The following is a 72,089-nucleotide window of genomic DNA, read 5'->3' as shown; positions in this document are numbered from 1 at the left end:
TATTCATGTAACACTAAACTTACAGAGGTAAGCGCTCAAAGGTCAGGAAATGCCACAGTTAAAGCTGAATGTGATTCTTCTGTCTCATGTATACAAATCACATATTATATCTCAGGTAATAGAATAAAAAATACAATTCTTTGTCTAATACCTTTAGTTACAAACATGTAGCATCTTGTAATGCTTTTGTCATTTTTGTACACTTATATTGGACTAGTAAATTAATTTTATTATTAGATCTCTATTGACTTATTGGGCCTTGAACCTTAACTTTGACATTTCCTGATGTTTGAGTACTTACCTGTATAACAGTATGGGCTAGATCTTTGGCTGCTCCCTGGCAGCTTACTAGGTCACTTCCATATATCCCTTTTATAAGAGAATCACTGGGTGACATAAAGCTGTCATAGAGGCACCTACTCCACCCCTTCCATGCAGTGAATAGCTCATCCCCACCTCCAAGCTATGCCCAATGTTCACTGGCTGCAGCTCATCGTTTGATGGGTTTTAGATGGTTAATTGGTTAATGTCAAGGTTCCTTCCCCACTCTGAACTCTAGGGTACAGATGTGGGGACCTGCATGAAAACCTCCTAAGCTTATTTTTACCAGCTTAGGTTAAAACTTCCCCAAGGTACAAACTATTTTACCTTTTGCCCTTGGACTTTCACTGCCACCACCAAACGTCTAACCGGGTTTATTATTGGGAAAGAGTCGTTTGGAAACGTCTTTCCCCCCAAAATCCTCAACAAAAACTTGCACCCCCCTTCCTGGGGAAGGTTTGATAAAAATCCTCACCAATTTGCATAGGTGACCACAGACCCAAACCCTTGGATCTTAAGAACAATGAAAAAAACGTTCAGTTTCTTACAAGAAGAATTTTAATAGAAGAAAAAGTAAAAAGAATCACCTCTGTAAAATCAGGATGGTAAATACCTTACAGGGTAATTAGATTCAAAACACAGAGAATCTCTCTAGGCAAAACCTTAATTTACAAAAAGACACAAAGACAGGAATATCCATTCCATTCAGCACAGCTTATTTTCTCAGCCACTTAAAGAAATCATAATCTAACGCATATCTAGCTAGATTACTTACTAAATTCTAAGACTCCATTCCTGTTCTGTCCCCGGCCAAAGCACCACACAGACAGACCCAGACCCTTGTTTCTCCCCCCCCCTCCAGCTTTGAAGGTATCTTGTCTCCTTATTGGTCATTTTGGTCAGGTGCCAGTGAGGTTATCCTAGCTTCTTAACCCTTTACAGGTGAAAGGGCTTTTCCTCTGGCCAGGAGGGATTTTAAAGGTGTTTACCCTTCCCTTTATATTTATGATAGTTAATTTTCTGGGTTTTTAAAAAGATGAAAGGATAGCAAAAGGAGTAAAATCCAAAAGAAGGAGCTTCTATTGGGCGTATGATTTTAGGTTTTAACCGACAAACACCAGTGAAACACCCCATACAAAAAAAATCAGTGTGTATCTACAAAACATTGGAAAAACATCGGAAATGGTGACTTGTATCTAAGGGCTTGCCTACACAGAACAGGAATGTGCACTAGGGGGTGTGATTGCTGAAGCGCACTAATGTGTTACACATTAATTTGTCTGTGTAAACCATGCTGGTGTGCATTAAAGGTTCCTTAGTACACTTTAAAGCTGTGCTGTTTGAAACATTAGTATGTTAAAGTGCACTAAGAAACAGTACAAAGAGATTACTCATTACAATGTATAAAAAGAGACCCGAAACCCCAATTCTGGACACCCACATAAAACTCAGAAATGGCGACAAACACCTCAAAATTTAATTAATAAAGCCCTAAACTTCCATATCCAGAGCTCTGAAGCAATGGTGATCTGTAAAAATTGGCAAACAGTGGGCCTGATTCTCCACTGTTTTGCACCTGGTGAAGTCATTTACATCTGTGCTGAGTGGATGTAAAATGCTACCATATGAAAATGGCAGTTCTGTGTGCTCACTTTGTATTCCCTTCCACAGGTGTAAACATCTACAAATGGTGCAAAGCAGTGGCCCAATGTGTACATTCCATAACCTGGAACTATTTAGGTAGACACCATTAGAAGGCAGCCACCCTACTTCAAGCCCAGCACAAGCAAGGTGGCCTTCACCAAGACCGGCAAACCCTCCTAGAGTCGTTAACATGAGGCAGGGATAAAGCAGCATCCTACCCAGGCAGCAACCCACACAACTGAGTAAAGTAGATAGGTGGAAGCAGGGGATGGGGATGGCATTGTTCTACTGGAGAGAAAGGAGGGTTGTGTTGCTGTAGTAAGAGGGATGGGGGAGGGCTGGACTGGTGGAGCCAGGTTAGGAGAAAGGGCGGAGATCAGAGTGGGGGATTCATAGATATTTAGGTCAGAAGGGACCATTATGATCATCTAGTCTGACCTCCTGCACAACGCAGGCCACAGAATTTCACCCACCACTCCTACAAAAAAAACCTCACACTTATATCTGTGCTATTGAAGTCCTCAAATCGTAGTTTAAAGACTTAAAGGAGCAGAGAATCCTCCAGCAAGTGACCCGTGCCCCATGCTGCAGAGGAAGGCGTAAAACCTCCAGGGCCTCTTCCAATCTGCCCTGGAGGAAAATTCCTTCCCGACCCCAAATATGGCGATCAGCTAAACCCTGAGCATATGGGCAAGATTCATCAGCCAGATACTACAGAAAATTCTTTCCTGGGTAACTCGGATCTCACCCCATGCTGTGCTAGGGGAAGTGTTGGGAGGTTGCAGCAGGAGGGAGAAGCCCCTTTTTGGGTGGGAAATCACCTGCCTCCACCTCAGGCAGGGTCAGAATTCACCAACCACAACCGAAGAACTGGGAAAAATGCCAAGAACACAAAGTCCTGCAGCTCTCAGACTCTTAGGCTGATGACATCCAACTTCATGTTTTCAGGTTGGTTGAACAACTTACCCAGCATCTAATGGTGATCGAGGCTCCTGTGCAGGATAAAAGCTCCCATGAAGGTAGCTGGCTGAGATTCACCCTAGAGGAGGGTGAAGTCACATCGGTAGGGTGTGGGGAGAAAATAGAAGAAATTATATCTGAACTCCCCCAAATGAGGGAGTCTGCCTGTGATTTATTGCTCAGGCTCACAACCTTCTGGTCTTGGTGGACCCACAACTCTTTCTGGGGCACCTGAAAGCCCAATATACAAGCCTACTTAAATTCCTGCTTCAGCTTCAATAGGGTATGTTAGTCTTCTGCTGTATAATATTACAGTGCACCATTAATACTAAAATGAAATAGTTATGACAGTTATAACAAGGTGCTTGAGGATGCTGTGTAACAAAAGCAAAATCAACATGCAATAAAACACACAGTAATTAAAATATGTATTGCTGTTTAATCCAAATGAGGGGGAATTCAATGTGAAAAGCATGGAGGAGTGTTGAGGCTAGTGGCGTGGGGAAGTTAATAAATTAAGGGTTTAAAAATTGATCTATTTTCCCTCAAAAGTGGCTGCATTTTTGAGGATAGAGATGTGGTTCCATACAATTTGTAAAGCACTTTGGGATCCTTTAAGGTGAATATATAAAGGTAAGATATTATTATTACCATTTTGACGTTAGGCAGTAACATGATTTCACAGAATTCATTTATGTGACAACATAATGGTCTCCCCATGCGATGGTGTGTCTCTATTCAGGGAAGCACTTAAACACATAAGGTATGTCTACACAGCAAAGAAAAACCTCTGGCTGGCTTAGGGGGCCAATTTTGGTTGGACGTATTCCTGGGAGTTTCATCACATGACATAATCTTTAATTAAAGATTAAGCTTTAATTCCAGAAGACTCTAGGACAATCCTGGAGGGTTGGCAACCTCAGGCTGGCCCATGCTAGCGGGCTTGGGCTTGCGCTTCAGGTCTGTTTCACTGTTGTGTAGACTTCTGGGCTAAGGATGGAGCCCGGGCTCTAGGACCCTGTGAGGTGGGACAGTCTCAGAGCTTGGGCTCCTGCTGAGGCAGGAAGTCTACACAGCAATGAAATAGACCTGCAGCCTGAGCCCCGCGAGCCTGAGTCAGCTGCCACAGGCCAGCCAGGGGTTTTTCTTTGTTCTGTAGATATGCCCATACTTCACTTTTAAGCATTACTTAAGTTCCATTGAAGTCATGTGATTTAAAGTTAAGCATGAGCCTCAGTGATTTTCTTAACACAGCTGCTTTCCTGAAATGGAGGCTTATTTTTAATCCATTTGCAGCACAGTAAGTGCAGCTCCCCTTCTGCCACTCATTCAGCTCCTCCTTATCCAAGCTCCCCTCTTTTTGCTAAGGCAACTGACTAAGTATTTTATTCTACAGCAGTTGTAACTGGGGCCAAGAAGAATTTCTCAACGTCAGCTCAGGTAGCAGCCTAAGAATAAGGAGGGAGCAGAGCTAGTCGTAGGGGTATATGATGCATGCAGATTGTGACGTTATCTAATTAAAATATGACCATGTAGATCATTGCTGCTCCCACTGTTACATAATTGCAACAAATCTTGTACAAAGTATGTCAAGTAAGGTGTCTATGGAAAGGTTATGATTTGTTGAATGTGGTTATGCTATTTGTATGTATGTATCATTTTTGTATTTGAAGTTCTGAATATTAACTATGTACCTGTTTCAAATGTTTGCTCCAGTGGTAACACCCACAAAGTATTTAGCCTGTACATCTTGAAGGGACTGTTCTAGTTAAATGGCTCATCCAGGTATACTTAACTCACAATGGACCATGGAAGACACCTCTCTACACTTAATGGACTTTCCTGTGAACATTCTAACTATGACTAAGCGAAGCATGCATGGGCATGTGACTTGCTCATGTGACTCCAAACACCATCTTGTTCCCTGTAATTTTCCACAGTGAGAACAACGGGTTTCCGTTCACATGGCAGAAGCTATAAAAGGCCCTGGAAACATCCCCATTTTGCCTCTTTCCTGCTCAAATCTCTGGACTATGTTGAACTTGTACTAATGGGAGCATTCTAACCAAGGGACTGAGGACCTTCCAGTGATTTGGAAGCAACCAGAGACTTAACAAGCCAGCAGTTTATTCTATCACTACTACAAGCCTGATCCAAGAACTTTGCAATTATTTTATGTATTTGATTCCTTTAACTAATTTTAACTCTCATCTTTCTTTCTTTCTTTCTTTCTTTCTTTCTTTCTTTCTTTCTTTCTTTCTTTCTTTCTTTCTATACTAAAGGATTGGCAACAGCATGCTTATTGGGTAAGATCTGAGTTGTATATTGACCTGGGTATGTGGCTAGACATTTGGGATCAGAAGAACCTTTTGTTTGATGAAATTGGTTTTAAATAACCACGCGTCACTAAGTCTAGTGTCTGCGTGTTGAATCCAGGACTGGAATGCCTAAGAAGACTGCTTTTCTGACTTCTTGTTAGCCAGTGAGGTGAGACAGAAGTTTACTTTTGTTGGTGGTTTGGTACATCTCATGAAAGAATAACCACCAGTTTTGAGGTGTGTCTGCCCTCTCTCTCAGCAGCTTGTCCTGAATTTGGTATTCTCAGTTGTGACCCATGGAGGCACAGTGACACAGGTGCACAGGGCTCCCTCCCCGAAACTAGTTATGTGACTCAGCACTTCCCACACTGGCAAGAAGCTGCTGGGGAGGGAATGCTGGTGCCCCGAGACAGAGGTCACCTGTGCTAAGTTAGTGCCTGTAGCACCAGAGACCTAACTCCTTCTAGACTATAGGAGGAAGGAAGCAGGAGTGAGGATCTCATCCCCTAAGCTCGGGGTAGGGAGAGGGAATGATGGTACCCTAGTGAGAATTCCTGGTAAATTCTCTCCCTTTGGGATTCAGGGTGGACATGAAGTAAAGATTTCACACACCACACAATTCCTTCTGATAGAAGTCTCTCTCTCTCCCACTCCTCCCCCCCGCCCCACCTCACTCCATTGGATGTGAGGAGGACCAGGAAAAGAAGCTCTGCAAGGTTTATGGAGGGAAGGGTGACCAACCAAGACCATGGGAGGAAAGGAGGAGTAGGGAAGTATATGTATGTGGAGGACAAGATTGTGGGAATATGTATGTGAGGGAGCAATGATATGTGGGGGTGGGGGAGTAGGAATAGAGGAGTATATGTATGAGGCAATGAAAATTGGGGGCGGGCAGTGAGAAGGTATGTATGAGGTGGGCAGGAATGAGCAGGGCAGTGAGCCAGTGTGAATGTTGGGTTAAAGGTTAGGGAAGTGAGTTGATTGGCGTAAGGCTTTCCCCTACACAAGAGAAAATGTGTCCTTCTGGGCTGTTCTTAGATGTCCTACAAAAATGTGTAGGAGTAGTTTTGATCTTTTAGTGACAAAACTGCTGTTTCCTAAATTTTGAGTGGAGTGCCTAGATACTATGCACATTAGAAATAAATTATAGACAGATGAAAATATAGATACACTTATGTTAGATATTGAATTGCTTGCAACAGGGCCTGATTTTCATGCTATTTCATGTCGACACGTAAATAGCTCTGAATTCTTTCAGCTAGGGCATTAATTACATTATGATTTAATATTGCGTCACAATGGGAATTACAGATAGACGTTACATTGGCATGTGGTATCCTGTGCTGATGCAGTATCACATCAAGACAGTGTCGGGCACCTGGTATATCTCCTGATGACATCATGACACTATAATATTTTCTTGTGTGGCAATTGAAGGAAGGCAGCCCTAATACTTGAACTCAGTGTAGTAAAGTGGCTATAAGAAACCCATGATCCTCCTTGAGTTAGCTGTTCCTATGTTCTACACTTGTAGTCCTTACTGCGATGTCATAGACTCGTGGTAGGTAGGCACAATCTAAAGGGGAGGACACGCGACTTTCCCACATGTCTCCTCCGCCCAGGGACAACCCCCGTCCTACACCCAGCCTGGGGCTGTGGTGCTCTCCCCACCCCACTAGAGTTACCTGCGTGTGGTGGGGGCGGGGGGGGGGATGGCTCTGTCCTTCTCCCACTGTGTCTGCCCCTGGTGTGTTCAGCTGCTCTCCCTGGCAGCTGGGTCCAGGCTGGGAATGGCTGAAGCTGCCTGAGAGAGCCCAGCTGGGGAGGTGGCACAAGTGGCAGGCCACTGCCTACCCGGTCCCAGCTGCTGGGTACAGGAACTGAGTGAGCTGGAAAAATGCTGGGGATAGAGAGGACTCCGGATCACTCGACCCCTGTCCCTGGCAGCCGGGCCTGGGCTGGTGGGGGCTGGGGTAGGCCACCACTGCTGCTTACCACCTCCCCAGCCAGGCTCTCACAATCAGCCACTGTGCTGCACAGAGCAGTGACCCGGAGTGGCCGGCATGAGAGGTGGCTGGTCCTGCCCCACCTGGCCTGGCTGCCAGGGACAGGGGCCGAGCATCTGGCTCTGTGTGTGCGCCTACATTTCTGAGAGTATTTCAGAAAGTCATAAAACTCACTGGCCAGACTCACAGAAGCTTCATTAGGGAAAAAAAGCCTTTGGAGGATGCATTCCGTACCAACAAAAGAGATATTACCTTAATGAATAATTAACACACAACTCGAAAAATCAAATTTCCTGCACAAGTCCAGTACTTCAACAAAGGTTTTATTCTGCATGTTAAAGCTCTGACACTTCATATCAGTAAGGTGTGGGGGGGGAAGGTCGCCAGTTATGTCATCCAGGGATGTGATGTCTGCAGGGCTGGCAGGCTGAGCAATGCTTCTTTCTTCATTTTATTTTCCTTTGCCACCCATTGCTAAAAGAAAAACAGAGACCTTTATATTAACATTAATGACCTTAAATTATGTTTATTTAAGTTAAGGGGGATTTATGGAATATAGCTGCCTTTGACACCAGCTGTTCAAAACCTGACCAGGCATAACCCTTTGAAAATTACTCAGTGATGTATGTAAAATGAGTCGGAGATCTCAATGGAGTGTCTAGTATAGCACGAACCCCACCGCCATTATTAGCACCTGCCCTCGTTGGCAGTCTCATCAGGAAAGCTAAGTAATGAATGGGCTGTAGAGAATGAACTACACCCTCACTCGTAGGAGTAGTTCCTCAGCCAGGTCTAGGCTGAGGAAACTTGGCAGTGTAGTGAGAAGTAGGCTGCACGGCTGTGTTACCCACTTTCTGTGGCTAAGCGCCGATTCCCCTCCCCCAGAACCAGCAGGGAGATTCCCCTTCGGGAGACCTTTCAGGGACCGCCAGCCAGGAAATGGGGACTTGTGCAGCCTCCAAGCTCCAGCCACGTGGGGCGCGGGAGAGAGACCCTCCAGGCAGGGTCAGCCTGTGGGCAGTGGAGGCTGTAACAGGAGCAACAGCTCCTTTGGAACTTTTGGACAGTGATGTCATTGGACGTTATCTTCTCAGGAATGTTTCTGGACAAGTTTTACTCCTTGCTGATTAGCTACTTGCTCTAAGCCTCTCCCACTGCTGCCAGTTCACTCCGAGCCTTCCATCCTTCCCTCTATACCTTCCTTCCTCCTCTCCCCTCCTTCCCTCATCAGTATTGTCCTTCCCTTACTTGGGAGGCAAACTCGCCACTATTCCAGGGCTGCTCACTCAGCTACGATGACTCACCCCCCCTGCAGTATCTCATCCCTTGGGCATGCTGCAGCAGCTTATCTCTGGGCACAGCCCAGGTCAGATGGCCCCCCCAGATACAGGAATTCACTCTCACTGCCAGAGCGCAAGTTAGGCTGTGCAGCGGCATTGCTTGGTTAGGAACCTCCTGCTGCCTCACAGTGTTACACACTCCCAGCCTCTCCCTGTCCCTGCCTCAGCATTACCTGAGCCTTGTTCCAGCCCTCCTCAGCCTTGTCCATGGCCTGTTCTGACTCTGTTCCAGCCCTGCATCCACCTGCTGCCCCCCAGACCTTTGGACTGATTCCAACCTGGCTTTGACCTTCAGCCGGCTTCCATCTGACCATGACTCTGATTTGGCTTGCTATGGACTCTGACCCCCATTCTGATCCTCGGCCTGCCCTTGGACCCTGGTTTCAGTGCTGCCTTCAACCCTACATCTGGCCTCGAACACTGCTCCAACCACCAGGCCGGTCTACCTAGAATCCAAAGCCTGACATACCTTCCTTTTTCCATGCTCCTATCAACTCATCCTGTCCCCCTTCCTTCTGTTCACAACATCCTATAATCTACTTTGTAGCACAATAGAGCACCACTCTTGATTTGGGACCTTTAGGTGCTACCGGAATCCACATAATGTATACTATCAATAATAATAAAAATTGCAGGATAATTCTTCATGGTGGATGTATTATGTACTTTTCCCAGTGTAATTTTAAATGTGTCTAAGTATGTTCATATTCTTTCAGTACTTGTAGAGAGTCTTTCTTTCTCTTTTTCTTTCTCCTAGCACCTGAATGAAGGCCGCATGCAGAATTTAAGCCCTTTTGTGCCAGGCACCGTACAAATACAGAGGTAGATATATTCCATGCCCTAAAGAGTTTACAGTCTCCTTCCAATGTCGTAATACTTTTCCTTTGTCTATACTTCCAGTTGGTCAATATATTTCTGTACTGAGATGCCAGAACTGAATGCAGGGTTCCAGGTATCGCTAACCCATCTTCTACAGCCACTTTCTGTATTAGGGAATTTTTCTGAACATTTCCTATCGTTATAACTTGCTCATCTGCACTGGTTTCAGCAATGTTGGGAGTTCTAGCATAGACGATTTGCTGGTTGCCGCCACTGTTTTTAACAGTGTAGATTATACCCGCTGCGAGCAGAGTTATATCTCATGGTGATAAAAATGCCAGCAGTAGCTGGCAGTCTGACTCTACTAGGACTTCTAGAGAAACCAGTGCAGTGGAAACAGTATTAGCAAGAGTGGGAAATTTTACAGATTCTCTAGTGTGAGCATGGCCCCATAGAGGAATTATTCCCTCTGATGCCAATGCAAACCCAAAACTCTGTTGGCCTTTTTTTTCTGCCATAGCAAATATCACACTTTGTAATGCCCTATCTGCTGTCACTCTCAGCATTACAGTTTTCCAGCAGCTTTCCAATTTCTGTTCCTGACTGAATATCAGGTAACAAGCAGGAGAAATATTGTTCAATGCCATGGCTTTGCTTAGCCACACCCTGTTCATATAATGACATTTTTGAAGTAGATGTTGACATTTCTGAATGAATGAATGAATCTTTCACTGAATTATAAACAATAAGAGGACTTTAACTTACAGACAGACTGGACGGTGGATGTTGTCCCACCCTTTGGTGTTTGTCCTCCATGAGACTTAGCTTCGTGGGACATCATTCCAGATGCCTTACTTCCACTGGAGATCCCAATAGAGGTGAAACCTGATGAATGGGTTGAGCTTTTGGCACCTACAACAAAGAGAGTTATAAAGAGTGTGTTGATAAATATCTCCAGGCTGGAAGGGGCCTCATGGGACAGTATGGCATTTTAAAGCTATAAAACACTTAAATTCCACCAAATGTTTCAAATAGTGATATCAAAAATAAATGCAAAGAGATGGCTAGTCACTCATCCCATTCCACCAATATGCAAGAATACTAGCAATGTGCAATCTTTTGGCTGCTACTGTTTCCAGGGTGGAAGGACACCAGGAAGGAAGCTAGGAAACCAGTTCTAAATTTCCATCACAATTTCCTGCAGGGGCCGTGTAATGCATCTCTAAGTAAGAGTCCTCCACTGTAAAAGATCAACTAAAGCTCTGGGGTGAGGAAGTGGTTAACAACACTGCTCATTTGGCTCAATAGAGCTTTCTACAATAAAGAACTAAGGACCATCACAAGCCTCACCGCCTTCCACTTGAAGTGTAAGGTGCTTTTGCTTGACTTTGCATTCTCAAATATAAATTTCGAGCAGCATATTGCACTTTCCCCCTGGGAGAGAGGATGAGAGAACAAACAACATGTGTAGTCATGGAGCTTAATGCACAGCTGGAAGGTGCTCAGATACCATGGTCATGAGTGCGGTATAAAAGCCTATACTGACTAAAATAGAGTGACACGGGACACTGCTCAGATGCTGCCGCAGACAGAAACACTCCCCTGCAAATGTCCATGCTGGGGTAAAGGTGAGAGGGGTATGTTTATCCAGGGGGAAAAGGTTAAAACACAGTGTTAACGAGCAAGGTTTCCAATGAATACCTATGCAAGCGAGACTAGAACCTCTCATTCTCACCCAGGCAGGCACAGCATGCATGGCAAGCTCTTACACTGCAGAGAGCCAAAGCCGTCACCTACCTTGGTGGCATTATAGGGCTAATATTTTCACAAGGATAAGAGCGATCTTGGAATATCTCCAAAAGGCACAGGTACGATTTCCTTTGGCATCAGGCACGCATCCTTCTCTTCTCCAGAAACGTGTTTCCCATAAACACACATTTGATATAGTCGTTGCAACTGTGACCCGATAGTCTCTGCTAAAGTTTCAGTCCCTGTCTGTGCCTCTGAATGAATCTCAGCTCTGAAGGCAGCGCCACTGTCAGCAGCACTGCAGAAGTAAGGGTGGTAATGTCATACCAAGCCACCCTTACTTCTGCGCTGCTGCCTTCAGAGCTGGGTGGCCAGAGAGTGGTGGCTGCTGGCCAAGGGCCCAGCTCGGAAGGCAGCAGTGCAGATGTAAGAGTGGTGATACCATCTCATGCCATCCTTATTTCTGCTCTGCTGCTGGCCGTGTTGCTGCCTTCAGAGGTGGGCTCCTGGCCAGCAGCCGCCGCTTTCTGGCCACCCAGCTCTGAAGGCAGCGCCACCACCAGAAACATTGCAGAAGTAAGGGTGGCAATACTGCAACCCATTACAATAACCTTGCGACCCCCCCCACCACTCTCTTTTGGGTCAGGACCCCTACAGTTACAACACCATGAAATTTCAGATTTAAATAGCTGATATAATGAAATCCTATGACCATGAAATTGACCAAAATGGACCCTGAATTTGGTAGGGCCCTAGGTATATTGGTCAATCATTTTTACTTCAATTAAAATTGTAAGTGAGAAGAGAATACTTAACAGAGCTTATTTTTTAGGGCAGAATTGTATAATCAATACTAGGTTCTTTTTACCCCTCCTCTCTAAGGTGCAGTAGCCTTTAATTTCTTTTCTATGCGAAAGAAGAAATTCCAACTCATACCCATTTCTTGTAGGGTAGAAGTAGGTCCTCCAGAAGGCACACGTCCTCCATGGCTCCTCGCCTCTTTGGACATTATCTCAGAGGCAGTTGATCTTCCTTTTATCCCACCTGGGGTAAAACCAGTCTTGTGCACATTTTGGTCTGCCATCCTTCCTTCTGCTTTTCTGGACTGAACTGAGCTCCTGGGCAGAGCCTGTGTCCTATAAATACTGCTTTGGGGCAGGGGGAGAGATTCAGTGCAGGGAAAGAAATGAAACTGAAACTGAAACCTTAGCTGCTGCAGTTTCCATTTACTGAAAAACAAAACTGATCACAGCTCTGTGAATCAATTCTGTGATAAGTTACAAAGTAGCAGCCGTGTTAGTCTATATTCGCAAAAAGAAAAGGAGTACTTGTGGCACCTTAGAGACTAACCAATTTATTTGAGCATCAGCTACATTTATCGTGAGCTACAGCTCACTTCATTGGATGCATTCAGTGGAAAATACAGTGGGGAGATTTATATACATAGAGAACATGAAACAATGGGTGTTACCATACACACTGTAACTAGAGTGATCACTTAAGGTGAGCTATTACCAGCAGGAGAGTGGGGGGGAACCTTTTGTAGTGATAATCAAGGTGGGCCATTTCCAGCAGTTGACAAGAACGTCTGAGGAACAGTAGGAGGTGGGGGGGGGGGATAAACATGGGGAAAGAGTTTTACTTTGTGTAGTGACCCATCCACTTCCAGTCTCTATTCAAGCCTAAATTAATTGTATTCAGTTTGCAAAATAATTCCAATTCAGCAGTCTCTCGTTGGAGTCTGTTTTTGAAGTTTTTTTGTTGAAGAATTGCAACTTTTACGTCTGTAATCGAGTGACCAGAGAGATTGAAGTGTTCTCCGACTGGTTTTTGAATGTTATAATTCTTGACATCTGATTTGTGTCCATTTATTGTTTTACGTAGAGACTGTCCAGTTTGACCAATGTACATGGCAGAGGGGCATTGGTGGCACATGATGGCATATATCACATTGGTAGATGTGCAGGTGAACGAGCCTCTGATAGTGTGGCTGATGTGATTAGGTCCTATGATGGTGTCCCCTAAATAGGTACGTGGACACAGTTGGCAACGGGCTTTGTTGCAAGGATAGGTTCCTGAGTTAGTTGTTCTGTTGTGTGGTGTGTGGTTGCTGGTGAGTATTTGCTTCAGGTTTGGGGGCTGTCTGTAAATAAGGACTGGCCTGTCTCCCAAGATCTGTGAGAGTGATGGGTCGTCCTTCAGGATAGGTTATAGATCCTTGATGATGCGTTGGAGAGGTTTTAGTTGGGGGCTGAAGGTGATGGCTAGTGGCATGCTGTTATTTTCTTTTTTGGGCCTGTCCTGTAGTAGGTGACTTCTGAGTACTCTTCTGGCTCTGTCAATCTGTTTCTTCACTTCAGCAGGTGGGTATGTAGTTGTAAGAACACTTGATAAAGATCTTGTAGGTGTTTGTCTCTGTCTGAGGGGTTGGAGCAAATGCAGTTGTATCGTAGAGCTTGGCTGTAGACAATGGATCATATGGGGTGGTCTGGATGAAAGCTGGAGGCAAACACCTACAAGATCTCGATCCAGCATTCTTACAACTACAATACCCCCCTGCTGAAGTGAAGAAACAGATTGACAGAGCCAGAAGAGTTGACAGAGCCTATTCTGGGGCTACATTATATGTACAGGGACATATAGCAAATGCATAAAGTACTCTTAGGAATTAGGATGAGGGAAGGGTGGACCGTTCACTCAGCTTCTCCCTCCCCTTGGATCTGCTTTGGAAAGAGATCAGATAAATCCAAACTTCTTGTATGCTGATTTTGTCTGTCTCTATGTTGTTGCTGTTTATTATTTGTATTGCAGTAATGTTCAGAGGCCCCTCCGAGGATCAGGACTCCTTGTGCTAGGTGTTGTACAAACAGAGTAAAAGACATTCTCTGCCTTGGAGAACTTTCAACCCAACTAAGGATTGGTCTACACAGGAAAGTTTACCAGCAGAATTATACCAGTAGCACTTCCCATGTGGACGCTCGACAATAAGAGTGCCTTTCTCTAGTTTAGTTGTATTGCTTTGAAAGCACCAGAGGAACATGAAGCCAGACCACTGACCCAATTTTTGTTTGAGACTCTAGACCCTGACTGGAAAACCCCTGAGTCTGGGCAGAATCGGATCTGGCCTAATCTGTTTGTTCTTTTAGGGCTGTGGGTGTTCAGCTTCTCCAAGAAGAACCGTCACTCAGCTGCTGAGAAATTTAAATAAGAAATACATGGAAGGCAACACTTTCGTTTTTCTAACATGCTTTTAAACCATTATTTTTTCCTGTCAAGAGGCCTCTTCAGCTCACTGTTTTAAAAAAAAATTGCCTTGGTATGGTCTTTATCCACCTTTCAACTGGAAGCCAAATGCTCCAGCCACTTAAGCTCTGATGGCTAGTCCCTGTTGCCACCCCCATTTACTCCAACCCCTAAAACGTTCTCATGCACAACTCACCTGTGACTTTCTCCATATTCCTCCTTCCGCTGGAATCATGAGAAGACTCCTGGTTGTGGTCCAGAATCTCAAATAAAAATTGGGTCAATGGTCTGGCCTTGTGATCACATTCAGCAGTAACTATCCCCATTGACCTACTTTCAGGACATGGTCTGGTGTCTCAAACTCCAATTGTGTCAACATTGTATTTGTTTCTTCAGTTCACACAACTTTCCCTCATAACTTATCTTCACAAGCCACTTGAGCGTTGGTGAGGCTTGATTCAAGGGACTTTTAGGCACCTCCATCTTTAATCAACAGGCTTCGCAAGTCCATTGGTCTCCCTCTCTGTGCAAGGAGGACTTTCTGGCCGGGTCATAGTAGAATGGAGACGGTTGTGGAAAGGGAAGGAGGTAGGGCAAAGGCATTGACAAAGTTAGTTTTGCATTGTTTTTATGTTTTATACTTGGTAGGTTACAGTTTATCAAAAACGAAAGGCATATAGCCTGTTTCTCGGGCAGGGGCCCCATGTGCTTGTGTATGTGTGGTAGGCACATGGGTGGTATGGTGTGTGGGCCAGCACAAGGTACCTCTGAATCTCCCTGTGAGGGGGCCCCTTCACATCTTGTGAGTGTGTCCTGTCATCTAGGTGTGAACCTGAACTCTCTGTCTGCTCATGGTGCCCCCTGTCGGCTGTTGCCCTCATCAGGTGGATCTTCAGTAACTCAGCCCTCTGACTAAGTCACACAAAGCCTGAAATGGATGAACCCCTCCCAAAGTAACAAAGGTCCAATAAGGACTACTGCTGTGCCCTTGTCAGTGTCTGCAACCTTGTTTCTGGGCTTAGTTCTCAGCCCCTTCTAGTCTAGCATGGCCATGGCAGAACAGGTAGCAGGAGGGACTAGCCACCTGAGAACATACCTAGGATCTTGGTTGGGATTGTACTCTGGTGGCTAGCCTGAGGCACTGCCTGTGCCAGCAGGCCCACACCGCTGTCTTTAGCATACTATCTCAATCAGCATGTACGCTACCTGACCTGGGAATTACACCTCTCAGCTACGGATTCAGTGCTTGTGAGAGGCAAAGCATAGCCTACTAAGGGTACCCAGGAGATGTATTTAGTTTTCCCAGGTTTCTGACAGGGGCTTACGCTGCTTTGGTTTTGTAATTTTAAGAGGAAACCCTAGATATGGAACTTGGTCCTTATTGCTGCCAGCAATACCTGGCAGAAGGGTTACATAAACAAATCAAATTAAAAGGAAGTGAGTTAATATCAGAGTGTCTAATTAACCTAATTATCAGGTTGATTAAAACACACCAAACAAATCAACAATTCCTTAAAGTAACAGGCCATCAATTTCCATGCAAAATTCTATATTTATATTCCTTCATTCTCAGCCTAGTACGGGGAAGCTCACGTTACTCTCAGGCTGAAACTAATGTTGAGACTACAGCTCTGATGTCAATTAAAGCATGATACCAGTCAGCTCTGTGTTCTCTGGATACTGTGCCCTGGTTCCCCGCCTCTCTATCTGACTCATGAAAGACACCCACCCACCTCCGCCCCCAGCCTCTGCTTGAACTGAAACCAATCAGAGAAAAGACTTGCAGAAAGCAATGAAGGGCGGTGGGAGACACACTTAGATCCCTCCTGACAAGGGTGACAAGATTAAAGGCAACTCCCCTAGCTTCATCTGCATCAAAGATGGGACAGGGAGGCATCTCCATTAGCATACAGAATGGAGAACAGAGATTCCAAGGCAAGAACCGCACTGAACTCTGGGACCAGAAAAGCAGGGAAGCACTGCATCATGGGGGATCTCTGTTCCAGATGGTAATGAACCTATGCCTGTACACACCCAGCTCAGCACTTATCAGACCAATTCTAGTAATGAATCCTTGATTGATATCCAAAATATTGAAGCAGCCTAATTGCATTGTGAGCTTCCTGGAAGGAACATCATCCATAGCCAAGAGTGATCAGCTCCTATTGTCTAGCCTAAAGAAAACCCTTGAGTCATCAATTTACCCATAAACAAACCTAGTGTTCTCCCTTGAACCATTGTATTTTCCCTGCAAAACCCCTGCTCACACTCCGGTAGGTGTTCTGATGCATGGACTCAAACTCTGCATCGGTTCCACTGGGACTCCATCTTCTCCTGACTGATCGTGCTGGGGGCTCTGCCTGTCTCCAGCACTCAGGACCCTGAACTACCACCATCACCTGGAAACCCCAACCAGTTCAGGCTTCATGGAGCAGTGAGATGCTTCTCTCTCACTGTTTTCCTTTCTACCTCAGGTATTAACCTTTAATAATGTAACTGTTATGTTGGTTTAGACTCTCCTTGTGTAGTTATCACTATTATTCAATAAATAACTTTTATGGTTAAGCTGGTTGCCTCTCTCTCTCTCTGAACTTTACTCTTCTATGTTTTTAGCTTCCCCATTTATCCTGCAGCAACGCTTCTTTTACCTAAGCTAAAGATCCCTGTAGCGCCCAAAAATACTGTGGGGTTTGCTCATCAAGTGGGTGGGATAGCGCAGTGGTTTGAGCTTTGGCCTGCTAAACCCAGGGTTGTGAGTTCAATCCTTGAGGGGGCCATTAAGGGATCTGGGGCAAAAATTGGGGATTGGTCCTGCCTCTGAGCAGGGGGTTGGACTAGATGACCTCCTGAGGTCCCTTCCAACCCTGTTATTCTATGGTACTACCAGAACAACTGTGACGTGAAAGTGGGGATAGGGACGTGCTGAACCCGTGACATACGAGGGTGGCAGCTTGAAAGTGCTGCTTGACCCAGTCCATGGAGTCCAGGGGCACATAAGGGTGGCAGCCTGGACGTGCTGTTCGACCCAGCCTGCTCAGGCTCACTCTATTCCGGTGCGGTACCTGCGGCACATAAGGGTGACAGCTTGAAAGTGCTGCTTGGCCCAGCCTATGGAGCCATGGGACATATAAGGGGGGGCAGCTTGAAAGTTCTGACTGACCCGGTCCGCTCAGACTTGCTCTGTTAATGTGTGGTTTCAGTGTGGTTTCAGAGTAGCAGCCGTGTTAGTCTGTAATCGGAAAAAGAAAAGGAGGACTTGTGGCACCTTAGAGACTAACCAATTTATTTGAGCATAAGGTTTCATGCATCCGATGAAGTGAGCTGTAGCTCACGAAAGCTTATGCTCAAATAAATTGGTTAGTCTCTAAGGTGCCACAAGTCCTCCTTTTCTTTCTGTTAATGTATGTGTGTGTCTGTGTGTTCATCTGGTTCTGGGGCTGGAGTTACCCAGAGTTCCCAGCAGATTTGTACACGGAAGCATACATTGATCCAGTTTCACTCTTCTGCTAGGTTAAAGCTGAAATCATACCCTGTGATTGCAGTGGAGACATACACGTACCCTAAGGGTCAATTGGTGTAAATAGGCGTAAGCTCCACTGAAGTCAAAGCAGTTGAGGAACACAGGAAATGCCATACTGGATCAGACCATTGGTCCATCTAGTCCAGTGTACTGTCACAGGTGGTGGCCAAGACCATCTGCTTCAGAGGAAGGTGCTCGAAACCCGACATTAGCCAGTTATAGGATAACCTGCCCTCATGGAAAACTGCTTACTAACCCCCAATAGTTAGAGTTGGCTAAAGCTGTGAATCACAAATGTTTACATCCCTTCAGAAATCCTTGATTACTTATAATATTTATTATGTGGATACTCTTGTTATACAGATAAAAATCAAGTCCTTCTGGAAACATTGTGAGATCTTGGCCTCTGACTACACATGGGGGAAGTTTAATTAATCTTTTGGTTTTCCTTCTCCTATCAGAGTTTTGATGAGTTACTCTGAGCTGAATGATATTCTGTCAGAGCCTGAATATCAAAGCTAGATTCAAAATGTTTATTTTCCCTGCATGCCTCTCGGACAGGGCTCAAATTGGGCCAGCTTGGAGAACAAGGACTATTTTCTTGAGGTGCCCTTCTTGTGCTTCAGAATCTCAGCTTTCAGTTTATTATTTTTAATTATTATTATTATTATTATCATTATCATAGTCATAGTGGATCACAAGCTAAATATGAGTCAACAGTGTAATGCTGTTGCAAAAAAAAGCAAACATCATTCTGAGATGTATTAGCAAGAGTATTGTAAGCAAGACACGAGAAGTAATTCTTCCGTTCTACTCCACACTGATTAGGCCTCAAATGGAGTATTGTGTCCAGTTCTGGGCACCACATTTCAGGAAGGATGTGGACAAACTGGAGGAAGTCCAGAGAAGAGCAACAAAAATTATTAAAGGTCTAGAAAACATGATCTATGAGGGAAGATTGAAAAAACTGGGTTTGTTTAGTCTGGAGAATAGAAGACTGAGAGGGGACATGATAACAGTTTTCAAGTACATAAAAGGTTGTTACAAGAAGAAGGGAGAAAAACTGTTATTTTTAACCTCTGAGGATAGGACGAGAAGCAATGGGCTTAAATTGCAGCAAGGGCAGTTTAGGTTGGACATTAGGAAAAACTTCCTAACTGTGAGGGTGGTTAAGCACTGGAATAAATTGCCTAGGGAGGTGGTGGAATCTCCATCACTGGAGACTTTTAAGAGCATGTTGGACAAACCCCTGTCAGGGATGGTCTAGATCAGAGGTGGGCAAACTACGGCCCGCGAGCCACATCCGACCCGCGGGACCATCCTGCCCAGCCCCTGAGCTCCCAGCTGGAGAGGCTACCCCCCAGCCCCTCCCCTGTTCCCCCTGCCTCGCAGACTCACCTCGCTGCCAGCACTCTGGCCCGATGCTCCTGCCGGGCAGGGTGGCGGCGTGGCTGTGAGCTCCAGCCACTCTGAGTGGCGTGGTAAGGGGGCGGGAAGGGGTTGGATAAGGGGCAGGGAGTCCCGGGGGGCAATCAGGGGACAGGGCGCAGGGGGTGGTTGGATGGGGTGGAGGTTCAGGGGGTGGTGGTCAGGGGACAGGGAGCAGGGGGGTTGGATGGGGGAGGTCCTGGGGGGCAGTTGGGAGGGTGTGGATAGGGGTCGGGGCAGTCAGGGGACAGGGAGCAGGTGGGGTTGGATAGGAGGTGGGGTCCCGGGGGGCAGTAAGGGGCAGGGGTCCCAGGAGGGGGCTGTCAGGGAACAAGGAGTGGGGAGGGGTGGCGTTGGATGGGCGTTCTGAGGGGGCGGGAAGTGGGAGGGGTGGATAGGGGGCGAGGTCCAGGCTGTTTGGGGAGGCACAGCCTTCCCTACCCGGCCCTCCATAAAGTTTTGCAACCCTGATGTGGCCCTTGGGCCAAAAAGTTTGCCCACCCCTGGTCTAGATAATACTTAGTCCTGCCTTGAGTGTAGGGGACTGGACTAGATGACCTCTTGAGGTCCCTTCCAGTTCTATGATTATATGATTATATTATTTTAAAGTAAGCTTTTGGTTGTGACTGGGTGAAACAGCCAGGAAAGGGTTAAAGGCTACCTGCTTGACACATTGTTAGCCTGAGACAGTTGGAACTAGGTTTTACTTTACAGAAGATGGGCTATCTGCAGTGTTCTGCCCCCTCCGCATCTATCACGGGTAATTGTGTAGCTAAGACAAAGGCAGACTGAGGTTGCAAACAGTCAGGTGGTATGTATTAAGAGTAACAATAACAGGCTAAGACTCCCTGCAAACTAAGATAACACAATAACTGCTCGGTTGTTAACACAAATGATGTAAATGGGGGTGAATCCCAGAGCCCCAAACCCTATACACAATGAGGTACTAAACAAGAAGGACTATACCATATCTTGCAGACACTGGACGGGAGAACAGGAACAGGAACACAGATGGGAACCAGGATCTCAGGGACAGGTGCCAGGAACAGGAACACAACAGGAATCGGACCTCAGGAACTTCGGTGACAGGTAAGTAGATCTTCAGTATGATTTCTTCTGTCTTCTATTCTTGATGTCATCATCCTGCGTGCTGAATGTGAATGCTATCTCTTGTGATGATGGAACAGGTGAATGGAGGTAAGTTAAGGGAACCTTGGTAGATGTTACTGGTTCACCTCAAGTCCTAATCCCTCAGGGCTCTAGCTAATAGCAAGGCTGGTGTTCTGTGGGAGGGCTTCTGTGCCTCACTGGGGTGACCTGCTTTCACAGCACCCAGAGTGCCCCTCAGAGGGTGACACTCCCTTGTATGCATTCTCTCTTGCTAGGCAGATTCTGCTGCCACAAGACACTATCTTTCCCGCCTTTTCCTTGTTTTGGTGCCAAATTCGAAAAGTTTGCCAAAAGTTGAAGGAGAAGGGATGGCAAGATGTAGGACAGGTTGTCCTTTTACCAGTCCAAAATGGCGACTATGTACACTAAATAAATTGAACCTTTCCTACCCAACAACATGACCCAGCAGGGGACTGAAGTGAAGGGGGAGTGTCCTCCTTCCAGGACAGAGAGGCAAAGGGGAAAGGCCTCTGGGGACTGCAGCCTGCTTCGGGCAGGGGAACTGTTTGGTTTTATGCAGTAGTTTTGTTTTTGGGTCCCTGCAAGTGGCTGGTTCTTGGGAGAATATTTCTACTTATTTTTTTCCCAGTCTGACCATTGGAGCCAACAAGCCAGAAGGAAGAAGAGCACAGGAGAGGGGAACATATGAGCTGAACCAACGTAAGAAGCCCGAAAGAGCCCAAAGGCACATCTGAGTCTCACTGAGGGGGAGCCAATCCTGTATTTAAACATAAAATTTCCTGTGAATTTCATGTAAAATTTTCTGTGAATGGCATCTCATTTTGGCATCTCATATGGGTGGAGCTTCGTTTGTGGGCAGGGCTTTGAAGAGTTCAGCTTCACTTTTTTTTTTTTTCAAATTGACCCCTGTTCTCAATACATCTTCTGTTTCTCTACACAGTGATCACTCACCTTGTCATGTCCTACTTCTCAAACTGTGCAACAGCACCTGTGAAAATGTGATAGTCAAAGAGTTTAACTTAAAAAGCTATTTGATCAATTACATTGTGGAGACCCTATATTTCCAAAGCAAATGTACTGAAAAAGCTTTTAGATTCTCAGATTGAAACAAAGGGGGTTGGGATCTTTAAATATTATGGACCAATTTTTCAACAATAGCCTCTCAATGTATGAACCCAATTTTTTCCATGTGTACTGCCAGGCACTGGAACTTTTATACCTGCAAACTAAGTTTCTGGACATTTAACTATTTGACTTTGTCACATGGAAAACTGAGTTTGTGACTGTCTAAACATATGTGCCATCAAAAGTGCATTCTCTTTTATGGAGACTGCAAAATCAGAGGCTTGGCTGAAACCACTTGGAAAATATTACCCAGAGGTATCCTTTCCATCTTTGGTTTCTTTAAACATGTAATAGCAAAGGAGACAGATGTACATGTGGTTCTGGTATATTTCCCCAAGGAATGATCTGATTCACTTGTATGTGTGTGGAAATATATTGTTGTCCTTTTAGTATGTTTTCCTTGAAGTCCTGATTGATGTGCTACTTAGGTATATTTTTCTCATAATGAAGCTTGGCAGCTGATCGTGAATATTAATCTCCGCATACCCTGCTTTTGATAGTCACCTTTTTCATTCTAATAACACTTTCATTGAAGTCACTTTTTCATAAACATTTTCCCCATAAACCTCTATTTAAAAAGAGATTATTCAAACAGCTTTTAAACAATTAGTCTTTTGAGGGGTTTAATTGGAGAAAATAAACCTGTAGAGAATCTAACTGCACCAAAGATCTCCAGCATCCAAGATTATCTATCTGTCACCTTGTGACCTATTTCCTTCACACTACCTTTTAATTTTTGTAGCAATTATAGTGTATATGGATAATACCTATTAGCATATTTATGGTCATTGCTTCATATTTATTGTCTGCACAACTCATTAATCTTCATCTAGTGTGTGGGGCTGACAGCTCAATCTATTTTGCAATCTCTGGGCAGCAGCCATATCCAAAAAGCCTTTGTTTCTCTGTAAATAAACTGTGTTCAGGAGCAGAGGACAATGGTGCATCATACAGTGATTGACACAAGCCATGGCTGCTAATCAAAAGTAGATTTTATTACCAGCTGAGTCAAGTGCATTATGGGGCCATTGTTCTAGTGCTGTCAGGGCAAGAGCATACGTAGTCAGTCACCTTCTCAAGATGGGTTGATTGTTCTCCAAGATTAGACAGAGTTGCCTTATTATCCATCCTAGACAACAAGGCATCTCACCCAAACAGACGCCTTTGCAGAAACTGCCTGTACATTGAATTGATTTGAATTGCTAATGCGTAATCTGTCCGGCACAGATGTGCAATGAATATTTGGATGTTGTTTTGCATGTCAGTTGAGAAGGCTGAATGATGAGGTGATGATTATTCAATGATCGGTACTGGACATTCGCCAACAGTTGAGTTTGAGCACTCACACTGACAGTAATCAGATCAGCTTCCAAAGTCTCTTTTCTTCATTTTGGTGACAATTTATGTTAGAAGATAATACAACTCTCTCATAGTTAACAGAGTTGGCAGTAATTTGCACTTTTTCAAATAATTAAATTTTTCACTTTACCCAAGATAAGAAAGATATAAGCCATATGCAGCTGAGGTATATATTCCTAGACACTTGTAGAGCACTCCATTTGAAATGGTAATAGAAAGCAGTTTTGAGAAGTCCAAAAATACATTTTCATTCTTTTTTCACAAACATAGATGGCACATATTTTGTTAGTTGCAAAACTGTATACTTTTAAAGATGCAGATGTATTGGGAGAAGGTAGGAAGCTTGTTATCAAAACATACTAGAAAAGTAATCCAAAATGACAAAATACTAATAATAGTTGTTAAAAATATGAATATGGCACTGTGCCTGAGCGAAAAGGTTAAAAGTGTGCCTTCTGGACTGATGTGATACAAATAGTGCTTTGTGATTTTCATTTCTGTTCTTATCACGTCACCACTAAAACCAACATTACACAAGAATGAAAGCAGATACTTTATAATGATTCATACCTGAAAAGCAGGAAAACAACGTACATTTAGAATACAATAGCTTAGTGGCTACTTCTAGGCTATCGTCAGAAACTCTGAGATTGATGTAGACATCTCTGTTTTTTCCAGAGATACTGCAAACTTTATTCTTGCTCTCAGATACGTTTTGCATTAGATCCGTATTCACGAATTTGCACATAATGCACCTGACTGACAGGGCAGAGCTAGCACCTCCATCTGCTCAGGATCCTCAGCAGTGAACCCTTTCCAGCAGTTAGGCACCTAAACCAGGTCAGATGTTTAGTTAGCCTGTGCCCTAGCAGCTGGAACCATTTTGTGCATTCTCTTTCTCTGACTCCAGATCATACTCAGTACCTCTCTCATGCTTTACTCTACATTTCCCTCTTTTGTGTGGATGCTGTGCTGCCCTCTCCCACCTATGGGAGGCTTGCATCTGGTCCTCCTGCTGCAGGGTCTGACTGGTATCAGGTTATAGGTATGATCAGAACCTGATAGGCATTCCTCCCACCCCAGATTTGAGAATCCTACTTCAGGGCCTCCAGGTCTTTGGTTTGAGCTAGGGCTCCAAGCCAATCATAAGCTTTGGGCCACGTCAGTGCTTTGGCAGCTTTGAGGATGCCAACTGGCAGAAACATAGGCACCTAAAGGACTTAAGTGTCTATGGGATTAGGTGGCACTTGAACAGTGGTTTTGAAAATGTCAGTAGTACCTAAATGGTGGACTTAATACATCAGAGGATCTGGACCTTAACTCCCAAGCAGTGTCTCAAACAGAAGACCATGATTCGCCCCTTAAAACTCCCTCCCTTAAAACTAAAACTTTTATTTGCCAAAGTATTAACTATATCTTTGCTTTAGTTGCTTTCAAATAAATGCAAACAGTAATGTGTCTTTATTTTGAGGTCCAACTCTAAAGGTAAGGAGAACTAGGAATGCTCACAAACCTGATATGCATTTGAATAGAAAACAATATTGCACTGTATTCTGTCAAAGGAACATCTAGATACTAATAGGGGGGAAACTTGTAAAACTATAATCTGCTGATTGAAAGTTCCATTTGGTCACTGTATTAAACTCTTCCCACATATGAAAGTCTCTTAACTAAACTTCCAGCTTTAAGTGATATGCACGCTTATAGCCAGAATATTTGAAAGAAAAAATGTATTAGTCGGTTCCTGGAATCTGCAGGAACAGACTAGAATGAAACAATGACATTATGATAATAAATCCTTCAGTAACCTAGAGGGCAAGCTCATGAAGCCAGAAGATTACATATATAAGCAGCTAATTAGTTGTAGCTCTCCCCCAAGACATTATAAAGTTTTCTCTGCAAGAAATGTGGTGGAAATAAATATAAACGGTGAAGAAACTGAATTAATAGGTAAATTATTACTTACTTGTAAGAGTGCTGAGATCCTTGCTGCTATTCAAATATAATCAAAATTGCTTATTGAATGGAACGCACTGCCAAATATGCTAATTGTGAACATTACATAACTATTTGCAATTATAACAGCCTTTAAAACCAGAGTTCATTAGTTCACAGACACTGGATGAGTAACCCAAGGATATGGCACAATGTAACAAAGAGTAGGAATTTGAAAGGGAAGTCTGACTCTCTAGCAGAGGCATTAGGGTGTTGGTACTAGTGTACATCAGGCTTAGGGGTGTTCAGAAACCATTTCAATTGAGTTATGTGACTAGGCACTTTTGAAAATTTGCAAGATGCATATTTACATCTTTAGGCATCTCAGTATCTGGTCCTTAGTCTCTCCAGCCCAGATTTGTAAAGGTATTTAGGCATTGCTCTACTCAGTGTGGCAAGGCCAAATGACCAGATCCTCAAAGGTATTTAGGTGCCTATCTGCCTTATTAGACACTTAAGTCAATCATTAGGCACTGAGGACATTCAAAACTGCTGCTCAGCTGCCTCCTAACCCCACAGGTGTCTAAATCCCCTAGGTGCCTGAGATTCTGCCAGTCAGCGCTTGCAAAGGAGCCTAAGCCCTGATGCCACCCCACAGCTAATGAGCAACTCAGAGCCACAGCTCAAGCCAAAGCCCACAGGCCCTGAAGTGGGATTTTCAACTAGATGGAGGAATGCCTAGCTTGTCAGAGGGGCCCAATCCTGTAAGTGTGCTCTGGGCCTACCTATAATCTAATACCTGTCATAACCTAATACCTGTCAGACCCCCGCAGCAGGAGGGTCAGATGCAGCCCACCAATAGGAGGAGGGGCAGCACAGCATCTGCACAAAAAACAGCTGAGGCCACAGGGAAATGTAAGACAAGTGTGAGAGAGATATTGAGTCAGAGCAGGTGACAGAGGAGGACAGATGGTTTTGGCTGCCAGGGCATGGGCTGCCTGAGTGTCTGACCTGATCTAGGTGCTACTTCCAGGGGAGGGTTCACCACTGAGAATGCTCAGTGAAGGAAGGCACCTAACTCTGGACCACCAGCCAGGCACACCAGGTCAGATGTTTAAGCCCTCCTCCTTTCCCCTCCCCTCCTCTCATCATTCCACTCCTGGCTAGCATATGCCGCTCCCCACTCAGACAGCTGGCTTCTGAGGGTCCCTTTGTTAGGCTCCTAACTCTCCCTGTGCATTGCGGGGGAAGTCTTGGCACCTAGCTGAGGACTGAGGATCCCACTAGCCAATAGCCCAGCTAGGGGTTAGGTGTTGCAATGCCGAATGCAGCAATGCCTAAACACATCTGAGGTTCTGGACCCGAGTGACTTAGACGGCTAGGTCCCGTTTTCAAAAGTGACTGAGGAACTTCACAGGGAAAGTCTCACTGAATGCCAGTGGGACATAGGCTCTTAAGGCTCAGATCTTCAAGGTATTTACGCCCCTAACTCCTTGCAATGCTGAGCAGAGCAGTGCCTAAATAGCTTTATAAATCTGGGCCTATCAGTAAAATGGAGATAATAGTACTTCCCTACTTCACAGGGATGTTGTGAACATGAATACATTAAAGATTGTGAGTCGCTCAGTTGTTATAGTAATGGGGGCTATATAAGTACCTGGGTAGATAGGTATATTGCCAATTCTAACACGGGTAAGTACTTGTCAGAGTATTCGCACTGGAAGTGCTCGTCGCCATTTGAAAAGATGTTGATAGAATTCGTACTGTTATGTTGGGGGATGGGTGAAACTCACTGAAGCTGGTGGGTGTAATCACTGATCTTCATTCAGGGTAAATATAAAAAATCATTTAAGCGCCTCAATGGAATAGAGAGCTGAAACAATAGGAGCTATCGCCGGTGATGAGCTGCCAAAATCTTAACAACCGGTTCCCTCTTCACCCCACGAGGGGGTCGTGGCCCACTCCCGCCCCCCGGGGGACTCCTGCCCCATCCAACCCCCGGGGTTCCTTGACGCCCCCCCCCAACCCCTGCCCCATCTACCCTGCTCCCCTGTCCCCTGACTGCCCCCAGAACTGGGCAGGAGGGTCTCATGGGCCACCATAGTGGGTGCCCCCCCTGCCCCTAAGAGCCAGAGGGACCTGCCAGGGGGCGAGGTGGGGAGTCCCGGTGGGCCTTACCTGGGGCAGCTCCCAGGAAGCATCCGGCAGGTCCCTCTGGCTCCTGGGGGGGGGGGGGGGAGCGTAGCTAGGGGGGAGCAGGGGGAGCGACCGTTCCCCCACTGATCACATCAAAAGTGGTGCCTTAGGTGCCGACTCTGTGGGTGCTCCAGGGCTGGAGCACCCACGGGGAAAATTTGGTGGGTTCAGAGCACCCACCGGCAGCTCCGCGCTCGGCCCCAGCTCACCTCACCTCTGCTCCGCCTCAGCCTCCTCCCCTGAATGCGCCGCCACGCTCTGCTTCTCCAACCCCCCCAAATTTCCCGCGAATCAGCTGGTCGCGCAGGAAGCTGGGGACGGCTGAGAAGCAGGCGGCGGCTTCGTGCTCAGGCCCAGGGAGGCGGAGGTGAGCTGGGGTGGGGAGCGGTTCCCCTGCACACCCCCCATCCCCGAGTTACCTGCTGTGGTGCGGGTGGCCCTCCTCGGCCCACCCCCCCCGACCCAACTCACCTCCGCTCCACCTCCTCCTCCCTGGGCCTGAGCACAAAGCCACCGCTTGCTTCTCAGCCCCCCGCCCCGCCCTCCCGGCAGCTTCCCATGCAAACAGCTGGTTCGCAGGAAGCCGGAGCTAGGCAGAGAAGCAGAGCAGGGTGGCGCGTTCACGGGAGGAAGCGGAGGTGGAGTGGAGCAGAGGTGAACTGGGGCTGGGTGTGGGGCGGGGCGCTGCAGGTGGGTGCTCTGCACCCATCAAATTTTCCCCGTGGGTACTCCAGCCTAAGGCACCACTTTTGGCCGGTTGTCAAATTTAGAAGCCCTTTTAGAACCGGTTGTCCTTCGTGGGACAACCGGTTCTAAAAGGGCTTCTAAATTTAACAACTGGTTCTAGCAAACCGGTGCAAACCGGCTCCAGCTCACCACTGGTTATCACCCAAAGCACAGACCATGCAGGACTAGTCAGGAATCTGAGCTATGTGGGTGGAAGAGGTCTCACTTGGAAATGAATGCAAACACAGGGGGCTGGATATTTTAAATTATGTAAGTGGGGGAATAGTCCTGCTATTGTGGGGAACTTTCCTGGCTTTTGCACTACCCCGGTGAAGTGGGCTAGCGAAAGGATCTGAGTCCTCGCTCCCACTTCCTTTACCCAGTGGCCTCCCTGCCCTTGAGGACTCCCTTTCCACTATCCTGTCTGGCAGAGTCCTAATAGTGCCAACAAAGCTGGGCCCAGGATTCCTGTGGGGCTCGACCCCCAACCCTGCTGTGGTCACCTAGGACAGGGGCTAGGGTGTCCCCACTCCGGGGTACTCTTTCTGCACTGGGCACTTCTCTGACCCACTGACCATTACATCCAAGTTAAAGCAAATGCAAGTTATTTAATCAACAATTAATTTTAAAAAGAATAAGGAAAAATGGGAAAGGTTAAAGGAAACACATCACCCCGCTCTGTGGCAGGGAACATCACAAACAGTGTCTCTGGAACGTCCGGGCAGTTCACAGTCTGTTCCTTGTAAGTCCCAGGCCTTCTTCTCTGGCCCTGGCTGTGCTGCAGGGATGCTGGGGGTTGGACACTTGCTCTGGTGGTGGCCACATGCTCTCAGGCTCTAAGTGGTAGGACCCTTCTTCCCAGTGTCGCCCCCGCCCTGTCGGGGTTACGATCCAAGCCTGGCCTGCAGAGCCTCTTCGCTGAGGTGTCTCCCTGTGCTGGGCCTGCTGCCCAGGGTCCCCCTCGCTCTCCCCAGATGCTCACCGCACCCAGCTCTGGACTGCTCCAGCCCCAGCTCCACCACTCGGTCTCTGCTGCTCTGCCTCCAGCTCCCTGGGCTGCTTCTTTGGCCCCTCTGCCTCTGGTTGCTGCAGCTCTGCTCCCAGGACAGGTCTGCTCTGCAGGCTGCTTCTGTGACTCTGCTCCCAGCACTGACCTGCTTCCTGGGCTGCTTTTCTGGCCCCTCTGGCTCTGGTTGCTGCAGCTCTGCTCCCAGGGCAAGTCTGCTCTCTCTGGGCTGTGCCTCTGGCTTTGGGGCTGCAGCTCTGCTCCCAGCACAGGGGCTGCTCTCTCTGGGCTGCTTTTCTGGTCCCTCTGGATCTGGCACAGCTCTGCTCCCCAGCTTAGCTTGGGCCCCCCTGCTTTCTCCTTAGCTCGGCCCCACTTTGTCTGACCCAGGCAAATCCAGCTCACAAATCCCTGGCCTCCTGACTCCCTGATTAGCCTGCTCGCCCTGTCATTCAGGCTGACCTGGAGCATTGGCCTCTCCCCATTGTTCCTGGGGGCTGTCAGTCTCAGGGTCCTGATTCCCCATCGACCCTTCCCCCTTTTTAGTTCTGGGAGCTAACAACTAAAACACCCCCACTGAATGTTAGTAAGTGGGCAACAGTCCGCTTTCAATAAGAACATAAGAACGGCCATATTGGGTCAGACCAATGGCCCATCTAGCCCAGTATCCTGTCTTCTGACTGTGGCCAATGCCAGGTGCTTCGGAGGGAATGAACAGAACAAATAATTATCAAGTGATCTATCCCCTGTCACCTTTTCCCAGCTTCTGGCAAACAGAGGCAAGGGACACCATCCCTCCCTATCCTGGCTAATAATCATTGATGGACCTATCCTCCATGAACTTATCTAGTTCTTTTAAAAACTCTCTTATAGTCTTGGCCTTCGCAACATCCTCTGGCAAAGAGTTCCCCAGGTTGACTGTGTGTTGTGTGAAGAAATATTTTCTTTTGTCTGTTTTAAACCTACTGCCTAATAATTTTGGGATGGAGTTGTGTGTATAAGGCAGAGAATCAGCAAAAAGACTACAGAAGCACAGAAGGAAGGTGGGCGGAAGCCCTGAACACAGCCCTACAAGTGCCTGTAGTGTGATCCTGAGAAAAAGATAAGAGAAAGGTTTTGATTGAGTACTAGCTGGAAAGAAGCTTGGAACTGTGAACAAAGAAACTGTCTCCTACTGTTTGATTCCTACTGTGTTTAGGGAAACAGGACTTTATGTACATTCTTTGTAAATAAACAAGATTGTATCAAAGAAATACCTGACTCCGTCATTAATTTCTTTTTCTAAAGGAAACAACCCACTAGGCCCTGATTATTGGTTAACCACTTTGGTCAAAAGTGGAAACAATAGGTTTGTCAAACAATTCCAAATGTTTGTGGGTGATTCTTGAAGAGAAAAGAGATCCCTTCCATTTATAAAGCTTAGGTTATCCAATCATGGAGGAGACATGACATCTTTTGTCTTGGAGTATGTGACCAATCACACAACACAAATAGTAAATAATGATTTCCATTGACTTTGGTGGGCTTTGAATCAGGACCCAGATAAACTATTTACTACAAATAGTTTGCATGGTGCAACAGGGATAATACTGTCAGCCACTCATTGCAAGAAAATAAAGCATCAGAGTTAAAATACTATTAGAATTTGCCTAGTTATTATCAGTGCAGTGAAGAATCTTCTGCAATGTGATTTGTAAACAGAAATATTATCTATAATGTACAAAATGCATATTTCAACAGAATGGTCAATTTGAATATTAAAAACATCTGACAATAAGACATATTTGTTGCCAATATGAAGTCAATTGGCAACACTCCCATAATGTGCATATCCCATAATAATCAGGATTTTTCCATGTCTGTCAATTTGGCTTTGAACAATCTGTTGGGGTCCCATAATAGCATCCATCTAAACCAAAATGGAACCAGATTGCTGGCATGTAAAATTTAAAAGATCATAAAGGAGTTTTTAAACTAAGGGCTGGGGGAAAGCCAATGGATATGAAGGACGACATGATTCTGGAAGAGATATCCCTTAGAGGAGGATTTATCATAGAATCATAGAATATCAGGGTTGGACGGGACCTCAGGAGGTCATCTAGTCCAACCCTCTGCTCAAAACAGGACCAATCCCCAACTAAATCATCCCAGCTTTGTCAAGCCTGACCTTAAAAACCTCTAAGGAAGGAGATTCCACCACCTCCCTAGGTAACACATTCCAGTGCTTCACCACCCTCCTAGTGAAAAAGTTTTTCCTAACATCCAACCTGAACCTCCCCCACTGCAACTTGAGACCATTACTCCTTGTTCTGTCATCTGCTACCACTGAGAACATTCTAGAGCCATCCTCTTTGGAACCCTCTTTCAGGTAGTTGAAAGCAGCTATCAAATCCCCCTTCATTCTTCTCTTCTGCAGATTAAATAATCCCAGTTCCCTCAGCCTCTCCTCATAAATCATGTGCTCCAGCCTCCTAATCACTTTTGTTGCCCTCCACTGGACTCTTTCCAATTTTTCCACATCCTTCTTGTAGTGTGGGGCCGGAAACTGCACACAGTACTCCAAATGAGGCCTCACCAACGCCGAATAGAGGGGAATGATCATGTCCCTTGATCTGCTGGCAATGCTCCTACTTATACAGCCCAAAATGCCGTTAGCCTTCATGGGAACAAGGGCACACTGTTCACACATATCCAGCTTCTTGTCCACTGTAACCCCTAGGTCCTTTTCTGCAGAACTGCTGCCTAGCCACTCGGCCCTAGTCTGTAGCGGTGCATGGGAGTCTTCCATCCTAAGTGCAGGACTCTGCACTTGTCCTTGTTGAACCTCATCAGATTTCTTTTGGCCCAACCCTCAAATTTGTCTAGGTCCCTCTGTATCCTATCCCTACCCTCCAGCGTATCTACCACTCCTCCCAGTTTAGTGTCATCTGCAAACTTGCTGAAGGTGCAATCCACGCCATCCTCCAGATCATTAATGAAGATATTTAACAAAACCGTCCCCAGGACCGACCCTTGGGGCACTCCACTTGATACCGGCTGTCAACTAGACATGGAGCCATTGATCACTACCCGTTGAGCTCGATGATCTAGCCAGCTTTCTATCCACCTTATAGTCCATTATTAGAGGAGATAACTATATCCTAGTAAAGAGGAGAGGATAGAAGTTGATAAAATACAGATAGGAATTGAAGAGAAACAGTCAAATGGGAAGACTCCCATTCACTTACATCACATGAAGGCAGTCAACTAAATATTGACAAATGTTATGAATACTTGTATACAAATGCTAAAAGTCTAAAGACTTGTGAACTTGAATGCCTGGTATTAAATGAGGATATTGACATAATAGACCTCACAGAAACTTGGTGGACTGATCATAATCAATAGAACATGGTAATACAGGGTACAAAATATATAGGAATGACAGAGTAAATTGTGCGGGTGAGAGAGTAGTACTATATGTGAAAGAAAGCACAGAATCAAATATAGTAAAAATCTTAAATGAAACAACCTGTACCACAATCTCTATGGATCGAAATTCCATGCTTGAATAATAAGAGTATAACAGCAGGAATATATTACCGGCCACCTGACCAGGAGGGTAACTATGACAGTGAATTGCTAAAGGAGACCAGAGAAGCTACAAAAACAGAAAATGCAATAATAATAATAATAATAATCTTTTTTTTCCTAACTGAAATCTCATCCACACACACAAAATGATCGGGTTTAAATTAGCTATTTGCAACTAAGAAAGAGACCTTGGAGTCATCGTGGATAGTTCTCTGAAAACATCGGCTCAATGCGCAGCAGCAGTCAAAAAAGCTAATAATGTTAGGAACCATCAGGAAAGGGGTAGATACTAAGACAGAAAATAGCATAATGCCACAATAGAAATCCATGGTACGCCCACACCTTGAATATTGAGTGCAATTCTGGTTGCCCCCTCTCAGAAAAGGTATATCAGAATTGGAAAAAGTACAAAGAAAGGCAAAAAATGATTCGAGGTCTGGAGCTACTTCTCTATGAAGAGAGATTAAAAAGCCTGGGTCTGTTCAGCTTGGACAAGAGACGACTAAGGGGGGATATGATCGAGGTCCATACAGTCATGAGTGGTGTGGAGAAAGTGAATCAGGAAATATTTTTTACCCTTTCACATCACAAGACCCAAGAGTCAAGCAATGAAATTAATAGGCAGCAGGTTTAAAACAAACATAAGGAAGTACTTCTTCTCAGGTTGCCAGGTGTCCGGTTTTCGAAAAGGGACCCTGGAGGCTCTAGTCAGCACTGCTGACCAGGCCTTTAAAAGTCTGGTCGGAGGCACAGTAGGGCTAAGGCAGATTCTGCGCAGCTCCCCAGAAGTGGCTGGCATGTCCCTGTGGACCCTAGGTGCAGGGACAATCAGGGAAGCTCTGTGTGCTGCCCCCACCCCCAGCGCTGCCCCCACCCCCTCTGTGTGCTGCCCCCACCCCCAAGAAACATGACCAATGGGAGCTGCGGGTTCCAACCAATGGGCAGCACACACCGCGCAGCGCTGCCTGGCCAGTGACCGCAACTCCACCTAGGGGCCGGACATGCTGGCCACTTCCAGGAGTGTGGAGCCAGGGCAGGCAGGGATCCTTCGCCCCACTGTGCTGCCACCTGGGAGCCGCCTGAGGTAAGTGCCGCCCAGCCAGACCCCACACTCTGAAACCGCTGCCCCAGGTTGGAACCCCCTCCCGAACCCTAACTCCCTCCCAGACCCTGCACCCCCACCTTAACCCCCTGCCCCCAGCCTCCTCCTGCACCCCAAACCCCTCATCCCTGACCCCACCCCAGAGCCCACACCCCCAGCTGGAGCCTGTACCCCCTCCCACACCCCAACCCCCTGCCCTAGCCCTGAGCCCACTCCCACACTCCAAACCCTTTGGCCCCACCCCAGAGCCCCCTCCTGCACCCCAGCCCCACCCCAGAGCTTGCACCCCCAGCTGGAGCCCTCACCCTCTCCCACATGCCAATCCCCTGCCCCAGCCCAGTGAAAGCAAGTGAGGGTGGGGGAGAGTGAGTGGCAGAGGGAGGGGGCTGGAGTGAGTGGGGGTGAGGCCTCAGAGAAGGGGTGGGGCCTCAGGGTAGGGGTGGGGCAGGGGGGCAGGGCAAGGGTGTTTTAGTTTTTCTGCAGTTTCTGGCAACCCTAACTTCTTCACACAACACACAGTAAACCTGTGTAACTTGTTGCCAGGAGATGTGAAGGCCAAAATTATAACTGGGTTCAAGAAATAATTAGATATGTTCTGGAGGATAGGTCCATCAATGGCTATTAGCCAAGATGGTCAGGGATGCAACCCCATGTTCTGATTATCCCTAAGCCTGTCACTGCTAGAAGCTGGGACTGGATGACAGGGGATGGATAACTCAATAATTGCGCTGTTCTATTCATTCCCTATGAAGCGTCTGGCACTGGACACTATCGGAAGACAGGCTACTGGGCTAGATGGACCAGTGGTCTGACCCAGTGTGACTGTTATGTTCTTCATAATACTGTGTGAGCATTTTATTTTGAAAATAAATAAATAAATTTCACATTTAAACAAATATCCTCTCACTGTTCCTCATAAACATTCCTGTTCTTTTCTGTGGTCCTCCTCCTCCTGGACTGAAATGAATAAACTTGATATTGTTGGGGGCTAAAAATACATTTGTTAGCACAGACTAGAGTAAATTCATTTCTTCAAATGGCGTTTTCAGATTCTGTCTAGTCTAAGATTTCATTTTTTAAAAATTAAGTTTCTAGCCCCTCCTCTTAATGTAAATTGAAAATATAAATCTGGACCTGGCATGCAAAATTGTCACCAGCTGAACAGTGACTCTTCTAAAGGTGTGAACTCATCTCTCCCCTACCCTATTCATTCCAGGGACATGTGAATTTCAAAGACTATGGGATGCAATTTAAATGGTAACACTGGTTAGTATGGCTATTCCAAATAAAACCTCACAATGGGAATTCACCCATCTGTTAAAATATCGGCAAGGCCAGCGGTAGGCAGGAAGGCCAGGATGGTAGGGTGTGATATTTGCTTATTGTTGACCCTCAGTGTATGGGAACAAGGGCCTGAACTTTTGTCTACACTACGAAATTTTGGCACTGCAAGAATTTGCCATGTTTGTTTCACACCTCATGTCCACAGTGCCGGGTTTACAATGGCACCAGTGGCACCATGGAGCCGGGCCCACTCTCATAAGGGGCCCCAGCCTGCTCCACTTGCACTGCGCCCCGAGACCCCACTGGTTCCCCCCGCCCACCACTTGCTCCTCTTGGCCTGCCCACCACCTGGCCGAGGGCTTCTCTCCGACCCTTGGCCCCACCCCCCCACCCCACTCCCCCGCTCCTCTCTGCCCCCTGGCCGGACCCCAATGCATCTCCGGCTCCAGGAAGTCTCTGCTTCCTACCACCTGTGGGGCACCCAGACCTGAGCCACCTGGGACTGGTGCAGAAGCCCGGCCAGTCTCAGCCAGGTGGGGGTGGGGGGAACAATGTGGGGGGCTTGGCTGGGCCTCTCCAAGCAAGTGCGTTTTGAGGGAGCCCAGCCAGGGCTGGCTGATCGTGTCACTCCCGAGGGTCCAGAGCGATTCCCCACCCCGGGACCAGCCCTGGCTATGCTGCCGTCTCAGCCTCCCAGCAGAGCAGGTGAGTGTGGCTGGGAGGCAGGGTGTGGGGGAGTGGGTCTCTGGGGTGTGGGGGGAGATGGGCTGTGAGGGGGCGTGGAAAACGTGTGTTGGGGCACTAGGGAGTGGGGGTTCTGTGGGGGGTGCTGGGCAGTTGTGGTGGGGCTGTAGGCAGGGGGGCGCTGGGCAGCAGTAGTGTTGTGCAGGCCGCTGTGCATTTGTGGGGTGGGGTGGGGGAGCTCTGGGCATAGTGGGTTCATGGGGGCTCTGGTTATAGGGAGTCAGGGGGATGTTGGGCGGGGGGGGGGGGGCTGTGTGGCACGGCATGGGCCCGCCCCCCAGGGAAAGGGGCATGCTGGCAGCACAGGGCCGGGTGGGCCACTGTGCGTCTGACAACTGACGGTTTGTAAATAGTGGCCTCGCACTGGGCTGGGCGGAGCGGGACCACCCCTGCCATGCCATGCCCCATTGCCTCTGGCTGGCCCCTTGCTCTGGGGACTGACCTCCCCGTGCCATGCACCATTGCCTCCATTGGGGCCCACACATATGTTTGGCGCTGGGCCCACAAAAGATTAATCTGGCCCTGTGTGTCCACATACAAAAGTGCTTGTAAGTTTGGCCTCCATTTGCCAGATTGTGTTTCACCTAACAGAGCATTTCCTGGCCATGGGCCCTCCTCTCTCCCACACTTCTCCCTGTCTCTACTGAGGCAGTTAGTGCAACTAGGGGTGACAGGCAGGAACAGTCGTGTACTTAGGGGAATGCAAAGACTTCAGTTGTGGTTGACTCCCTGCTTAGGGGTTTTGAGGGGCAGAGGCTCTTGTCACTTACGTTTGTACACCCATACAGGGGCCAGGCACAGCCTGTCCCTGTGATGTGGAATTTGTACTACTGCAGGGCAGTGATAAGGTTTGGGTGGTGGACTGATATACTTTGCTTATAGGTCTTTTGTGCATTAATTATTAACTGTCTACCTCTTTGGTAAACTCAGAGCCTTCAAGGCACCATCATCTGGAGGAAGCAGCTGTCTTAAAATCCAGTGTGGAAGTCTAATGACCTAATTCACCAGTTTAATGCTCTTAAAGATTTATAACAGAAACTGTCCTTATCAGTTCTAATCTACTTTCTATGACGGTGGTAAACATCCTTCCCTTTTGTGTGGGGGAAGTGTCCTGAGGAAAGAAAGAAAGGGATTGAGGAGGATTCTAGGAGGAGAGAGAAAATTGAAGGATATCCTGGAGGCAAGAGAGAAAAAAGATCTGAATGAAGTCCTAAGAGGAGAACATACATCTGTCTGCCTGCCTTCTGGCTGTCCATTGATCATCTACTTATCTATCTAGAGTGGTTGCCACTAAAAAGTCAGCATTCACAAACATTTACCACACATTGGCATCAAAATTCCATAGAATTTTCCCTATATTTAGCATGGGAAATAAATGAGATATCACAGCTACTACTGTGTTGTAGCTGTAGGTAAATGTTGACTTTTAAATGACAACTACTGCTTGTCTTTCTAGTGCTCCTAACACTATAAAATGAAGTTTTATTGTTGCCTGAGACTATCTTCTTGCTCCTGTCTTGGTTAGGTTATATTCATACAGCTGATTCTAGGATGAATACGTTGAGGAGAGGAAAAATCTCACTGGCCATTTTGTAGCCTCCTTTGTTGCTACAGAGGAGATGGGGGATTATTTGTATGAAGTGAAGAGGAATGTAAACTGGAAAGATAGGGGGACCTGAAGGGAGAGAGACAGAACAAGAAAACATGACATGTTGATATAAATGTAACATTTTTTCCTCACAGTGTGCACTGGGGTGGGGGTACCCAAAAACCACCCTCACTGGGTGCCCATGCACAATGCCACATCGACTGCTTTTTGTGCATTGACTTTTTCTTTCTCTACCTCCTTTTATCTCATAAAACACTTTATAACCTTCACTTGCTACTGAAAAGCAACTCTCTGTGAGCTGTAGCTCACGAAAGCTCATGCTCAAATAAATTGGTTAGTCTCTAAGGTGCCACAAGTACTCCTTTTCTTTTTGCGAATACAGACTAACACGGCTGTTCCTCTGAAATCTCTCTATGATGTATATTGTAGTTGTCGAATAGCCTAAAGCAACACTATACAATAGTACAGGGAAGGAAATGAAGACTGTTACAGTATCTAATTTAATTTACTGGAGGAATTTAAGAAAAATCCGACAAAAATGTAATTACCTCTTTGGAGCTGAGTGAGAGATTCCATGACAACACTCCAACTTGTTAGACTGAACTGAACATAAGAGTGGGCTAGATGTAAACTGAAAGACAAAGGCTTCCAAAGGAATTTACAAAGGAATTACAAAGGATTCCATATTTAAAATATATTTAAGGCAGTGGAGTGACATAATCATGGTTCATTCTTCACTGAATCCCTGGCCAAGGTGACTGTTGAAAACATCTAAAAACAAAGACTGAACCAGAGAAGAAGGACTGAGCCCAGGCTGGAAGGTTGTCTAGCCTGTGAATGAAATATCTGAAGGTTTAAACTGCAGGCAAGAGCAGCTGTCCTTCAAGAATCTCTGCAATCTCCCTAAAACAACATTTAGGGTGAGAAATTACTACTTGTATCCAGTTTCTTTAGTATTTTAAGATTAGATTGCGTTTTTGTTTTATTTGTTGCGTAATCTGCTTTGATCTGTTTGCTATTCCTTATAATCTATCTTTTGTAGCTAATAAACTTGTTTTTGTTTTCTCTAAAACTAGTTTGTGGAATTCATAACTGGGGGCAAAAAGCTGTGCATACCTTCCTCCACATGGAGGGAGGGGTGAATTTCATGAGTTTACGCTGTATAGTTCTCTGGTGCAGCGGAAGACTGTACAATTTTGGGTTTACACTCCAGAGGGAGTGTGCACTTGTGTGCTGGGCAATTCTTTAGCTGAGCCTTCCCATGCACAGCTGATCTCAGCATCTGTGTGTATAGCTACAGCTGGATGTGTCCCTACCTGTGTGTGTGCTGATAAAGTGCAGTCTGAAGCCTGAGGGAGGGCTTGGCTGATTTGCCTCAGCAGTACAGTGCAAAGAGAATCCAGGCTGGTGGGTCAGGCGGGGTCAGTGGTACCCCAGTTCCAAGTGGCACCCTGGCAGCGGGGGGAGGGGGGGAGGGGGGGAGGGGATGGAATTTGTCAGAATGTCCCGTTTTTAACTTTGTACCCTTAGGGGGAAAAGGCAGAAGTGTGTGTGTTTTGGGGAGGGGAAGACATTTTTTTTTAAATCTGGGGCCAGGCCCTGTGTGCTTCATAGCCATGGAATTTTCCCTGGAATTTATCCCTTGGGTCAGAAGTATGCTCCAGAATTGCAGCTTTCATTACCTAATAATTATAAAAAAATCTTTCTTGCGTTAATGTTTGTGAAGTTAAGCTTGAAAATATGAATCAGGTGTAAACTGATGCAGTCTTGTCTCCTTTGAGTCTGAAGACAGCCTGAAACAACAGCTCAGAAGAGTGAAATCTCCCTTTCATTTCAATGTATTGCTAACTCGGGACTAGGGACCGAATGGCTAGGCAGCAGTTCGGCAGAAAAGGACCTAGGGGTTACAGTGTATGAGAAGCTGGATATGAGTGAAAAGTGTGCTGTTGTCGCCAAGAAGGCCAATGGCATTTTGGGATGTATAAGTAGGAGCATTGCCAGCAAATCGAGGGACGTGATCGTTCCCTTCTATTCGACATTGGTGAGGCCTCATCTGGAGTACTGTGTCTAGTTTTGGGCCCCACACTACAAGAAGGATGTGGAAAAATTTGGAAAGAGTTCAGCTGAGGGCAACAAAAATTATTAGGGGACTGGAACACATGACTTATGAGGAGAGGCTGAGGGAAATGGGATTGTTTAATCTGCGGAAGAGAAGAATGAGGGGGGATTTGATAGCTGTTTTCAACTACCTGAAAGGGGGTTCCAAAGAGGATGGATCTAGACGATTCTCAGTGGTAGCAGATGACAGAACAAGGAGTAATGGTCTCAAGTTGCAGTGGGGGAGGTTCAGGTTGGATGTTAGGAAAAACTTTTTCACTAGGAGGGTGGTGAAGCACTGGAATGTGTTACCTAGGGAGGTAGTGGAATCTCTTTCCTTAGAGGTTTTTAAGGTCAGGCTTGACAAAGCTGGGACGATTTAGTTGGGGATTGAGCTGGGGGTCAGACTAGATGACCTCCTGAGGTCCCTTCCAACCCTGATATTCTATGATTCTATGAACTCTAAAATCTAAAAATGACCATTTAAATCCCAACGTTAACTGTTTCACTGTTGGTCATTTTAGCAGAAATATTTTAAAGGTATGGCAAAACTTCTTTATGCACCCTTACATCCACACAAAGGGGGTGCAGGGCAATGCTGAACTGGTCCTCTGCATTATATAATGAAAAGAAGGGAGGAAATGAAATAAAAAAGGAGGAAAGCCAACAGGATACCTTCGGCTGCTGAACGTGATGTCAGTCAGAAAACACTGAGTGAGCAGAGAATTTCCCCACATTAATGATGTCCATGAAAAAGCTCTGACTCATATGGAATAAAATAATAAACACATTAATGATTCACCCTTGGAAGACTACATAATTCCTGTGTGAATTTCACAGAGGCCTCATCTTCGATAGGAAAAAAAGGTGTGTTTTTTAACTCTAACTCACTCAAGGTAAAATCCTAGGGAAGACAATGCAGCTTGTAGTTTGCAGATGAGTTGGCAGGTCAAGGTACAGATTGTGAGGGAGACTCTCTTTACCTTCATCTGTTAACATATGTAAACTACAAATTGCCTTCTCTTCACTAGGATTTTCTTGACTGAGTTAACTCAAATTAAAAACACACCTTTTTAGCCTAGTGAAGATGAGGCCTTATGGACTAGCTAATCTCCATGTTTTTTAGTTTGGGGCACTGTGCTGGGCATCAGGAAAGTTTTATATCTGCTGGGAGGTGGCACTGCATTGGCATTCATGCTTGCACCCCATTGAGAATCCTCCTTTCTCCCCAGAACTGCCCTTCCAGTGTGTCATTCTCCTTTCCTACTAGGTATCAATGCCATCTCTAGGCTGGGCACCAACAATGGGTAGGTTGCACACATCATGACAGACAGGGCAGGGAGCAACTGACGCAGAGCTTCAACTGACCCTGTGTAGGAAGACAGGGCTGGCAGCAGGCAAGAAGTGAAGCTCTTTCTATTTCAGATTTTCTTGGGGGGTTGGAGTAAGCCATTATCTTTGTTGCAAGGAAAGAGGGAACAAGACATGGGAAGGAAGGCATATCTTGTTATGGAGCAGAGAGAGGGAATCAAGACAAACATATTTTTTTCTCAGGCAGAATGCTGAGGACAAGTTGCACAGTCAGCCTGTGGAACTTGTTGCCATGGAATGTTGAGGAGGCCAAATGTATAACTGGGTTAAAATAAGGATTAGATAACTTTGTGGAGGACAGGCCCATCAATGCCTAATAGCCAAGATAGTCAGGGATGTAACCTCATGCTCTCGGTGTTCCTAAACCTCCGACTGCCAGATGCTGGGACTGAACAACTAGGGACGGATCGCTTGAAATTGCCCTGTTCTGTTCATTCCCTTTGAAGTATCTGGCCCTGGCCAATGTCAAAGACAGGATACTGGGCTAGATGGACCATTGGTCTGACCCAGGATGGCCATTCTTATGTTCAAGTAAACTTGTCTTCAGGCTACTGAAGGGTTTAGGGTCCTTTAATAAGCTTGGTAGGCAGCACAGTAACAGCTCCTCAGACTTCAGGTAGAGAAGTCTATGGCAGCTGTTGAGGGAGGATACAACCCATAAAAGTGTTTCTTGTTAAAAAGCATATAAACTATAAGTATTTATGTGATATCTGTTCATTGTATAAAGGTTGCATAAAACTACTGTGGGTACTGATTTTGTTTTTTCAGTGCAAGTGTAGTGAGAAGGACCACAGCACTAGGTGTAGCTAATTCCCCCTTTGAACTCTCCTTTACAGGTATGTGACAGCAAGGAGGCATGGCCTCCTTGAGAGACTAACAAGGACGGACGACCATGCAGCCTACAGCATATTTATGGTCCTGATCCTACAAACACTTATTGCCCATCACAAGTACTTATTTCCAGGAGTAGTAGTCCTAGCAGCAATCTCTGCACTCAGTAGTATTTGCTGGATTGTTCCCTGTTTGCATAACATCAAAACTTGAAAAACTCATGGCAAAGAGGAAGTTGGAGGGGATGAATGGGCTGACTGGGACCAGATCACCTGGAGCTGCTGGCTTCTCTTCCTGAAACAAATAAGTAAGCTGGTGAATGGTGGTCATGGGTTTGCTGCTCTTATAAAAGGAAGAAGGGGGGAGGGGAGAGAAAGTGGCCTGGACATTGAAGCACCCCAGAGAAGGAACTGAACTGCAGAGGCCCAGCTGGAGAGCTGCAGCCAGAAAGCCCGAGAAGGCGAAGACATTGTCACCTGGGAGGAGCCCTGTCGCACAGCTCTATCCCAGAGCAGGGACAAACAGAGAGAGTGCAGGACACACACACACTTGGCCAAGGGGGCGCTCATGAGAGATGAGTGCACCCTGTTACAATAGGACAGACAGAAAACTGCTTGGGGATAAAGAAGGAGGGACATGTGTAGGAGAGAATAGAAGACAGCATAGTGGGGAGCAAAAGGGTATGATGGGTGGAGAATGCATAAAAAGATACACGATCAGTAATAGGAAATAAAAAGCAGAGTGAAACAATATAATAAAAGATCAGGAGACAGAGAAATGTACTTTTTAAATATTTATTAATAGAAAGTTGATTGACAATGCTTCAGTTATGAAGAGTCCACAGATGTTTTGTTCCTTTAAATTGCAGGGATGTGGGATTTCAGGGGCTCAGTGACAGATGTTTTCAAATGAGCTAGTAGGTGTTAAGGAAATTTTTCAATCCCTGGATGAGAACACTATGTTAATCTACTTCAATTCCAACAGCTTCCTGAGCTGAATTGGGACAGGACCTCTTTCCCTTCTAGATGCTATAGGCCTTCCCACCTAAAGGTAAGTGTCACATCCTTGGTCCATGCTCCATCCCAGCTGCTGTAGCCATATAATGATTGAAAGCTCAGCATGGACCATTATTGATTTTATAGGTATGCCATAGACTGGGTCTGCTGAGTCAAGTTCCACAATAGTCCTTAAGGATGTGAGAAGTATTACATAGACTGGGTTAGCATGGAGAGAATACAGACCAAGCCATTCTTGCCTGAGAAGAAGTGGCAGCACAGAACAAGGGGATAATGGAGACTGTTCAGAAAGTGTGTGCTGAAGTCCTATTAGAGGAATCACTGTACCTACAAAGCTTTTCCTGCCCAAACTAATGGGAATGAGAAGTTATACCTGCTCACACCCACTGACAAATGTATTGCTCATATAATGCTTTTACATGAAAAGGCACACAAATTTTAGATGTAGGCTTTGACAACAAAAATGTTCTGAATTGACATGGGTTTTTTTCCCTCCTCCTTTTGGCTTTCACACTAAAAATACTAGCCCTTTGCACATTTTTTCATTAGCGGCTTCATTCTTGGTTTTTGAAAAATACTAGCTGTAAAAGTTTCTTTTTGCTTGAAAACTGACACCCTATTGGGGGGAAGTATTTACTAATTCCTCAAATATAATTTATTTTTAGGAACTAAGAATACAAGAAAATATTTTTGAAGTTTCTAATAAGTTATTTCAAATCTTTTGAGCTGGAAAAGTGTAAACTGAATTTCCTTCAAAATTTCAGGAAAAAAGCCCTTTTCCTTCCAAGAGTCCATCTTAAATTTTTGAAAACATACTTTTTTTAAGGTGCAAGGGGGCTTTGTAATTACATTCTCATCACATTAACTATGCCCTGGTGCCTTTGCAATTGTCACAGAAAGAAAACAGTTTAAACGCAATGCAATACATCACCCCAGCATCACTGCAACTGTCAGTGACAATCTGATGCAACATCGCACAACGGTTGGTGCAAAGTCCAGCGAGCAATTTCAACTAAGCATATATACACCACTGACAAGTTTGCATGACTTGTATTAGTGAGTTCAATAAAATGCTGATCATTTTAAAGTTGAAGCTGCCACCAATGAATGCTATCTAGTAGATATTGGGGTACTTAACACTCAGTGTTTATTGTCAAGGCCCTTAAGATTCATTAGACCTAAATTATGCAGCAGGGGGCTTGGATCTGTGTGGAAATAGGCACCAACCACCCCAAACTCTCTCCTCCTCTTCAGCTCTCACCCATCCATATCAATTGCCTCCTGAAGGTCTCAGTTCATTGAAAAAGGTGCCTGCTTAGCAGAACATTAGAGACCAGCTTCCCCTTCTTCCTCTTCCAAGTCCTTTTCACTTTTTCACTTACTTTAAAGGGATGAATTTTTCCCTTCTAAAAACTTTACATGTTTTAACTTTGTCAGCTTAAAGAGTCAGTGAAAGGAAAAGATGTGAAGAAAAGATGTGAGGCTTAAGGGACAGCAGACTTCTGGCTGCATGGTGGGGACTTATTGGAACTTCACGTACCAGTGGCAGAGTTGGGAATAGAATCCAAGTTGTCTGACTCTGATTTCAGTGCCCTAGCTACTGAAGCATGCAGCCTCCAGGGGATTTTATTTAGTTAAAAAGTGAGGAAGAGTAAAGCAAAACATGTTACAGTAGGATTTAGGCTGCAGTCTTAACAATGGAAAGGTTAAAATCTCTCCATAAATCAAACAGCAATTCAATTCTAAAATTCTGAGAACTTCTAGAGACACCTTGGAATAAAAGTTAACTATCCCAAAAGCGTACACACAGTGTGGTACGCAGAGAGTCCATACAGAGTAAGTACAGAACCTAAACCTCAGAGAATTATGCAAGTTACATATCCATTTATAGTATATTATATATATATATATATATAGTATATGGGTAGATCAGTGGTTCTAAAACTTTTCTACTGGTGACCCCTTTCACATAGCAAGCCTTTGAGTGCAAGCCTCGTTATAAATTAAACACGTTTTTATATATTTAACACTATTATAAATGCTGGAGCCAAAGTGGGGTTTGGGGTGGAGGCTGACAGCTCGTGACCCCCACATGTAACAGCCTTGTGACCCCCAAGGGGTCCCGACCCCCAGTTTGAGAACCCCTGTTGTAGATGAAAAAGCATATAAGACAAAGTTAAATAAAGTGAATTGGGCCTGCAAAGCTCAGTAAAATGAGTTGAGGTATTTATAAAATCTGATATTCCTTGTCCTCAGATTAATGAGCTAATATTTGCCCCCCTCAATAGGATTTCAGACCAAAATATAACTAACTTGTATACAGTGCATAAAATATAAACTTAGAAGCAAATTTCTAGCAAGCCACAAAATGCAGTCCCTTAGAATCTTTTCAAGTGATGTTCTGATACATTGTACACTATAAGAACCACTATATATCAAACATATCTAAGGCCTGTTTCACAGTGAAGTCTCCCTGAACAGAGAAACTTGCAGAATCTATATCTAAGGCTGTTAGTTAACTTCATGCATTTTTTGCTCTTTGTGTGATTTTCTAAAACCAAAACAGAGGACTGTATACTTTTCTCACTATGACTTCATCCACCATCTTAGTTTTAAAAGACATAACTGAACTTTTATGCAGTGATGGACATATTACCGTCTCTTTTAAAAACTCAATTTGACATTTTGATTGTGGGAAATATTCATTCATATTATCATTTTTGCATGACTCAAGACTATGGGGATACATCTTGAAAGGAAATGGAAGAAAAATGTCAAGGCTTTTTCCACATATCTATCTGGTTATGTGCGGATCAGAAAATCCACAAAGGAAAGCCGTATCAAGACACGCTTCTAATAGACAAAATGAAATTCAGTAGATGTAGACATTTAGTATAACAGCTGATATTCAAGAAGATTTCAGAGACTTTTGAGGGGAAAATGGGGTTAAATCCTAGCCCCATTTTTTGTCTGAGGGATTTTGACATCCTTGGTTTCATCCTTCTCTCTCTTTCCTCTGCTACTGCTCCAAGAACAACAGCTAGTTACTGGGATTATGACATTAGAGATGATTAGGTGATACAATTTAAGGACAGGAGTTCTCAGACAAATAAGATCGTTTAAGACTGTTCAACATCACCAGGCTACAGGTTAGCATTTAAAAAAAAACAAAACACAAAAAACCATGGGACTTTATTGCATATGTATAGCTCACTGTATTTTCAATGACTGCATCCACACCAGAATTGGCAGAGATCTGGCAGAGCCTTTCAGTAGAAATTCATTCAAGTGGAAAATTATGGTGCATAGTATTACAACAGAAGAATTGCACTGTAAAGTTAATTCATAGCAAGTGTAGAGAAGAAAGTTTAAATAAGAAAGTTAATCATCTTATACAACCTGAAGACTTGCCATAATTTTAACTTTCCCCAGTTTAAACTAGCAAGTCTAATAAATTTATTAAAATATTTTCCAGTACATGATATGCAGCAAAAATTCAATGTAGTCACTGGTAAACAAATCCACCTCAACTAAATCTTGTTATTTTGTGGCAACCGGCATGAAACAGACTATCAAAAGTGTAGTTTAAAGATTAACTCAAGTTTTCTAAATATTTCAGCATCCTTGCACTAGCCTAGACGTCAGTTTAATCAACTGTCTCATGTACAAATCAGAAACATGACAAAGCACTAAATTACACTACGGCATGTATCTGTTATTGTGTTAATCTACATATGTATTGGTACAGCTGTTCTGTAAAAGCGTCTGAAGAAAATTTTTCTGTAACTCTTGCTCTTCCAGCTGCTCCCATTGTATTCTTTAAGGCAGGGTCTCTCACAAATTTTTCCATGGCCTCAGAAAATTGTGTTGGAAGAGGATCACACAAAAATCCTGTAAAATTATTTATAACAGATTCCAAAGGACCACCTGAATTAACTGCTATAACTGGACATCTCATATACATAGCCTCCAAAGGAACTATGCCAAAGTGTTCATTGCTTGGCGTATAAAGCACACACACACAGTTATTGAAAAGAGAGATTTTTTGTTCATCTGAAAAAGACCTCACAAAAGTGACTTGCTTGCTAATATTAAGCTTAGTCGCAATAGTCTTCAGCTCTTCATAATGTTCCACATTTTCCAAAACCCTTTCATCATAACCACCAGCCAAAACTAGATGAACTTCATTCCACTCTTGAGCATCGAGCCTGCCACGAAGATCATGTAAAGCTTCCAGAGCTAATGCTAGGTTTTTTTTCCTTTCAAATCTATTGATTGAAAGAAACAAATATTTTTTCCCCTGGGGAATTATACTAGCTATATCTGCAGGAACAATTGTTTCAAAGGTACTGACATTCAACGAAGGGTATAGGACGTCTGGTTTAATCTGATTTAAGGACTTAAATGTATTCTTGAAGACATTAGCTGTAAAATTGCTGTTGACAACAATGCAATCTGCCATGCCAGTAGTATACTCTTCCAACCAGTCAAGTGGAGCTCTATAGATGCGTTTAAGAAAAGATTCTCTCTTGGTCAGAAGCTGATCAGGAAAGTGACAGTAAAACAAAACCTTCTTAGGAGTTCTGGCCAGCCTGAGGACTGGGATACAAGCAGACACCTGGATAAACCGAGAGGTGGGGGTGAGAGTAAGAGACAGCACTGTTTATTCAGTCCCAGTTTCTACAATAGGATCTATCCCGGAGCGACACTTGTGGATTCAAAACTAAAGCGTTCCGCGTGAGGAAGAAGCGGCGCGGACTGTGACGACCCGGTGCTTACTCTCACTCGCGGCCTCCCGCAAGGGGCGGGGAGGTGGGGGGGTGGGGGGGGGGTTCAGATGCTGCTGGCAAACCGCCACTCGGCGGGCTTCCCTTCTCGGTCCGGGGAGAGGCGACCCGAAGGGCAGGCGCCTGGCGGTCTCCCCTGCCCGCCCGTGACCAGCGAAACACGTGGCCGTGCGACTCGCAGCCCCACCCGTGCGGTCCGCACCCGGGCTCAGGGCCCGTGCCCAGCGAGGGGAGGCAGCGCCCTCCCGGCTCAGGGCCCACCTGACGCCCCCTCCCTTCGGTTCCCGGCTGCGAACCGAGCTGTGACCGCGCCGCCCCTCCCCGCACCGGGCGCGCGGCCCCGGCAGCTCCTCGCGCTGGGCCAGAGCACGTGCTGCTGGCCCTGGCCCCGCCCCCGCACCTGGTCGCACACGAACACGTCCATCTCCTCCCCGCTCAGCAGCAGCACGTAGAGCGCCACGTAGGCCATGCGCAGCGCGGCGCAGAGCGCGTGGCCCCGCCCGAAGAGGCTGCGAGGCAGCCAATCCCCCACGCTCCGCACCGGCAGGCCGCGCGTCTCCGAGAAGCAGCGCGCGGGGTCGTAGTGCGCGGTCCAGATCTGCACGCGGCAGCCGCGCGCCCGCAGCGCCAGCGCCGCGTCCACCACTAGCCGCTCGGCGCCGCCCAGGCCCAGGTCCGGGTGCAGGAACAGCACGGACGGGCCCGAGCCCGGCCCCCCTGCCATGCTGGCGCCTGCACCCGCCAGAGAGGAGGCGGAGCCCGCTTCTTTTGAGCGAAGAAGTGATTCCGGGACCTGGGCTAGTCCACGTGTCACTGCAGAGAGCGCATGCGCAGCTCCGCCCTCTCGCTGTGCTGCCAGCTTGGGACACATCAGCCTTCGTCCCCGCATAGGTGACCTGGTGCTGCCTGGGTCCTTAGCCCGCGCGTCCTGTGGTGTCTCCGTTTCAGGCGGGGTTCGGGCACAGGAGGGGGACAGGACTCTGGCGGCTGGAGCCCTGAGCTCGGTTCGCTGCTCTGGAAACTGTCTCCTGAGAGGCGGCTGGAGTCAGGCAGTGTCCTAGTCCACCGCGGGGCCTTGGGAGGCCCAGGAGGCGAGCGGTCCTAGGGGCGGGGCAGCTAGACCTGGGGTATCTGCAGCAGCCGCAGCGAATTTTGGAGACGGGAGAGTTCTGAGGCCCGCGCGCGCGCTTCCTTGAACGCAGAGTCGCTGCCATGGTGAGAGCGCGGGGCCCCGATCCCCCCTCCGCGCCCTGGCTCGCGCTGGTCCCGTCTCACGCGCTGTCTCTTTCTCTCCGCAGCCCGGCCCCAGCCCCAGCGGCACCAACGTCGGCGCCTCTGGCCGCTCCCCCAGCAAAGCGGTGGCGCCTCGAGCTGCGGGATCCACCGTCCGGCAAAGGTACCGGCGGGGGCGGACCCCGAGGTCGGGGCTCGGTAAAGCCTGGCTGCGCCGCCCGGCCTCGACCCGATGGAGACACCGGTCGCGACAACGCTCGATAGCGCCGCCTCCTGCCCCCCCCTCCGACCCCCCGAGGCTGACACTTGAGCTGGGGGAGCCTCGATGGGCGTCGTTGCCCCTGGTGCCAGCTGGGAGCGGGCGGCTGGGGGAGGGTGTCGGGCAACTTCTCTCTATGTCTGTGGCTAACGGCACTGAACCGAGCCTGGCAGCGCCCTGTGGCCCGGACCCAGCGCTGAGCACGGTCACTGCGGGCCAAAGTCTGAGACCAGCACCAGGAAGAGATTGTGTGGGGTGGGGGGGGTTTCTTCTTGACTTCTAGGAAAGGTTGGTGGTTCTCAGCTGATCGCGAATGCAGGTCAGGTTGTGATTCCCTTGTTCTTCCCTCCAAGGAAAAACGCCAGCTGTGGGACTAGGAGCGCAGGCCGCACTACCTCAGCAGGCACTGGTGGCATGTGGAGATTCTACACAGAGGACTCCCCTGGGCTCAAAGTGTAAGTCCCAAAAGCAGCAAGAGGGTGACAGTGTTGTTTTAAATCTATATACAGTAGTCCAGGCTCCCCGAGTCATTTGATCTGGCCTGCACATTATGCATGAAAATATGGGAAAACCACAAGTGCTTAGATAAATCAGAAAGAATGCCTTGAGGAGACCTGGTTATAAAAATATAAAAGATCAATCTTGTAGGTAGATGTTTAAGTTAATACAGTACAGTCAAGATGATTACTTGAATTTTTTCTCTAAGGTTCCAAACCTGCAGACGTGCACGTGCTTTTCTTGAGTACTATGAACGGTCCTAAGAAATCAAGAGAGGTTACTCACAGTAGTAAGGCACATGCATATGTGGTTGTAGGCTTCGGACCTAAGGCTTCATTATCTACAGTTTTTCTGGGTTTTTTTAATGCCAATAAAAACACCATTGCAGAAATACCAAAAAACATTATACATCAATACGTACCGTTTGCAGTCATACACGCAGTCAGAAGCAACTCACTGCTAATGAGGTCCACTGGACACGGTAACTTCATTAATCACACGTCTTGAGTTAAACATAATGAAGTGACGAACATTTTAAGAGACACTGGTGTTATAAGGCTAACCTTTTCAGCCTTGGCTCACACCTATGTCACAGGTTTGTTTTAATGCTTCAACCCTGTATTTCCTTGGTCTTCTGTTGTAGGGATGAAGAAAGCCAGGTGCTCTCAATCAGTCCCTTTGCCCATTACACCATATCTTTAGCACGCAGCTTCTTAGATACCTTAAGTTGGTAATCGAAGTGGTAGGTGCTGCAGCTGGCTGTAAAAGAAAGAGCTTCCTGAGCAAGCAGCAAAAGCAATATAAAATAAAATGGCCATTCTGATAGCTATTAAAATACCATCTCATTCACAAACCATTTTCTCCTATACACTTAGGCCTGTAGATTTCTCACTTCTGCAAGTGTTCCTGACACTCTTGGAGATATCCTCGTCCCTTCCAAAAAAGTGATAGATCCCACCCTCATCCAGGCTTGGGTGATAGGCAAATACAGTCAAGAAATAGAGAGAAACAGCCTCTTTCCTTGTCACATGGAAACTTGAGGCAGGAATAGCATGTTATTTACCAGAGCTGTATTTACCAGGTAAAATCATGGTTTTTAACACCCAGGGAGAAACTAGTTAGTCCCAGTTTAAGGCCTTTTAAAAACTGTTTCATTAATGCACACCACAGTACACTTTGTTTTAGTTACATATTCAAATTGTGGTTACATGAGGCAATAGACTCAGAGATTAATTTAGAATTGTTCAGATAAAAATAAAACTGCAGAGGGCATAACATATAATTATAATACTGAATATTGGAATATTGCACAGTTTGGTTCAGTATCTTCTCAAGGAAGTTACACATGTCAGCTCATTTCAGTTTTCACTGTTATGTAACCAAAAGTCAAAAACATTTGATTAGATGAAAATGCAGAGTTTCAGGTTTGAAGCATTAAGCAATCAGAAGCATGCATAGTTGCAGACAACTGGTTGAAGTCCACTTGGGCATATAGCATTCTGTAGCCGGAGACCAACTTTAGTTGTGGCTAGACCAAGCCTATTCTCCAGATTTGAATGGATGTATACAGCATTTGAGAAGATTCGTTCTGTACTTGCTGGATGTTGAAATTGCACCACCAATTCTATTAAGTCAGATAGAATATCAGTATTCTTCAGATTTTCCCCACCATATTACAGGAGAAACTTTCTCCTTGATAGCAGATGAAAATATTGTGGGGTGTGTGTGTGTGTTTTTGGATACAGAGCTACTTCTACTTTAAATGCAAGTGTATATATATGGCAGAAAGTTGAGATTTTTTTTGCTGAGTAATCACTGCCTTGCAATTTCTTCTTAAAATGACAATTCCTTTCTTGCATATTTTAGATGAAGGAGGTCGGCCAACATGTGTACATGAATACTTGCTTCATGAAATTTTTGTGTACTTTTGCTTGATATGGTGCAAGATCTTCATTTATCATTAGGTTCAACCATACTTTGCATGCAACAGCAATTGTTGATGTGGTGTCCCTTTTTGAAGTGTCAAGTGCCACAACAGCTGGTTTCAATTGATTGATCAAGTTCTTTGTTTCCCGGAAAGCCCTTTGATTATCAATTATACTGACCACTATCTTCAAGTTCTTCCTCAAGACCGCTCACAATCCTGAGATAATGTAACTGATTTTTAATATAGGTTTCCATACATGTTGTTTGAGTGTTCCATCGTATGTCACCACAGATTTGGGGTTTTACAGATCCTTGGTATTCTTTTAACCAGGCTGACGGTGATTACAAAAGTATTTTTGTAAATCTACAACGTTTCATCAAAGCACTTGGGATAAGGTCTTGTCCAAGTAGATTTAGCCAATGTGATGCTCATTAATATATAACCAAACTGTTGTTGTCTTGTTCCAAATCACTTCTTATACTTTCCATCTTTTTTTCATCTTGCATTAGTGTAACTTTTTTCCATAAAAAGAAAAGGAGTACTTGTGGCACCTTAGAGACTCACAAATTTATTTGAGCATAAGCTTTCATGAAGTGGGCTGTAGCCCCACAAAAGCTTATACTCAAATAAATGTGTTAGTTTCTAAGGTGCCACAAGTACTCCTTTTCTTTTTGCGGATACAGACTAACACGGCTGCTATTCTGAAACCTGTTTTTTTCCATGTAATTTGTTACTTCCACTCTCGTGCTATCAGTGTCTAACAGTTCACCTGCTACCTGCTTTTTGATTGGGTGCTTTGTAGCCTGACCATAGGCAGCTGATCATTTTTTGAAAAGTTTGATGCTTAATAACTAGGGCCCTACTAAATTCACTGTCCATTTTGGTCAATTTCATGGTGATAAGATTTTTAAAATTGTGAAATATCAGATTTAAATAGCTGAAATCATGAAGTTCATGGTGTTGTAATTGGAAAAGGAGTTGTGGGAGGGTCACAAGTTTATTGTGGGGGGGTTGCAGTACCGCTATCCTTACGTCAATGCTCCTGCTAGCAGCGCCTTTGGAGCTGGGCAGCTGGAGAACGGCAGTGGCTGAGTAGTTCATTTTGGGGTTTTTTTTGTAATCAGTTCTGTAAAATCTGTAAACTATAGAAACAGGCTTTTTGGTCTCTTTGTAGCTAATGTTCCTGTGTGTTACCATCATGGCATAATGTAATTTATGTAGCAGATGTTTACTAAATTTCTGAAGTACAATTTTTCTTTACTGAAGTTTAGTACTCCTTAACAGTGATGATAATTAGTAAGGTACCAAGTTCTTCCATGAAGACTAATGCACTTGAGAGTCTTTGGTTTTGCATATGTTTATGAAGAGACAGAGCTTATGTAAGATCTGTGTCACATGCAAATTCATAAAGAGGGAACCCATAACAAAACTGTCTGCTTTAAGGAGGCCCATTTTGCCTGTCACTATATGCTGATGTACTTGCACCAAAGTAAGATTAAAAAAATAAAATGCTGGTATAAAAAAACTTAAGTCTTCACACCAGGATGTTAATATGGCAAAGTTCTTTCCCACCAGAAGATTTTAATAATCTTAACTCAAATTTATTGCATGTTTCACATACGTTTACACAAAATCCTTTATAAATGACCATGGGTCTGTCTTACACTCTTTTTGGTTATTGTGTTGTTGAGAGAGGGTTGTTTTTTTTTTTCCAGTAGGAGCAGCTGTTTTCGATCAGTTTTGTAAATCTTCCTGATTGTGAACTTACATTGAGGCAAACCAAATGGGCTCTTAGAAAAACAAACAAGTATTTCATGTGTTATTGATCCTGAGAATATAATAAGTCTAAAATGAAATAAAAAGTTCTGTTGAGGCCATAGACAATTGGAGATCAGCTTTAGAGAAAATAGTCTGATTGTCATCACAAATGTGGAAGAGCCAATTTGTCCTAACTGAAATATGGTAGATAAATTATAATTGTTCACTGAATAGATCACCTGTTGTACTTTTGGAAAGGATGAGAAATAGGAATGGTCTGAAGATGATTTGTATTTTAATAAGGGTGAGAATGATTTATTGATTCAAGTGGCAAGTCAGATATATTTTGGAGTGGGTGGGGAGTTCCTCTTAATTTTTGTTTTTTGTTTGTTTTTTATGATTGTGGAAGATCCTAGAGCTTCATTAATTTTATGTATTCATATTTATACTTTTGGGGTCTGGAACTATATTGTGAAGATGGTGGAAATGATGGATTAGCTAAGAGTTGCCTATGGAATTGCACTGTGAAATTGCAAACTAAAATATATTGCATATTTACACTTAGTTTGATTGCTAAATACATCTACGTATCTATATCCAGTTGGATAAAATTCAAGATTCTGCACAAAAAGCCAAATTGGGCTATGCATAGTAGATAGCAATTATGATTTAAAATAGTTTGTGAGATGAGGATGTTCAAAAGCCTGTGAATCAGAAAATTGCATGAGGAGTTGAAAAACCTTGAAGACAGTAACATGAAGGAGATCAGTTTTCAGAGGAACAGCCGTGTTAGTCTGTATTCGCAAAAAGAAAAGGAGTACTTGTGGCACCTTAGAGACTAACCAATTTATTTGAGCATGAGCTTTCGTGAGCTACAGCTCACTTCATCAGATGATGAAGTGACATCTGATGAAGTGAGCTGTAGCTCACGAAAGCTCATGCTCAAATAAATTGGTTAGTCTCTAAGGTGCCACAAGTACTCCTTTTCTTTTCATGAAGGAGATCAGTTGCTTTAGTTTCATTTTTACATTATGTTCAAATAAGATCTGCTTGATCATAAAAACTCCATAGCATGAATCATACTTTTGGAAATCTGGTGCTGCCTCTAATGAAGGGAGATCAAGTACAGTGTTATGAGTAGAGCTGTCAATTAATCACAGTTAACTCACGCGATTTAACTCAAAAAAAATTAACTGATTAAAAAAAATTAATCGTGATTAATTCCACTGTTAAATAATAGAATACCAATTGAAATTTAATACATATTTTTGGATAGTTTTTCTACATTTTCAAATATATTGTATTCTGTACTGTAATAGAAATCAAAGTGTACAGTGCTCACTTTGTTTTTATTACAAATATTTCCACTGTAAAAATGATAAAAGAAATAGTATTTTTCAGTTCACCTCATACAAGTAGCATAGTGCAGTCTCTCTCGTGAAAGTGTAACTTACAAATGTAGATTTTTGTTGTTGCATAACTGCGCCCAAAAACAAAACAGTGTAAAACTTTAGAGCCTACAAGTCCACTCAGTCCTCCTCCTTTTTCAGCCAATCGCTAAGACAAACACATTTGTTCACGGGAGGTACTGCTGACTGCTTCTTATTTACAATGTCACCTGAAAGTGAGAACAGGTGTTTGAATGGCACTTTTGCAGCCGGCGTTACAAGGTATTTATGTGCCAGATGTAAAAATTTTATTAAAGCTAATTTAAAAAAATATATATAATACATAGGTTGGGAAAAGAGTGTCTGTATATCTGGGCATAGTGATTAGATTATCCACAAATACAAAGTTTGTTTTCAAATATCATATGATACATAGAGTACATAATCCGCAATAACTCAAATTTAGGTGAATAGATTTAACAATACAGTTTAGATATTAGAATCTGAATACTTGGGTACATCATTCATGAAAACTTGTACAGAGATTTGGTTGTGGGAAGCAAATTATCAGTAAGTGGAGATTGAGAATTAGGTGAATTAAAATATACTCTTGTTTTTTACAGTGCAAATATTTGTAATCATAAATATAAAGTGAGCACTGTACACTTTGTATTGTCTTGTAATTGAAATCAATATATTTGAAAATATAGAAAACACCCAAAAATATTTAAATAAATGGTATTTATTATTGTTTAACAGCACAATTAATCATGCGATTAATCGTGATTAATTTTTTTAATTGCTTGACAGCCGTAGTTATGAGATGCACAGTAAGAAAATGGTGTTTTTATTGTAATGGAACGCTCACGTTAATTTGCTTGGGATCCCCTTCAGACTAGTCACAGCATAGATCAGCTAGTTTAACACAGTCTAAAATTGAAAGTGTGAGAAGTTTTCCAAACAATAATACCCTAATTATAATTTCATAAAAATAGAGTTAGTGAGCATAAAAGATTCCAACACGAAGTTCAGATTGGGAGTTTTAGATAAGGATTTATAATGGACAGAGCTTCCACTTGTGATTTTTTTCAGTGTCACTTGCAGTAAATTTAATCAAACTGAAACTGGTGTAACTATAAAAGCCTACTTGAAAAATGATTGTATCTGTTGCCTCGCTGCATTTAAAATTCTGTTCACTTCTTAAAAACTGGAGAGTTGGTTGTAAATTACTTCCCAAGCTAAAATATTCTAATTTTGAACCTAAGTTTGACTAGCTGCTAGGGGACTCTATTGTTTCTTGTGCTCTATTTGTGTACAAGTATGCTCAGGTCACTAACTCAGTAGCAGACCCACCAGAATGTGAGGCGGAAACATGAATTGAAAAATGTGGAGATAAAGTTTACGATCAGAGTATTAAGATCCTGATTTCAACAAGTGATTAGCAGTGAATGACTAAATACTCCCTGTAATAGTTATAGTACAAATGGAAGCATCCATATTCTTTCAGCAATTCAAAACTGAGGTATCAAAATTAAATCTTAGATTTCCAACTTAATGTGGCAGATACGAATTCTGAGAAAATGGTTCTTATTTCTGTTAATCTTAAAGGGTTAACTTGTACTACTAAAAGCTGCATTCCAGTAATGTTTGTATTAAAACTTTTGCAATAGATAACAAAATAATCCCCATCACTAATTTGGTGAGGGGTGTGGAGTGGGAGCAGGAAGGAGCTTTGATATTAAGTCTGTGTATTTACTGAGTAATTTATTTGGCTGGTTCTACCTAACCTTCAGAACAAGATGTCTTTATGTATCGTTGAGATTTAACTGACTTTTTTTCTTTCTTTCTAGTGGTCCTGTTCCAGTTTTGGTTATGAGTCTCCTCTTTATTGCTTCTGTATTTATGTTGCATATCTGGGGCAAGTACACTCGCTCATAGACTCCTCTGCATCCATATGTCTGTCAATTTAAAGCATACATCTTGGACCAAAAGTATGGAGGATTTTGTTTGCTCATGGAGAGAGAATATTTGGAAAGCTTCCTGTTTGGCTATTGAGGAGTCCCTTGTCACTTTTATTTGGTATTAGTGTTGAATGAACTGTTAAATTTTTCTGTTTGTGCTGGTTTTGAAGTCTTTCTGTCACAGGTCATTGTGTGTTTGCCTGTAGACTTAAAAATTACAGGTCTTGCAATAAAATTTGTATACATAAATTGAAGCAATGCATTCTCTATTCCTCTTCTCCTCCCCACCCCCCAACACAGCACTGTCATGAAGTATTATAAAGAGCGCTCTGAATAGTTTTGAGTAAACAGTGGTATAACAATAGTTCAAAATGGAATTTTGAATACTGTACAATATAGGTAGAAAATAAAATATTACATCAGAGAATTGTTTTTGGAACAAAATTTGTGAGACATGAAAATAGTTGAAATAACATATGCTAATGCACTTGGTCATAAAAACGTAGTGTGGTACATGTGTTGGTAGATTGCTCCACCTCTTTGATCTGGCATTCCACAGCAAAGACCATGTAATCAGCCAGCTTTGGATCACAGAAAAAACCTTTTCCCATTCTCTCTCTCTCTCTCTTTCTCCTCCGCCTTCCCTCAGTGCATATATATCTGTGCTACAATTAGAATTGCTTATATTGCACACTAAACTCTTGAGTGAGGACTGGTTCATTTATCTGTTTCCCTCAATATTGGGTAGAATGACTTTTAGCTCACTTGCTCTTTTTTCACTTCCCTAGCCAGGTGCACTTAAAACTATTGTGCAGGAGAGGCTAAATGCATGCTTTTTGGCTTCTTAGATATGTAGCCCTGAGTAAAAGAGCTGTCTCTGGGTAGTAGGCTACAGCAGCATCATAGACTCATCAATTTTAAGGTCAGAAGGGACCATAATGATCATCTAGTCTGACCTCCTCCTACACATTGCAGGCCACAGAATCTCACCCTCCCATCCTTTTTCTCTCTTTGAATACTCTTGGTATTGAGGCTGATAACTATTTGAAAGTCCTACTACCACAGAGAGAGGGCAAATATCTCCTTTTTCTCTGACAAAACATCTGGCAACTTAATTACACATGCATTTCTATTCATTAGGATTGGAGTACAAAAACAGACAGTCCCTGTGCTGGGGAGTTCACACTTGTACCTGTTTACTGAATTCACTTTAAATAAAACAATGTGGTATTACACCACCATGCGTTTGGCTCTGGTGGCTACAGTTTCAAGCTTAACAGAACGAAAGTCACCTCTGCTACTTGCTTTAGATTTAGAGCCTCCAGGAACACATGAAGACCAAGGGTGTAGTGACCACACATACATTTCCATGTACAAGGTCTAGTCTGTTTTACAAGTTTTATTAAAGTTATGATTACCCAAGCATATAGAAATCTTCTAAAGACCTATGCACAAGGTACAAATATAGTCATACTCACATCCTTAATGATATTCAGAGGGTCTGATAGATGCCTTGCCAATTGATCATCAGTAGAGGGATGAGTCCTGCTGGAGTTTTCCCTTAGGGAACTCATTTTACCCAATTTGGGAGCCCTCTTTTATCTTGTGATATTGACTACACATACACTCTGCGCATGTGCGTGAAGGAGTCCACCCTATTTGCAGTGTCCCCCAAGAATATTGGGGTACCTGTAGCCAGACAGCCAGCTCCCCCCCCCCCCCCCCCAGACCAGCATTGCTGGAAACACAGGAGGAAGCCGGAACAGGGCACTTAACATATATTCCAGCACAGCCTTTGAAGCTGTGAAAAGCACAGGTGTGCTGCTACAATGTGCCTCTGGGAGCAGATACGATTAAGCTCACAGCAGGCAGAGGCCCTGTGACAGACATGGCTCTTAGCCCCCACTAAATAGCGTGATGCACACACACCAACATCCTAGGTGGGAAAATATTTACCCTGATAAAAGAAATGTCCAGTAGTCGAAACTTATTGTTTCTCTCCTTTGCAAGTGTAAACTACTCTTGCGAAAGCTGGTGTCACCCAGACAGACCAGCCTCAATTTGGCATAAGAAAGGAGAAAGAGAATAAAGGAGTACAGAGGTATAAGTAGGGGACCTACAGCACCATGATTTTTGAGTGCTTTTTCACTATCTATCTGCTGGTCAGATAAGTGACAGCCTCCCAAGGCTTCTACAGCTAAGAGGGTCCCTAAGCCTTGTCCCTTATTCGTCTTTCCGTGGAACTGAGTGACCGATCCTGGCTTGGCACCGCTGGAATCGAGAGATGCAAGGAGGGTAAGAAGCACCCACACCTGATCTCCTATCTTTAGTGTACACATATTTTGAAATAGAGCTCTATACTTTGTTTTCTTTCTTTGGGATTGTGGCTTCAGTTTTGTAACTTGTTTGTGTGTGTAACATCTCTACATTTAAATAAGTAGGCACTAGCAATTTTGTAACCACATGATTAGAATCTAGCTTAATAAATTTTGGTAACCATTTGTGCATAAGCCTGACTTGTTTTCTCTGGTTTACTGTAAAGCAGCTGACACAATTAAAGAACCTGAGCCGTTTTGGCTCTAAAGCCTGGCCATTAGGTGAGAGTACTAAGAGCCTAGCGTTGAGTTGTGCCGCCTCCACGGGGCAAACTCTTGGGGCACCTGTCAGTCAATCCTGGCTGCCCGCTGCGAAGGAGCTCTGAGCTCTAGCAGTTAAAGTCACGGGTGGTTAGGACCTTGGGGCATCCGTCAGCCTAGCCCGGGCTGCCCGCCGTGAAGGGACAGTGCGTCCTAGCGGTTAAAGTCACGGATGGTATAAACGGGCATAGCTGGCACCTCACCAAACATCCTTGCCCGTCGGCTAACAGGTACCCCATTTTTCATAGGCTGCTTATAGTTCCTTTTATTCTCATTAGTATTTATGCACATAATGCACCCTGCGGTTAGGGCGCATGTTAGAAAACTGACTACTTGGTATCTTGTAATCAAAAAATCTTGTTGTTCATTTTTCGCAATACCCTCCATTGGCACATCTGTTCCTGTAATTTTGTGGCATAAGGTCAGTCTTTGGTCACTTACATCAAGCATTTCCGCTGCACTTTACATACTGCATTCTTGATTCCCCAGAATTTACTTTCCTGAAATACAACATCCTTGTACGAATGCATTTGGTGAACCAATTCCATGTTCATTTGCTCCAACATTAGATATCTGTCCCCAACCGTCCATTTGTTATCACCTCTTTTGAAATGTGTAGCTAATTGGTTCATTTTATCATTCATTTATTTAGTGCGATGTTATGATTAACTAACATGTCATATATATATATATATAAAATCATTGCATGCTAAATAGATCTAAGTTGTAGGAATATAATTAGCTACCAAATTTAGTCAATTTCACCATCATAGGATTTTAAAAATAATAAATTTCATGATTTCAGCTATTAAAATCTGAAATTTCAGGGGTGGTAATTTTAGGGATCCTGACCCAAAAAGGCGTGTGAGTGGTGGGAGGAGAGGTGGTACTGCTGCCTTTGCTTCCGCACTGCTGTTGGTGACGGTGCTGCCTTCCGAGCTGGGCGGCTGGAGAGCAGCTCTGAAGGCAGAGCTGCCGCCAGCAGCAGCGCAGAAGTAAGGATGGCACGGTATGGTATCACCACCCTTATGTCTGCCTGCAGAACTGGGCCCTCAGTGAGCAGCCGCCATTCTGGCCGCCCAGCTCTAAAGATAGTAGGCAGAAGTAAGGGTGGCATGGTATGGTATCACCACCCTTACTTCGGTGCTGCTACTGGCATGGTGCTGCCTTCAGAGCTGGGCACCTGACCAACAGCTGCTGCTTTCCGGCCATCCAGATCGGAAGGCAGCACAGGAATAAGGGTGGCAATACTGTAACACCTCTAAAATAACCTTGTGACCCCCTGCAACTCCTTTATGGGTCAGGACCCCCAATTTGAGAAACGTTGGTCTCCCCTGTGAAATCTGTATAGTATGGGGGAAAACCACACACAAGACAGTTTCACTGGGGGAGACCAGATTTCATGGTCTGTGATGCATTTTTCATGGCTGTGAATTTGGTAGGGCTCTAAGTATAAGTTTGGTCAGTATTTAGAAGGGATAAGTATGTATTAGATATCTAAGTAAGAAGGATGGAAATGCAAAGCCCACAGGCTAAGGTCTGTAAGATGTCAGCTTAGCCGTACTGGGCCACTGTCCCTTAATGTTTTATTGCCCACATTTCAGTAGGGTTTTAGAGACCTCTATGAAGGGGGGCCATATTTTTTCAGTTTTATGCAAATTATTTTCTCTGCTACCTTCAGTTGGAAAGATCAGTTCTCCAGGTAAAAAGACTAGCAGTCCAGCAAAGAAGGCGTACCTCCTTATTTCAAATTCCCTTTATAGCATCAGACAGCCTGGGATGTGGGGACGAGTTCTATCTATGGAGGAAGAACTTAGGTAAATGAATGTGAGCAGCATCAACATTAATTTACCTGTAAAGGACCTGTGGGGTTTCGGGGGAGGAGATAAGCTGCTGCGGATAGCAGTTGGTCCACCCCACTCCTCTTCTACCTGCCCCATCTTACCCTGGAACCCAAACCCTGTGCTGCTCACGTGGTGCGGTTTCATGGAACAGAGTAATGGCAGGAGCAGAGAAATGCCATGGAGATAGTGCCCTTGTTTAGGGCTCTACAGTGTTTTGATCACTTCCGTCAAAATAGGGATAGGAAAGGATAGGACGGTTGCCCTATGTGCCAATCTCCATTTCTCATTAGTCTCCTCGAAGTGTTGGTAAAGAGTCTAATTCAAAATCACAGAGGATATGAAATACAGTATCTCATCCTTACATTATTTCCAGTTTCTGGTCACTAAATTATGAGGAACATTGAGTATTTTCTAAAATATTTGGGAATGTGTATTTTTAGACAGTGAAGTATGTTTTAAATCTGGGATTAAACACTTGCATTTATATATTCATCTAAGTCAGGGGTGGGGAACCTCCGGTCCACTGCTTCATTTCATCTGGCCCTCAGCAAGTCTCCGCCCCGGGGGCCAGAAGCCCTGAGCCTCAGCACCCCTGCAGCACTGGAGCTGCAAGTGCCGGCTTGTCGGCTGAGGGGGGAGGGTTGCCAGGCTGTTAAAAGCCTGGTCGGCTCTGTGCAGCTCCCGGAAGCGACCAGCATATTCCTACGACTCCGGAAGCGCCATGCACTACCCCCACCTCCAGCACCGGCTCCACAGCTTCCATGGCCGGGAACTGTGGTCCATGGGAGCTGTGGGAGTGGGGCCTGTGGGCACCGCGCAGAGCCCCCTGGCCCCTCCGTCTAGGGGCCGGACATGGCAGCTGCTTTTGGGAGCAGCAAGGGCAGGTAGGGAGCCTGCGTTAGCCCCACTGCGCCGGTAACCACCTCCTAGCTGGAGCCTGAACCCCCTGGCTTGGGTCGGAACCCCCTCTTGCACCCTAACTCCCTCCCAGACCCTGCACCCCAACCCCCTGCTGGGTCACAACCACTGTGACGGGTTGGGTCACAGAGACCCCCGTGGAACTGCTACCTGATGTGCTGAGACTACCTCTGAGCCTGTTTTCCCAGCCAGCGTGGGAGTTCAGAACCCTGCCTTGTTGAGTCAGACACGTAAACCTGCTGCAAACACAGACCCAGGTCTGAACCACGTCCCCGAAAGCTGTAGGCTTTAACTGAAAACCACTTAGCAGGTACTCCTGTCTCCAGCACACAGATACCCAGGTCCCAATGGGGTCCAGACCCCAAATAAATCCGTTTTACTCTGTGTAAAGCTTATATGGGGTAAACCCATAAATTGTTCGCCCTCTATAACACTGATAGAGAGATATGCACAGCTGTTTGTTCCCCCAGGCATTAATTACTTACTTTGGGTGAATTAATAAGCAAAAGTGATTTTTATTAAGTATAACAAGTAGGATTTAAGTGGTTCCCAAGTAATAACAGATGGAACAAAGTTAGCAAGCAAAATGAAACAAAACACGCAAGTCTAAGCCTAATAAATTTAGAAACTGCATACAGGTAAATCTCACCTTTAGAGATGTTCCCACAAGCTTCTTTCACAGACTGGACTCCTTCCTAGTCTGAGTCCAGCAGTCACTCACACCCCCGTAGTTACTGTCCTTTGTTCCAATTTCTTTCAGGCATCTCTTTGGGGTGGAGAGGCCATCTTTTAAGCCAGCTGAAGACAAAATGGAGAGGCTTCCAGGACCTTTTATATTCTCTCTTTTGTGGGCAGAAACCCTTTTGTTCTGTGCAAAGTCACAGCAACAAGATGGAGTTTGTAGCCACCTGGGCAAGTCATATGTCCATGAATGATTCAGCTTTTTGCAGGCCGACGCCATTGTTTACATGTTAGTTTGAATGTTCCCAGGAAAGCTCAGATGTGGATTGGCGTCTCCCAAAGTCCATTGTCAGTTAAGTGTTTCTTGACTGGGCACTTACCGAGAATAGTCCTTTCTCAAGAAGCTGACCAAATGAGGCTACTTAGGATCAAACACATTGAGATACAAGTACATAGCCAGAGTAACAGCCGTGTTATGCAACAGCACTTGCATCCGATGAAGTGAGCTGTAGCTCACGAAAGCTTATGCTCAAATAAATTGGTTAGTCTCTAAGGTGCCACAAGTACTCCTTTTCTTTTTGCAAGTACATAGCCAATATTCATAACTTCAAATACAAAAATGATACACACATACAGACAGCATACTCATAACCAGCAAATGACAACCTTTCCATAGACACCCCACTTGACCTCCTCTGTACAAGACCTGGTGCAACCATAGTACCCTGGTTGCAACATTGATCTATACGGTCACAGTTTATGTCAATAACGTCACAACCACCTGGCCAGAACTTTTTCAAGTAAGATGCACTTAAACATGATAAAAATCAGCAAACACTTCCAGAAACTTCAACCCTCTGCCCCAGCTCTGAGCCCACTATCGCACTTCAAACCATTTGGCCCCAGCCCAGAGCCACCTCCTGTACCTCAAACCCCTCATCCCCAGAGCCTTCACCCCCAGCGAGAGCCCTCACCTCTTCCATCCCATCCCGTTCTCTCCCTCCCCCCCCCCCCCATGGGGCTGGAGCCGTGAACTCCGGCTTGCTCTGCTGCAGGGGGAAGCCCTGAGCCTCTGTGCCCCCCGCAACCAGGCTGTGTGTCCCACCACTGATTTTTTTTTGTGGACCAGTGGCCCCTGATTGAAAAATGGTTCCCCACCCCTGTTATAAGTGTTCCGGGCACCACACTTTTTTCTGAGGTGAGATGTGTTTTATGGTTTTCCTTTTTTTAAACTTTTGGGTGGGAGGAATAACCAACCTATTCCCAGGTTTTTCACATATAAATACGTTTTTAAAATGTGTGTTAGGAATCTGAAATATAGATGCACTTATTTAATTCCTTATCATTTACCAAATTCCTTTATCTTCCAACTGGTCAATAATGGATTACTATAGTTGCTCCAGGAAGTTCCCATATCTTTACCATGATGTGAGTCAGAAATGACAACTTCCTGAAGTACACATCACCTTAATGAAGAAAAAGATAATATTGGGATGGGATATTAGATGGCGTGGGATCCGAGTTACCCAGGAAAGAATTTTCTGTAGTATCTGGCTGATGAATCTTGCCCATATGCTCAGGGTTTAGCTGATCGCCATATTTGGGGTCGGGAAGGAATTTTCCTCCAGGGCAGATTGGAAGAGCCCTGGAGGTTTTTCACCTTCCTCTGTAGCATGGGGCACGGGTCACTTGCTGGAGGATTCTCTGCTCCTTGAAGTCTTTAAACTATGATTTGAGGACTTCAATAGCACAGATATAGGTGTGAGGTTTTTTGCAGGAGTGGTGGGTGAAATTCTGTGGCCTGCGTTGTGCAAGAGGTCAGACTAGATGATCATAATGGTCCCTTCTGACCTAAATATCTATGAATCTATGAATCCCTATGGTCCTGCAGGTGTGTCATTAAAAACTGAAAATTGTAATATCTCTCCTTTACCTTAAATCTCAAATGTAAATACACTATAGTCTATGTGACTCCAAACATCTAAACCAAGTAGGAGGTTCTGAGAAATTTAGCTGAATAAAAATTAATAAATATTGACATTGCCTTGCAAGCAACATCATGTTTTTCAAACCCTAGGTGGTCTGTCCTTTCCAAGGATAAAGCAAGTTGACAGATACTGACTGTAGAAGCTTTAACTTGCATATAATTTTAGGAAGTAGATCCTCAGCTGTGTAAGCTGACATAGGGCCATCAAGTTCTGTCCTTAAGAGTTTTAGATTTGTTTTATAAATTAGGTCTTAATGTGACTGGAAGATGTGCAATACAGAGTAACCTAGGAAGATTTATTTGAATGGACTGATTTCTTCTTGGCCTTCTGGAATGTGCTCCTTTTGTGGCACTAAGAATACACAACAGAGTGCAGTGGAGGGAGTGAAGAATGCCTTGTTTGAAGCTGTCTGATGCTATAAGGGGAATCTGAGACCAGGAGATATAGAACTGGGGGGTTAGTGGTTAGTTTGTATTCCATTTCTACTCTGACTTTTTAAGAGAATCCATGATCTCAACAATTTCTTAAGTAATCTATGTACCTAATCTACTCTATTTTATTACACAAGATCCAGCAGTAGTGATTCAAACTTAGGGACCATGTTTGAGAATCTTGCTTAAACACAGTTTCAAAATGGTTCCAGCAAAATGGTTCTAGCATAGCAGGGGGATCAACCTGTTTTAGGGGGAAAAAAAGTAGAAACTATGTTGTATGCTAGGTAAGTAAACCAGATCAGCCACCAAAAGTAGCAAAGTATGAGCAAAACATTTAATAACATGCAGAATATTTGTAAAGGAGTATAAAGACTTTTTTAAAAGCTCTAAACTGCAGAGAATTTTGTGATGAGGCACAATTATGTGACCATCATCTCAATAGTTTTTAGTTCAGTTGACTTATTTTATGGAGCTATCCATTCTCATAAAAGCAGCATCTCCCAGATGCTGGATCACAACCACCTGGCCAGAACTTTTTCAAGTAAGATGCACTTAAACATGATAAAAATCAGCAACCACTTCCAGAAACTGAAAAATCAGCTTGTTGATCCTGTGTCACTGATAAATAGACTGCCTTGGATAATCTTCCATCATGTTTGTTGTTGAAAGGGCTACATGGAAGACAGTTGCTCAAGTACATGGATTCATTAGCTAAAGAAATCTGTTTCATACTGAGACTGCCCTTTGTTTGGAAACAGCAGGATTTTTTTTTCTTTTATCACATCAGACTGGGAGTTTACCCTCCAACAAGAAACTGTCAGCTCTTTTTGTTGTCTCTTGTACCTTCCACTGTATCGCAACATCTTTGAGCCTATCAGACAGTAACACAACCTACCGTATGAATTACTCAAGACCCTTCACAGTATGTTCCTTCAGTATTATGATGTCTTTACCAAATACACAATCTCTTCTTTAGGAACGAAAATGTGGGCAGCTGGAACTGTGACATGACTTGCCCTCATCAGAATAAACCATGACATATTCAGTACACATAAGAAAGTAAATTGAGCAGCCTGTATTTTTCCATTAGTCATGTTGGTTAGAGATTAGTTGGTACTTTGCTCAATGAGGGCTACATAATTACATAGATAGACTGATAGATTCGGGGCTAGGTTGATAGATAGCTTTGTCGTGTTTTTTCTGGAAAAGTCATACAGCTCTTGTTTCCTCAAAGGTGAAGTTGCTTAAATATTGCTATACATATGACATTGATATAGATACTTACCACTTTGGTAACAGAAAGGGAAATGGTGCCATTTTCAACTGTTTACCAGTATTTATTCATATGGTAAACTCATTTTTTAAAGTGGCCATTTTCCTCTTCCTCAAAGCAAATTATATTACAATGTTAAAGGAAACACAAGCAATCTATTTCATAAGTGTGCATCAGCATGTGTTCATTTCGACATAAATCTGGTTAAAAATCCTTGAATATGTAACATCCCTTCAAATATTATTATTAATTATTATTTTATTATTTATTTATTTACTATTACTGTGATCAAGCCTGTATTGCTCATCCAGGACCTATTGTGCTGGGGAATTATCAAACATAGAGCAAATGACAATCTCTGCCTCCAAGACCTTACAATATAATATCTAATTGAATTTTTACTCAGACAAGTGGGGTGCTGTTCATCTGTGTTTCTGGGCCAACCCAGAGCAGCACCATTAGGGATGAATGCTAACGTGTCTGGACGGGAAACATGGGAGGGGTATTTTTAACTAAGAAACTATTTCAACCCTATATTTTAAAAATGATAAAACATGTATTTCAATTAGTTTTGTAAAAGCATTTATTTTCCTTTAAGAACGTAAGCGTTTTGGGACAGGGCACTAACAGTAGTTTGGAAAACGTATGTTTTGTGCAGCACCATATATGCAGGTTTGACAGTGCTATTAATATTAATAAGAACCTTAATTAAGCTGAATTTTGGGCTTGGGCTAAAGTGTGTGTCCACTGGTTGATTTTGACCTTTTTTTAAAAAAATGGGGGGGCGGGGGGAAATGGTTATATGGCTTCTGTTATTTCTTCTTTGTTTTCTGGATTTTATTCAGTGAAAAGGTAGGCATACCAAGCACAGGTGTTTTGTGAACCTTCTGCATACAGCTAATTTCTGACCTGCAGCCTCCTTGTTACTATATTCCAATCACGTACATCTGAGATTTCCAGTTATACTGAATTGTGCCAAGTAGTAGAATAGTGTTTTTATGCAGAGTGATGTCAGCTGGTGTCAACAATTAACACAACAAACCCATTTCACTAATGACAAAATCCGTGTGTGAACTCTCATCTCCAGAGATCTGGTGTGTTGATTCATTGTGCTATTTCACATAAATATTTATCACTCTTTGCAATTTCTAATGTGGAAGGATTTTAAAATCAGTTATTTCGTTTCACAAGGTTATGTTTGAGGTTTTATCAGCCAGAATTGGAATCTGTCTAAATTATACTACTTATTTTAAAAGCCCTCAGATCTGAGACTTTTAATGTTGATATGGTGACATTCTGGTTTGTCTGGTGTGATCTTTAAATGCAGGCTCTATTCACTGAGTTGCACAAACCTAGCTCACCCAATTGCTTCTTCTGGTACTACAGAGAAAAGTTAATGAATCTGCATGAGGTGTAGAAATAAGCAATTGTCTAAAATACTGAAAAGCTTCCAGAACAGGATGAGAGAGGCTCAATTTAGCTCTGGAATGAGCAGGCTCAACTCTCATTGAAGTCCATGGGAGTTGCACACATGCCAGCAATGAACTGAATCCCAGTATCTATCAAATGTGCATCATTATAGTGAAGATATGACTTGATGCTGGTTAATTCTGATCAAATTCAGTTTTCTGATTGGCCAAAAATCAGGAAGCACCAGAAAATGTACCCAGTTTGGCACTGTGTACTGTATTACTGACGCTACCGAGTTCTAAATCTGAACTTTCCCCAAGTGTGAGGATGGTCAGACCTGGGTTTTTGGTTTGGTCCATTATTATAGAGAGGTTGCAGCCATGGTCTCATTGAAAGGCTGATTTTTTAACCCTTTGTAAATCACATACAAAAAAAGCTTAATGCTTTCACATTTGGGGGAGGTTAGTGTTTTTGAGATTGATTTACAGGTGCAAGTTTATAAATGATGAACTTACAACTATGGGGCATGACACTGAGAGACTTTTGTCCAGGTACAATGAAATAACTTCCCTATGATCCACATGCAAGACCAACTTTCTCCACCAGTTCCCCTCTCCCAATATGCTGAGGTTCTGTGGAAGGCTCAGAGAGGCCTTCAAGCCTCCTTTGGTGTCTAAGGGTATCTAGCTTTGGGCACATTATCCCACCCTGACTCTTCAGGGAGAGGCTGGTTGGTCCTCCTTGTGGCTTCTGTGCAATAGGTGACTTGCTCAACCCCTCTTTTTGTAGGAACAGGTTCCATAAGGCTCTCAAATGTTTATACTGCAATAAAAGAGCCTTGACCTGGCTGTTGCTGGTCAGATCAGTTGACTCTGGCTCACAGGGCTTAGGGTGCAGGGCTAAAAATTGCACTAGAGACATTTCGGCGTGGGCTGGAACCCAGGCTCGGAGACCCCCTTCCCCCAAGAAGGGAGGGCAGGGGCGGTGGAACAGGGGGCCATGGCGCCATCACTTTTTACCTGCCTTAAGGGCAAATGACAGGGGGAGGGGAAGGAGAGGAGCAAGGGTGGGGCCTTGGGACAAAGAGGCAGAGTGAGAACAGGCCACACTTCAGGCACTGGTGGCCCCTCCTGCACTTCTAGGGAGCTTCTGGTGCTCCTGTGGGAGGGTCTCAAAGTCTGGACTCCCACTTGAGCTTGAATACAGACACTGCTATTTTTAGCCCCGCAGCTTGAGCTCCACAAGCCTGAGTCAACTGACCTAGGCTCTGAGCGTTGCTACTGGCTTTTTACTGCAATGTAGATGCACCCCTACAGTCCAACAGCTGCCAGTGCTACTGGCCCTTTAACTCACTCAGATGCCGAGATAACCCAGGCTGTCTTCTGCTGACAGGAAAGTCCTATGACAGAGACACTTTGCCAGGCATGTTCATCAAAGAAGATGTTCCCCAAAACAAAAATACCAAACACAGCATGATCCCTGAAGCAAAATCAGGAAAAATAAATGACTGTAAGGAGAAGGATTTGAAATAAAACCTGGTAAGTAGGCTGGAGCTAATATTTTTCCTATGTAAATAACATTGAACCTGCTCATTTTCAGTTGCTCCCTGCTAGCGGTTCCACAGAATTAGATTCTATCTGATAGCAGTATGGCATTGCTAGGCAGTGTTGCTAGGCAGCATCGTGTGCTACATATGGGTGGTCAGCCACCCCTGTGTGACAGTAAAGAATTAAATTAATTTTGTGTACATTACAAATATTTTTAGCTTTAATTCTGTATTGAAATAACTATGTAGCAGATTAGGAATAAATGAAAACCACTTAGAGAGGTGTAAGCGAATTGTACACTATGGGCTTGATGCTGCACGCATTGAAGTCAATGGTATAACTCCCAGTGACTTCAGCAGAGCAGGATCAGGTGCTGTGCTGGTAAGTGCAGCTGGCTGTGCCTCTCAAAGCATGAGACTTAGTGCGCAGGCTGTTCAGTTTCTAGACTTGTTCTTTGCTGTAAGCCTCACTGCCTGCCAAAAAAACAAACAAACAAAAAAACCCAAAAAAACCCCAAAACTAAAAAGCCAAACGAAAATAGCAAGTAGAAATTCTGATGTTGAGTATTATTATTATTACTTATTATACCATAGCACCTAGGAGGTCCGATGATGGACCAGGACCCCATTCTGCCAGGGACTGTACAAATACAGAATGAAAAAAAAAGGCCCTAACTTCAAGGATCTTACAATTTAAGTATAAGACAAGAAATAGATACAGATGGAGGGGTGAGTATAAGGAAACAATGAGACAATATTGGTGATAGGCACTGATTACATAAATTGAATTAGAAAAATAGCCCCATCTTCAATTTATAGTAAGGAATGAGCTTTCAAAACAATTTGCTTCTTTTAAAAGACTTAATTTCTAATTCTCCCCAAATTCAGTGTCTGGAGCAATGCCGAGATGAAGGCAGGTTCATGAATATGTCCTATCCTAACATAAACCCTTATCCAGTGTTTGTTCCTAGTTAGAGGTGAGGTGTTTCCATTAGGACTGTCAAGCGATTAAAAAAAATTAATCGCACGATTAAAAAAAAATTATTGCGATTAATCGCATGATTAATTGCACTTTTAAACAATAATAGAATACAATTTATTTAAATATTTTTGGATGTTTTCTATTTTTTCTAATATATTGATTTCAATTACAACACAGAATACAAAGTGTACTGTGCTCACTTTATATTTATTTTTTACTACAAGTGTTTGCACTGTAAAAAACAAAAAGAAATAGTATATTTCAATTCACCTAAAACAAATACTGTAGTGCAATCTCTTTATCATGAAAGTTGAACTTACAAATGTAGAATTATGTACAAAAAATAACTGCATTCAAAAATAAAACAATGTAAAACTTTAGAACCTACAAGTCCACTCAGTCCTGCTTCTTGCTAAGTCAATCGCACAGACAAACAGGTTTGTTTACATTTGCAGGAGATAATACTGTCTGGTTCTTGATTACAATGTCACCTGAAAGTGAGAACAGGCGTTCCCATGGCACTGTTGCAGCTGGCGTCGCAAGATATTTACATGCCAGATGCGCTAAAGATTCATATGTCCTTTCATGCTTCAACCACCATTCCAGAAGACATGCATCTATGCTGGTGACGGGTTCTGCTCGATAACGATCCAAAGCAGAGCAGACCAACGCATGTTCATTTTCATCATCTGAGTCAGATGCCACTAGCAGAAGGTTGATTTTCTTTTTTGGTGGTTCTGGTTCTGTAGTTTCCGCATTGGAGTGTTGCTCCTTTATGACATCTGAAAGCATTCTCCCCACCTCGTCCCTCTCAGATTTTGGAAGGCACTTCAGATTCTTAAACCTTGGGATGAGTGCAGTATCTATCCTTAGAAATTTCACATTGGTACCTTCTTTGCATTTTGTCAAATCTGCAGTAAAAGTGAACATGTGCTGTGTCACCATCCAAGATTGCTATAACTTGAAATATATGTCAGAATGTGGGTAAAACAGAACAGGAGACATACAATTCTCCTCCAAGGAGTTCAGTCACAAATTTAATTAATGCATTATTTTTTTAACAAGCATCATCAGCATGGAAGCATGTCCTCTGGAATGGTGGCAGAAGCATGAAGGGGCATATGAATGTTTAGCGTATCTGACACGTAAATACCTTGCAGTGCTGGCTACAAAAGTCACTTTCAGGTGATATTGTAAATAAGAAGCAGTCAGCAGTATCTTCCGTAAATGTAAACAAACTTTTTTGTCTTAGCAATTGGTTGAACTGGAAGTAGGACTGAGTGGACTTGTGGGCTCTAAAGTTTTGCATTGTTTTGTTTTTGAGTGCAGTTATGTTACAAAAAAACAAACAAACATGCAGCCCAGAGGATGATTTGGAAATCAATTCCTCAGAGGCAAGGAGAATTAGAAGTGCCCTGGCAGGTTTGTAGTTACGAATATCCTTCCTATTTCAAGGGTGGATGATTTGTACTTCGGGTGGATCCTAAAACTACTGAAACCTCATTATTGGCTGTTTATGAATAATTTTTTTGCTTACAATGTTATCTGTGTGTGAGAAAGTTTTCCAGCAAGTGATCATTCCAATTTTCTTTAAAAAAACCCATGAACTGCAACTCATCTTCTACAGCTATCGTGACACAAAGAAACACCTTGTGGTCTTTTCTGGGGCTAACATCAGACCAGATAGACAATGAAGTCAAAAGAACAGTTATTTTGTACTGTGAGACTTTCAACAGCAGAGCCTGTTTTGGAGCAAATTCTGGGCATGTATGATAAAAGGCAGATTGCCAAAGATGCTAATCACAGGGTGCTCTGAGACAATGGGTCTGACAAAATAAAAGCTTTTAGTGACTGAATTAAGGATGCTTTATTAGAACAACCATCTGCCCATCCATATTCAGTCAGAGGCTGGTCAACATATTTCAAGTAATAGTCAACTATGAAATTGGTGAATCTTCATGTTACTTGGAATTTATGTTTGCTCCATATCCAAAATATACATTGGAACTGAAATTTGTCTTGACAAATACGCACAACTTAGGCCAGTTTCAGATCTTCCCTGAGACAGTTGTAAGTGTGAGGTTTACTTCCACTGTCTCCAAGGTGCACAGTA

General features: G+C 44.3%; 2 protein-coding genes across 2 annotated transcripts; one reads left to right on the top strand and one right to left on the bottom strand.

Annotated features, from left to right (window-relative positions):
• Positions 1–45,630: 45,630 nt before the first annotated feature.
• On the bottom strand, positions 45,631–48,075 carry ALG2 (ALG2 alpha-1,3/1,6-mannosyltransferase). Its single transcript, XM_048839406.2, has 2 exons — positions 47,641–48,075; positions 45,631–47,071 (listed from the first exon to the last, which is right to left on the bottom strand). The coding sequence occupies exons 1-2, from the start codon at positions 47,962–47,964 to the stop codon at positions 46,169–46,171; spliced, it is 1,227 nt and encodes a 408-aa protein (XP_048695363.2). The 5' UTR covers positions 47,965–48,075; the 3' UTR covers positions 45,631–46,168.
• An 86-nt stretch (positions 48,076–48,161) lies between these two features.
• SEC61B (SEC61 translocon subunit beta) lies at positions 48,162–56,518 on the top strand. The gene is made up of 4 exons (XM_048839407.2): positions 48,162–48,455; positions 48,539–48,636; positions 49,086–49,187; positions 56,154–56,518. Exons 1-4 carry the CDS (start codon positions 48,453–48,455, stop codon positions 56,239–56,241), a joined length of 291 nt encoding a protein of 96 aa, XP_048695364.1. The 5' UTR covers positions 48,162–48,452; the 3' UTR covers positions 56,242–56,518.
• The last annotated feature ends 15,571 nt before the right edge of the window (positions 56,519–72,089 follow it).

Source organism: Caretta caretta, chromosome 2 (genome assembly GCF_965140235.1).
Source record: "Caretta caretta isolate rCarCar2 chromosome 2, rCarCar1.hap1, whole genome shotgun sequence".
Taxonomy (NCBI): domain Eukaryota; kingdom Metazoa; phylum Chordata; order Testudines; family Cheloniidae; genus Caretta; species Caretta caretta.
This window is presented reverse-complemented; position numbering and strand designations above follow the sequence as displayed.

Excerpts from the sequence above, each read along its gene's own strand:
- ALG2 (XM_048839406.2), bottom strand. The coding sequence starts at position 47,964 with ATGGCAGGGGGGCCGGGCTCGGGCCCGTCCGTGCTGTTCCTGCACCCG. Across the intron at positions 47,072-47,640 it reads ACGTGTTCGTGTGCGACCAG|GTGTCTGCTTGTATCCCAGT; the intron begins GTGCGGGGGCGG and ends CGGTTTATCCAG.
- SEC61B (XM_048839407.2), top strand. Across the intron at positions 48,637-49,085 it reads GGATCCACCGTCCGGCAAAG|GAAAAACGCCAGCTGTGGGA; the intron begins GTACCGGCGGGG and ends CTTCCCTCCAAG. Across the intron at positions 49,188-56,153 it reads GACTCCCCTGGGCTCAAAGT|TGGTCCTGTTCCAGTTTTGG; the intron begins GTAAGTCCCAAA and ends CTTTCTTTCTAG.